Source organism: Harpia harpyja, chromosome 3 (assembly GCF_026419915.1).
Source record: "Harpia harpyja isolate bHarHar1 chromosome 3, bHarHar1 primary haplotype, whole genome shotgun sequence".
Lineage (NCBI taxonomy): Eukaryota > Metazoa > Chordata > Aves > Accipitriformes > Accipitridae > Harpia > Harpia harpyja.
Window position 1 is genome coordinate 78,634,734 of NC_068942.1, and position 72,089 is coordinate 78,706,822.

Consider the following 72,089-nt stretch of genomic DNA (forward strand, 5'->3'; position numbering starts at 1 on the left):
TAGCCAGCACCGCATCGCACGCAGCTTACGGCGCACAGCTTCTCCTACTGCAAATCACGCCGGCCTTGCAATTAAACAAAAATAAATTAAAAAAAAATTTAAAAAATCCATCACCAGCATCTGAACATCCCCGTTTGGGCTTTTTCCAAGAAAAGCATCTCTGTATCCATTAGCTATTGTCTCCCTCTAGCGCGGGCAGAGACCAACCTGCCTCCTGCCACGGCTCTCAGCCTGGCTGGAAACTGAGGGCTGAAACTCTGCAGAGAACCGGGGGCTCACAGAGGGCTGGGAAAACATGCCAAGTACCAGCTCTACCTTTGCATTGATGAATCAGCTTCCCACACACGCTTTTTTTGTGGTCTTTACATTTTACCTCAGCACATGTTCAGAGCTGGAGGGATTTCTTAGTGACCGATCAGCAAGGTAAAGCCTTCCAAATTCGAGAGACAACTGCCAGCAGCCACATTTTATCCAGGGCTGGAGAGGACGCCAAGATGAAAGAGCATCCATCCCCCTTCCCACTGCTCCTGGGGAACCATCCTAACCTCTCGTCACCCTTCAGAAAGGAGATTAGGGTTTGGTCAGCTGGGCTTTTCAGGGGATCTTTTTACAGCTGCCTTTAACACCTCCGGACATCTCCTAAAGCAAAATAAAAACCTGCACTTAAACTTCAAAACAAAAGGTCTCGCATCCTCTCCTGCGAGGATTTCTGCCAAGAGAGAAAGCGAATGATGCTGCAAATCTCTCCCCTCTTAAACTAAGCACTGCAGCAGCACCTTCACCCCCCTGCTCTGCAGCTTAACCTAACAGAAAATCAAGAGCCTGGAAACACAGCCAGGTTTCCATCTCTACCCTCACACTGCCTTTGCTCTTCCAAAGGCTGCATCCAGAGGCTCCCCAGGCATTGCTCTCCCTTCCAGGAGCGTTTCTTCCTTGAACAAGGCACCACCAGCATTTGCATAAACCACCTTTTGAGGGAAAAGGGACACGACTTCACCTGGAGACCCCAATTCTCGTTGGGACATTGCCTGTGCAAGCTCCAGCCCAGCTGTTGGAGAGGGAGGCAGGATGAACGCAGCAGCTCCTCAACCTTCTCTGCCTTCACAGCACCACACTGGGGATAGATAACGGGTGAATCAATCCCGCTCCACTTGGAACCTGTGAAACCTTTGTCTCTCTCACCACCAGCTTTCCCAGGGTCTCACCAAGAAACTGCCCCACCTGAACACAGGAAAGGAGGCTCATGGTGGAGGGAGTTCACTGGTGCCCACCTCTGCATGCTCTCCACCAGCAATGCACGTGGCAAGACACGCAGGAAGGCTCTGAGCACCCCTAGACTAGTTACTCACATATACTGGGAGAATTGTTACCCCGTGAGCCCAAGGAGGATGGGAAACAGCTCCTTGTGAAGATTCCCTGCTGTCCATTGCCCTTATCCATAAGGGGAAAGGAGAGGAGCAAAAAAACAAGCCCCAGATGCATGGAGGAGCCAAAGGAGAGTATCTGATCCAGGGGAAGGTTGAGCTTCCACCCAAGTGCACACTAATTAGAAAGCAGATACCGTAGCAGAAACTCAGGTCTGCTCTCCCACACAACCACCACAGCCAGCACCTGCCTCTGTAACCACGTATTTTACCAAGTGACAGAGCTTCAAAGACAAGGAGTTTCCCAGCTGGGGTGGCCATGTGGATTCTCCAGACAGGCAGGACTGCCATCAGAGCAACACCACAACACCCCCAAGCCCAAGCTACCAGCACTGAAGCTTGTGGGTTGTGTTCATAAGTGGTTTCAAAACAGTCAAACCTGCACAGATCCATTAAACTGCTACTTATCCCCCAAAATAGGTGTCTAGACATCTGCCAAAGGATCAGCCTCTGACCATAACCTGGGCAAGCGTGGAGACCCTCCAGGGTTCAGGTTTTCCTTAAATCTTGTTGCAGGGGGTGTCCCTGGCACTAAGAAATGCTTTCTATTTCAAGCCACCTGTAGAACAGTTAGACTTAATGGCATTTGGAGTTTTTACTCAATGAAATAACATCTCCAAGGAACATGACAGTTTAATGGCTACAGTTGAAACCCAAGGGTAGCTTTTGTGAAGAAACACGGGTTTTTGTTTTCTCTCCCTCTCCTGAGCTATTTCATAGCTCTCAACATGACTTGCATCATCCAGGAAACCACTGGGTCCATGTAAGGAAGAAACTTCTTCACCTCCTGTCTGGTAAAGGATGGGGTGGGTGACAAAGGACCAAAATATTAACAAAAAATCCCACAAAGCCGAGAGCGTGAAAAGCTCAGGGTGAGCAGTTTGAACCATTTTACCTCTACAATTAATTCACTTTGGCCCCTGTTTTGTTGCCTTCCCTCAGATAATCAAGTGTTACCAAGAACTAAGCAACAACATCTCACCTTGCTTATTGAAGAATCTCTGGCAGAACTGAAGGGTTCCTCTAAGACACACTTAAAAACCCAGAGCAGAGGAAGGCCACCTGATCTACCCACACCCACAGAAGAATTCCTGTCCCACTGAAGACCCTCCCCAGACTTGTTTCCAACAAAACACCCAGTAACAGAGCATCCAACCCCCCCAAAACTCTTTCTACCACAGACTCCCACCCAGGAGGCAGGTCTGGGGCAAACAGAGATACTCTGCACACCGCTGGCAGCCAGGCAGGCTTGGCCAACACTCCCACAAAAGCTGGCTTTGCCATACAATCCAATGTTTCTAACTCTTCCTCCCCCTTGTACTCCCTGATTTTTCCCAAAGACAACACATGACATGGAACCACAGTTCACATGATGGTTTGTTGGGGATTTCTTGTATTTTTTAAAACCTCAGTACCCTTTCTTTAAAAGGAAGACTTACTCCAAAGTTTGCAAGCACCCCAGTTTTCCTCTTCTCAAGCTTGTTCCTCCTCCTCTGCCCAAAACCAAGTACACTGAGTGCAGCCTGATGCTCGTTTCAGGGAGGGGAGAGGTGGAAATCTCACCTGAGTCATGCATGTTCAGTTGAAAGAAGCAAGCAGGAACACCTTGAATAATAGCATCCCTTTATTTGCTGACACCATTACAAAAACTGATTACATTAGCAACCAAAAAAAAAAAAAAAAAAAAGAGTGTTTACTTGAGGTTGAAGTCAGAGGCAGCTAATCCCAAAAATGTAATTAAGTAAAACAGTGTACAACATCAGTATTAAAATGTTATATCCCATTGGTGACTTTACCACATTGGAGTTTTCTGAACAAGTTTTATTGAGCAAAGTAAGATAAAAGATTATGTGTTTACTGTCTCTCCAGGAATGTAAAGGTCTAATTATCCAAACAGGTTTGTTTTTATTATAAAACTAAACTCTGGAGGTGTCTACAGAGTTGGGTTTTTTTCTTTAAATCAGTAGTCTAACAAGGATTAGAAAAGACAAAACTCTGTTCAGTGTTTCTGACAAAGTAGAAAGGGTGAAAACATAAATAAGGCTTTAATTTGGCAAAATATAATACAATGCCTTCTGCTATCCTCAAATTAACGATTCCCCCGTGACTTCATTCTGCAAGAAAAACACAAAACACCACGTCAGCTGAGCAGTTTCCAAAGGGCAGTGTTCAAGCAAATCTGCACCTCACCAGCACTTCAGCAGCTCACGCCAGCCGCTTCGTTAGCGTCGGCCTACAATGAAGCCCAGAGAAACAAGCCAGGGTGGTGGAGGCTGAGCAAGAGCAGCCTCCCAGAGCAGAGGCCAAGGTGCAGGTAGCACCTTCCTCCCACGTGCACCAAGCCTGTCCTACAGGACCAGGCTCACCCCACCGTGAACACCCTGTTACCAGCCCTTGAAGATCAGCTCTGCTGCCCATGCTGTGTTACAGAGGCAGGAGCAGAAAAAAAAATGCCTAAATTAGGAATGAACAAGCCCCCATCCTCAGTAGATGAGAGAGAGTTCTGACACGATGAGAGGGAGTTCTGACACTTCTTGTAGCAGCTTGTTCAGTGCCAAGGCTTTGCTGCCTCCCAAACTGAACAGTTCACAACCCGCCTTCAGCCCCAGCTCACAGCGCATCTAGCAGACACTCACAAGCTGCATCAGCTTCCTGAGAAAAAGTTTGGTGTCTCGAGTTTACCCGACCATTAGCTAACTTTGGGTCATTTAAGAAGTTTACCAGCATGATGCAGTCAACCACAAAGGCTCAGGTTTCCAAGTTGGCTGTATGTTAAAAAAAAAAAAAAAAAAAAAGCCTTGTTCGTGTGTCTATAATTGGAGAAAGAGTTCATGCCAGACTGATGCTTCAGATACTCATATCCCTGTGACCACAGCAAGCCATGGCTGCTAACTCAGTGAAAGCCCAGTGGGTTACTTTATATCCTCCATCCCAAAGCAATCAGAGCATGGAAGCATAGACACTTTGTTCGTGTAGCTGGGACAGAGGAAACAAGGCACAGGCACTGAGAAAACAAAATTTGGGGAAACCTGCTGCGTGAAGTAACAGGTAGTGGAAGGGAAGGATAAAGAGTTACGAGCCTAGAGGGACATGGGGATGCGAGATTAGTCCCAGCTAATTTTAGTATGGACCCAGAGAGGAACAAATCCAGTGGCTACTAGAAGCTTTTGATGATTTGCACATAGAAAGTCTCAGATTTTGACACTTGACTTGTTAAATCTGAACAAGGTCCCACCATCACAGAGCAGTATCCTTTCTGACAGCCACCCACCAGTTCAACTAGATGGCCACCAGCCACACCTACCTACTAGCTGGTAGTGTTCTCGTCCCTTTGACAGCATTTGGCTTACTGACACGAGCAGCTTCTTGAGATGACCTACATCCTGGTTAAGATTCACCGCCACATTTAGTCTTTTATCAGTCAATTCCTGGAAGAAGGAAAAAAAAAAATCATTAAAAACTCATTTACAATCTAATTACCAGGAAAGCCTAGAATTAGATCCTCTGTATAAAATTACAACTCCTTGCACAGATGGGAACAATTCTTATAAGTCAGAGGGTTATGGCCACATTTAAAGAAAACATGGTTCAAAGTCAAGAAGCTGTTTCCTGTTCCAGGGAATTACCTGCACACACTGAACACCAGTGAGAGCATCGCTGACCGCCAGCTCCCACCCTGCCGGCCCAGGACTCCACTTACTTGCTGCTTCCAGGAATTGTGCTTGTAACCACAGCTGATCCGCCCTCTGAAGTTATTACCCCCACATCCCCACAAGCCTGGCTGAAAATGCCATGCGGATGAGAGCACATGGTTTATAACGCAGGCTGCTAAGCACAGTGACAGTGTGCCCAGCGTGAGGCATGACTTCTGACCCCTGCAGCTGTAACAACAAGGCTGCTGGACCACCAAGGACTTGCTCTGTATGAGGATCTGTGGGATGGTGTCCTCAGCAGTATGTAATACCCAAGCACAAGGCAGCTCCAGCTGTGAAACCATTCGAAACAGCTGGCTGGAGATAGACACCTTTCCCCACCCACATCACAGCACCAGTGCTCCTGTTCAGGCTCAGGACATGGGCTGCTGCCCACCAGCTATCCCACAGGTTCACCCTCTGCTCTGAGCCCCTGGGAAATTCCTGCTTGCCAGTGACACTCCAACAAGCAGTCTTAAGCACCAGTCAACACAGAGAAAAGGAAAAAAGAAAGCTACCAAGAGCTAGAAAACTGGTTTCCTGCACCGAAATGAAAATGCTGAGCCTGCTTTTTTAAACAAAAGTGGTTTTGTTTGTTTTTTTTCCTTAAGGAGTTCAACAGTTTATTAATAGGGAAGTGTCACAACTCGAAATGGACTCTTCCCCTCTTGCCTGCCCTCCTCCCCCAAGTCAGTCTTGCTGAGCTATCGCTGATATAATCCCTGTTTTATTACCTTTATTGATTAGCTCCTCCAGAGACGTACAAAGAAATCCAAATGTAAAACACATTACTACTCCTTATTCAGCTTGTAATACAGATGTGCAGATAACCTGTAAAACAGCTTTCCCTTCCCATTTAACAGCTAAAAATAAGCAACTCTGCCTTGGTGTCGGTGATACAGAAGTACCCAATTCTCAACATGAGCACAGAGGTGTTTGCAAGTGCTCAGCATCGGCTAACCCCACTCCAAGTGAAAGCGGTTTTACTAACAGAATGAGACTGATGCATAATGCTGTTGCAAATCTCTCCCTAGAGTTTCAGGGAAATTAGAGCGAGTTCAGAGCGGGCCACTTTCCCAGCTCCCATTTGGCTGGAAATGCCGCTAGACTTGCTGTAACGCAGAGCCGGCAGTAAATCAAACTCAACCACCTGCACCATTACAGAAACTACTCTGGGCTCAGGCAAGAGAACAAAGCCATATATTGCAAAGCTCTTACTTGAGTGCAACTGGTAAACATTTTTCTACTGTAGAAAATCATTTGGAATCTGTACTAGGGTAGCCTTAACCTATTTTACCCTTATTAAAGTAGAAAATCTGGTCTGTCAAGACGGAGACTTCACTTAGCGATCTCATACAGATTAATCATAGAATGTTTTGTGTTGGAAGGGACCTTAAAGATCACCTAGTTCCAAGCCCTCTGCCATGGGCAGGGACACCTTCCACTAGACCAGAATGATGAAAGTGGAAAGGCAAATGCAATTAGCATCCCAGCAAATGAATGAATCACAGCACTGACCCACAGTGCTGGGTATGAAAGTGCATGTGCCTTTGCATAGAAACCATCATGAGAAGCAATGAAGGAAGGAGCCCTTCAGTTCACTCTCAGCCCTCATCTCCGGGAAAGCTCTTCTCTCCCTTATTTGCTTCCTCTCCCTTCTGTTTTGTGACTTCAATAATCTCAGGCAGTGTTTACTCATGAATTATAGACACATCCCCAGCCCTCCTGGGGCCAATCCTGACCAGGTCCCAATGGATTTGGGCTCAGCACAGTCATACTGCAGCTTCTGCTAACCCAGGAGTGCAAGACTGCCTTATGCAGTCGTTGCCGTGCCCCAGCCCCATGCACTCCATGGCTCAGGGGAAAGCATGTCTTTGGGATATGGGGATGAAGAGAGGAAGAGGATGGTAGTGGGGAACCCCCTGTAATCACAGACCCGGTAGCTAAGACAGGTGCTGAACTGACAGATTCCCCTCCACCGTGCTTTACATGTATGGCATTTCCAGTTCTCAATGACGGAGTGTTTTACACTGAGATTTGGGGGGGAAAAGCACATTAGATTTCATATAAGCCTCAAAAAAAGTTTGCTGCCTAAGCAAGCTGCTGAATATAAACTACTTCCTTAAAGCATACTAAAAGGCACCCTTTAGTCATCATCTAGTCCCATAGGTGACAAGGAAGCCAATTAGAAAAACCAAATGGTCTATTTTTAAATAGAAAGAAAAGAAGTCTAAAGAAAACACACAGAATGTGTTTGAGGGTTTACGCAAGCATCATTTCTCAATTTTGTGGGTTGGTTCCAGTACCCAGAAGGAACAAATATGCTCATTTTTAAGGATGTGTTTTCAGGTCCTTCTTAAAAAGAAAAAGAGACACTGTTGCTAGGTGGAAGTGGCTGGAAGACTTTCTTTTTTAATCTGAAAGCTATTTTAAGCTGAGTTTTTAGGCTTCTGGGGAGACAGCTTCTTTTTCTTTTTTTTCCCCTCAAAAAAAAAAAAAGCAGCAAAAAGGGCTTGGGGGAAAGAAAAGAAAATGTTCTAATTCTAGCCTCTGCCAATGGCTACCTGTCAAGAGCGCTGTTTAGACAATTAACGTATTTTTACTAATGAAGGCTTAATTACAGGTTTATTAGGACTGTTTTTCCACACTCCTCTTCAGAATAAAGCGATGGATATTCTGGAGGAAACCTAGTTACAGTTCCACGGCGTGCCCACGCAGCTACAGCAGAGCAATGCATGAGCCAGAGGGGTTACACAAGTTAAGGCTAAAGCAATTAAATGAAACTAGCATACTGAGGCCACCGCAGGGCACATCTAACAACACCCAGCTCAGGAGGGCTCACCAGTGTCACCAGCCACAAAATGCCACGGCTGATGGTATCGGTGTTCTGATATACCACTTAGATAAGCCCTAAATGCATAGCAGAGAGCAAGCAGTTTGGCATTGCTTTGAGGAAGGCTTTTCTTCTCCAGCCTGCTGCAGACAGGGGACACAGAGCATCCCATTGTCACCATCAGTGACTGGCCTCCGGCTGGCAATACAGGCGAGGGCTCGGCAGACCTACCATTCCTCCCAGGAAACCAGCTCACAGGGTTGGGACATCCATGGTCCCGCAGGCCCAGCAGCATCTCTGGCGCGGACATGGTTGAGCCCGCAGCGCAAGGGTCGATCAGTATCCACGACTGATCACCCTGGAAAAGCCATTTCATTTCTGATAACTACTAAAAAGGCAAAGGCTTTCCTACAGTACTCCTTAGAAGACTCCTAGCTTCCTCTTGCAGCTGATGAAGCTACTTATTTTCAGCAGCTAAAATGAGTCGATATATTATTTGTCCTATCGGCAAGTGCTCTTCTCCCCCTCAGACGACAGCATTTCCTTCTACTCTACCTATCATAAGAAAATGCGTAATGAGTTCCATTGACACCACTTAGCTGTGTAAAATGTGCTGGGAAGGCACCTGCACTTCGCCTTCCCAATTGCCTTCCAGAAAGCTGTTCTGAAGCTATTTTGAAGCTGGTGTGAAAGCTCTTGTTTCCAGAGATGGAGAAGCCCAGTTACTCAGCCACGACTCAACTACTCATACAAGTGGTGTCTTTTTAGGGCCAGGACTCAGACAGAGTACCACCTACACAAGCAGTTCAGCAATCATCTGCGCTAACAGTAACCCACAGGCTCAGGTGAGTTACCTGCAAGTGTGAAAACAGGCCACCCCAGAGTCCACCCAATTCCGGACCCTGTAACTGCAATGCTAGTACTGGAGGATATAAAAAACACCATCAGTCTGGAGAGTTGCCCACCAACAGCACAAGGCAGTGCTCGTATCTGTTGCTTACTGAAGCTCAGGCTAGCAAGATTTTGTGCTGAGCTTGATGTGGTCCAGCAGCAAATACCTAGGAGCCAGGACCAGCTGAAGTTGAATTCTGGCACCTACCAGTGGCTAAGGACAGGCTCTTGCCCACAGCTGCAAAGGACCAGAAGGGTCAGCATTCTGGCAAAAGACATTCTCTGCCTTCGTGTTACGGGGCATGCAAGACTGCCTTCTTTCTTTGGCCTTACAGATGTCAGCAAGCACCAACCCAACAGTTAGTATTTTAAGCTCATGTAGTTATCAGCAAATTTATTTTTAGCTTCCCTTCTTGAAGGGACAAGTCTGGGGAACTTCCCACTTTTGCCCAAACCAAACCAACCACCCACTGGAAGCCCAGATCTCATGTCCAGAATCTCTCCCTTTCCTCCTTGCATATTTGAGCCATGGGAAATAGGTCACAATCCAGATGACAGCAAAACTCCCAATGCATCCTTGGGGATACAGCTCCAGGACACCACCCTGACAAGTTGTAGGACAGGAATTTTCATCAAGCCTTAATTTACCATCAGCAGCACACATCCTGTTCCTTTGCTGGACTTCACTTCCCAAAGTTCATACTTTGCATGAGATTTGTGTTGCTCAAAAAGAAACACTCACCGACTCTGTGCAAACATCGCTGTTTTCAATAACATTGGCATCCCCAACAACTTTTCCAATTTCTCTCTCAAGAGATGCCAACGACTCCTGAGCCTGTAGGGAAGAGAAAGAAAGACAGAAAGAAAAAAAAAAAAAAAACCACACACACACACAAACAGAGGAGGCACAACAATTAGCAAAGGCTGAGAAGCAAACCCCCCATCTCTCCAAGAGCACAAGAGACACAGGAAATCACTGTTCAGGAGGAAATCTGTTTTATGCCAGATTTGCTCAGGGGACCAACACATTTGCCAAGATTGACATGTCTCCTTACAATCAGCGTGTTGCATGTCAGCCTGACTGCATTTGAGAGCAATTCTACAGGGAAGGTTTAATAGTCTCATGTCAAGTTGTTAGGCAAAAACTGTGCAGCAATTTTTTTTCTGCAAGTACAGGCAGGTCTCCAAAAGCCTAACCATAGATCTGTGTTTATATAGAATATACAATGAACATCAGCACAGCTCACTTCATATGTCAACATCCAACATAATTGTCCTGAGCAAAATGTTTTAAACACCTTATTACGGTAGGTCTCCTTTACCTTCTCACCTCCTGGCAGTGCTATTGTGATCATCTGTCCCTGGCCCAGGACAAGACTTGCCCCGCCAACAGCTCTCTCCACTCCAGTCCTGCTAGAACACAGCCCAATTTCCTTACTATGCATCTACCGCAGAAGGAACAAGGTGTTACACGGTCTTGAGCCGGAGCTCAGCCATTCTGCAGGCTATTCTTGGCTCCATTTATCAATTCTCCCCTGAGACGTTCATTTCTGGGGTGACAGGCAGCACTGAGACCTCTCATGCTTAAAGATTTCCCGCTCCAATCCATCTTGCAAGAGCAGCCATTGAGGAAGAGCAGAGGTAACCCACCTGCTTGTCTCATCAAGCTTGTGTAGAGCTAACTTTAAAGATTTGCAGTCTCCTGGGTTATAGCCGATTTGTAACCACATGCAAATGGGCAGATGGCTTCTAAACCACCTTGTAACCCACTGCCATTTGAGACCGGACTTAAAAGCTTCGGGCTGTGGTGTGGGTGTATGCCTGTGGGATAGGCTTTTTGTTAGGCTGGGTTTCTTTAAATAAAGAATTATTTGTCAGCCCCAAATAATCACTTGTTCCCATTGGCATAAAATTATCATGAACAAGAGACTCTTTCAAGAAGGGTAATTGAACAGAGTTGAAATGATAAAAATGCAACTAACAACAGACATGCAGGTATCCTGCATGAGCTCTTACACCCACAGTCCTAGTCACTTGGGGAACCAGCAAGTGGAGTAAGACACCCCACCAGGCAGGCAGTCTCCTCAAGCCACTCAAATCACCACATTTTCCAGCACTGCAAACTACAGATCTTGAGGGTTTTGATAACATTTAGATCTGCAGCTGTTAAGGGTCTCTACTTACCTTGGGCAAGTCACCAGCTACCTTCTGTCTCTCGTTTTGATCAACTTTGAGTTTTGATAGTGTTTCATTTAGCTGTGTTTTCAGCTGCAAAATAGTAACAAAGAAAATCAGTTTCCCTCACACACAGAGATTTCATCTGTCTGTCCCATGGATTAACCCAGTGCACACTGACTGCAATGGGAGTAAGATTACTAACAATTATCGCACATACTGGATTAGTCAACATGTATGATGAGGTTTACAAGGACAGTCAAAGAAGAGAGACTCCATCTGTAAAGATAAATGTAAAGAATGGAAACTACAGAAGACAAGACATGGTTGGCATCAGCTTCATTACAAGTGGCTTCAACTTTTAAATTATATTGCCAGTAGGAATATTAGCAATACTGACAGTACATAAGCCTCTCCAGCACTCTGATCACAAAAGTCAGCCCAGACTTCAACTTAATTCACAGCAAATACGCAAAAATGTAGATTGTCATCTTCCTAATTCAGGCTAAACAGTCACTTTACTGCTGAATAAACTAAAAAGCTCTACTTGTCATCTTAATAAAGTGCCACTTACTACAACTATGTTGACTTAACCAGTCTGTTAATGTCACATCAAGGCATGAATCACTGACAGGGGTATATTAAGTTGTCGATTGTGTTTAGATTCAATCCAAAAAAGTGAAACCATTTCAGTCAAGAGGGATGAATACTTTGTACTGGCTGCCCTTAAACTATAGCCTTCCAAAGGATATAAACATTTTTTTAAAGAATATTTCGATCGCTCTTCAACACAGCGTACAGAACCAGCCATAGCACTTAAGGCTTGAGCCTCAAGTAGGAGTGCTAACATGAAGCTCGAGTGCCAATTTTGTTGGATTTGTGCCTCTGAAGTGCACTGTGCTAATGTTCACTATTCCTGCTGTCAATCTTCTTGGGAGCCAGCAGGGGATTAAAGAAGTGAACAATAGGCTACTCAGAGCCCTGAATTCTCGCTGATTCCAAACCTACACCTTGTATTTGTCTCACCCTTGGAAGGTTTCACCCTTTGGAGCACCTGGACTGGCAGATGCTGGTTTTCTACATTTTGGGGAAGCACTGTTGAGCTCCTCTGCAGATTCAGCTTCTCTCCTTGCTCACCTTATAAATTAGCAGGAAATGCATTTTGAAATCCCATCATTTCTATTCCTCAGCCTCCTGCCTACTGCAAAAAAAACCTCTTATACACTGGACAGCATTCCTGAGCCATTTGCATGAAGGTAGTTCATGCTCCTACCAGCACAGCATCATCAGATTGCAGTCAAGCTGCCCTAGCATGGAGCTCAGCTTTTTGAGCTTTTGTTGCTACAGACATAAGAGATTGTTGCCTCTTATATTCAAGAGGTTGGCATTTACTGATTAACTCCAAGATATGCATTCAATTCCCATTTCCCTTGCTTTCAAAACAAGAGGCTTTGGTTGCCAAGGCAGGATGCTAAGCAATGCTGTACTAGACTTGCCAAGCATACTATTAACTTACGCAGATTGTTACTGTGGTGAGATTTTTTTAAATCAACTAGAGATCAGCAGCTCAGCCTGCAGTGACAGGTTGTCCCATCAACCACTCTAAAACTCAACAAAGATGTGGTGACAGAGACAACCTTCCCCAATTCTGGCTCAAAAGCAAGAAAGCGCTGTTCAAACACAAGCAGAGGAAGGATCTGACTGCTCCTGCAGCCTTAAAAAACATGTCACTGAAACAAGTGAGAAGTGGAAGGGCTCAAACTGCAAAACTATGCATCTTTGGGCATATAGGCCTGGCCTCGGTCAATCCAACTCCCTTCTTGAGAAAACCTGGTACAGGAGCATTACTGGCTGGAGAGCATTTCTAGCCAAACACACTGTAACACAGTGCATGCACCAAGCCAGCACAGCAGCTGTTCAGCCACATCAGGATGCCAGCTGCTGAATGGCTGGATACTCTGAATTAACCTAACATTGGTTTTGGCCAATTTCTCTACATACAGAGGAGGATGGAAAAGGCTCTGCACAGTCAGAGCACAGATACCACAGTTGCATCCTAGAAGCTTTGGAAAAAAAAACAACCAGAGAATAATCCTCAAGTTAAAACGACAAGAGCACAACTTTCGTTGCTCCAATGACATTATATTTGCTGTTGCGTGTATCTACACCATAAAACACTGATTCTCAAGAAGTTTCAGAAATGAAAGTCTTACAGACTTTGGAAAAAGTCTTAAGAACCAGACATGCTATTGTTAGGAGCAGAGAAAGAGACAAATTGTAAAAGTCAGACTACATAAATGATTGCAATGGACAAAAATATCAAGCTGAAGAGGTTAGCAGAACAGACAGGACTTGAAATAAGTCTCCGCTTCATAAGTATGCTGGGAGCCTACTTTGTGCCCAGCAGAGAACAAGCTTCTTACCAAATTTAACTCTTCATTCTGTCTTACTGCTTCAGAATATGAATCATCAAGTTTTTTCTGCAATTCAGTCAACAGATCTTTGAGCTGAAATGAAGTTTAGAGTTTTAGGATTTGTCTCCTTAGGATGCCCACTTTTCTTCTGCTCAGTTATTAGTGTGTCGCTCTACCCTAAGGTCACAAGCACATAAACTCCTCAGCCACGGGGGCTAAGCATTAGATTAGTTTGCCAGCCAACTAGTAACCAAAAGAAAAATACAGTTTGGTCAATTATGTTTACCTCTCTGACTTCTGAAACATAAGTAGATCGTTCTATTTCTGCCTTTTCTAGTTCACTTTCCAAATGTTCTCTCTCTTTTTTAAGCTAGAAACAGAAAAACAGAGTTAAAACAGATGTTTTCAATGCTTTTTTGCAGCATCATTTTCTTGATTTAGAACTAGCTATAAATTTCTATCAAATATTCCATGACATTTAGAGAGCATTCCAAATCCAGTGATTGCACAGCACAGATTTAAACTGTTACACTTCAAAAAGATAAAAGAATCAAGCCCAAGACCATGAACAAGCAGTAAACTGATCGGTCTCTCAAGGAAAAAGCCCCAGTGGGTGAGTACAGAAGTAAAAAACAAAAAAGCACAATTTCCAGTACCCAGCTTTCTACTTCTTAAAAACGCTGGCCAAAAGATTCAGTTTAAACTGGAGCACAGGCTGCACTCCTTGCAGGACAGAAGTCCTAGGAAGTTCAGACTTACAACATAAGCCTAAATCATGTTTAAGTAACAGAAAGCTTCAAAGACAAAAAAACACCTGCACGTACAGTTTCAACTTCTTTGATTTCTTCCTTTAACCTCTCTACCTCGTGCTCCAAAGAAATGACTGAAGAACGCATCTGCAGTTTTCAAGAAAGATAAATAGATCATTTAGTTGGGTTGGTCTATGACAAACTCTCCATATACACACAAGCTTGTTTCTATCATTTAAAAATATTAAGGATGAAATCACAGTGACTGAATAAAGATGCTCACTCAGTTCAATATACTGAGTCTCCTTTAGAACATGTTTTCTACTTCCTCCCAACATAAGAAGTTCTTTGACATATTTAGCGCCTAGATGCCTGAAGGATTTGGAATATAAGGACTAAGCCAGCTGTCCATTAGGCCATGGTAAGGGAAATATCTTTCCTAGATAGGGAAGACTGTCTCCATCCACATACTATACGTAGCCAAACACAGCATATTTAGCCTTATTAGAGGCTGCATAAGTGCAGCAGATGGTAGCACATCTATAGTTCAAGATCTGACAGCCTTTTATAAGCCCCTCAAACAAGATGTTTATAAATCATCTGTTTGCTCCAGACTCATACTCTGGCACTCAAATTTACTAAGCAGAAGTACTTTAGAAGTAATTTCTTTCGAAAAAGCAGTTTGACCTACTTTAATTCTAGATTAGGAAAGAAACATAAAAGGCTTTTTTCTTACCAATTTTGCTAGCAACAGAGCCTTCCTAAAAAGGAAAGCTTTGCAGGCAATTTCAAGTGTAATTAGTTGACCATAATGGATTAAGCAGTATTTTAACAGCTTCCAAAAAATTATTATGCTTATACGATACTTAAATTTTAGCACAAAGAGACTGTATCTGTTCACAAATGGACTTTGAAAAAAAAAAAACCAGGTGCTTAACAGAAATACAGTCTGAGTTGCCAGGATCAGAAAAATACATATTCCTGGGCACATTAATGGGACACATGTACTTTCCTGAATTTCTGGCTTCCTATCTCGTCAGCATTAATATTACTACGTGCTATTTGGCTGCCTCCTGCATCAACTGCAAAGGACTGTGACACAGACTTGTCATAATGGTCAAAGACTTCATACCTGTGCTGTTCATTTGTTTCTGCTTCTCTAAAAATGGCAACAGGAATATCCACACAAATCTAAAGACATCAACAATTCCTCCACTTTTTAGTTTTTTTAAAATGGAAATACGTTCCTCAAAAAAATAAAAATCACTTAGCATGAAACTAAGTATCAGAGCACCAAAAATACTACTGTTGTAAGGAGGGATCATTCCTGTTATACTAGTTGTAGATTTCACCTTTTTCATCCACTGGTTGCACGCACATCAAACCAGGCAGCCAGGGCTGTTCTATACCTGCCTTCACAGTGCTCAAACACCCTCTGTGACTTCAAGCAGAAACTGCCTGGCTGCCGCAAAAAACAGATCTTCAGAAATACCTGTTTAAGTTCCTTCTGTGATTCTTCAACTTTTATCTTCCATTTGCTTTCTTCCTCTTCCACACTCCTTTGTAGCCTTTGTAAAATCCCCTCCTAAAAAGAGAGTGGGGTTTGAAAGCTTACAGCAGAAGAAAGGCAGCTTGCAACATCACAAGGCACAGGCAACTGGGCATCCTGCTTACCGTCTCTGCTAGAACTGATTTGTATTTCTCACACTCCAGTTGCAGCAATATGTGCATTTCCTCAGCCTCCTTCAACTTCTGCTCCATAGCCTAGCAAAGGAGAAAAGGGACCAGAAGAGTCATGTCTCAGCTGATGGATTCGAGTTCTATTATTTATCTTATTTCAACAAGCAAGCTGGTATCATTCACATTGGCAGGCCTGTCTTTCCAACCCATGCGAAGACAACAGCAAGAGCAACGTTCACCTACAACTCTCAATACTCAATCACAAACTTTACATGAGTTACTGCAGTAATTCTGAATTGCCTGAAAAAAACCAATTACTTGAAAAAGGGAACAGGGATTTTTGAATTTCATGAATGTTTTCACAACTCCACAAGGTGCTTTTCAAAGATGCAAATACATTTTTGATTTACAAGATGCAAATATCCATAAAACAATTTTCTTGTCACCTGTTCTACCAATTTGAACTTCACAATCCAGAGCACAATTTGGAAGATTTATACTGGAAAATATCCTACACCACACACAAGGAAGCTGTCCACCATTCATGCCTACCTTGACGTCTTGGGATCCCGAAGCCTCTCTCAAGTATTCTTTAGCCATCTTTTCAAACCCACATATCCATTCGCTGTGGCTCTGTTGGGAAATACATTCGGTTAAAGCTGAGAATAACCTCAATAAATCTATCTTCAGGACATTTGCCTCCCAACTGCAGGCTTACAGAGCAGTGTTTCAGTCCCCTAATTCCCCAGAGCTAACACACAGCCTGACAGCAGTTGTTCAGCTAGTACCACACGCAGCCGAGCCGAGCTGACAGTTGACGGGCAGCAATCCAGGAGCACGAGGTTATGAGACACACAGAGTTCACAGGGGCTTGGAAGTGCTCAAATACAACTGGGTGACAGAGGTCTCCATGCAAGTGTCGGGGTTCTACAAGAACTACTTGAAGACTTAAGGGAATCTTTTCCAAAATCCCTGAGCAGTTAAAGCAGACACTTGCTATGTAATTCTAAGGACCTCACTAGGAAGACTACTTTATAACCTTACAGAATCAGTCTTTTTAAAGACTATTTCTAGTTCATCAGGAGACCAACTTTAGCACATTTGAGAATAATTTTAAACATGAATGTTCAAAACCTCTAGACATTACAAATGAAACACAGACCCCATTTTTCCAGCCTCACTTCACATCATTCACACTATCTAAACCATATGAACTCAGTGCACTTCCCTTGCAAACAACTGAAAGCCACCAAGAATATAAAATTGGAAATCAGTGGTTTTCAAAGGAACTTTCGGAACAAAACAAACCCTACTGAACCGTATTAACTGGCACTGAGGCAGCGCAGCCCCTCTGGAAAGGGAGGCCAGCTGTTATCTGCACAGCTGCTGGGGAAGATATGGATCCTCATTGTGCCAGACAGTGAGCAAACATGCAGCAGACCTTATCCGCCCCTGAAAATTTACTATCTCAGTTAGACACAAGATAACAGAGGCAGATGAATCAGATGTTGGGGCAGTAAAAAAAAAAAAACAAAAAAAACAAAAAAAACCCAAGATGATAACTTTTTTTTTGTTTTAACACTTTTCTTGAAGTAACTGCCTGTAGCTTTGTCTCTCTGCTGCTGGCAAGTACAGGTATTACCGGCAGAAGACACTCACATCCCGCTACAAAAACCTTGGGGCAGAGGGGACTGCAGGGAAGCGCTCTGGACTGCCCAGCACAGCAGGACCAGAGCTCCCTGGCCCCTAGCAATAGGGTAGGAAGAATCCCTTCTCTTACCACGTTAGAAGGAAGAGAGACTTTAGGGAAGAGCTTCTGCAGTAGTTCACGCGTCTCCACCTCGGCAGCTTCCAAATGCTGCTGCTTCTCCTAAACCAAGAGAAAGGCTCATGTGAAATTGGGCAACACACTCCACAGACCTGGCAATAGCCTCTTCTATGCCTAGAATAACTAACTGAACCCAGAAAGTCATTTTTTCAAGTGAGAAAGGCGCTATAGTTTCCAAAATTGCCACTAAATTGCTTCAAAAATTGACACTGAATTGCTTCAGAATTTGGCCTTCACATTTGTTCATGCTTAAGCTTTTATTTTAAGTTCTCCTCTAATCTAGCCTGTTTGTACAGAAATTACACCAACATTCGCTTGTTCACAACACAAACTACACTGTGCTGAGTAACTGCACCTACAGATCACACCAACCCTGCCGCTCAAGTTGAGCGATCTCAAAAACAAGAAGTTTGGTCAATCAACGGTATTTTACAAATCCATACTTATTTTAAACAATTTTAGGTGGTAAAAAAACATCACCATAAATTAACATCACCACATCAAAAACAGAGAATTAAAGTCAAAAGGAAACTTTGTGTTAATGCACATTTGAACCAGGCCAAGAAAGCAAGACCATATCTTCTAAATATTACTTTTAAGTACTCAAGAGGGAGACCCTCACATTCTCCTTCCCCAAGCCTGGATGCAATGGGAAATAATTATTAGAGCTGTGTGACAATCTCCAGGTTTTCTTTGTCATTGCTCTGCAAATATAAATATACAGAGCCAAGGGCACCACAGATCCATCGTTCCATTTATTTAACATTAAAAGCAGACTAGCCACAGGACATTTGCTTGCTGTGCTTGTGGCAGATTGGTTTAATTTAGCCATACGACACTCAGGCTCCCGCATAAGTTTAAACACAGAAAGCCTGAAACCCTGTGCAGAAGGCAGCTTTCAGCAAAAATCCTTCACTAATATTTGGGTTTGTTTTTTTTCTTTCACATCAGTGTTACTGCGCCTTGCTGCTCTGGGTTCCTCTGCTGCAAGAGATCGGTGGCATTATTAGGTTGAGATTCAGAGACAGAAAAGGACAGGAGACATTAGGTTGTGAAGTTGTGCTAAGAGTGTTAGTTTTCAGCAATTTAGAAACCACCGAAAAGTGGCAAATGGCTGTTTGATGAAGTCTTCTGACTGCAAGAGAAAGCAGGCAAGCATTAGCACACAGCAAAAGCAGGTACACAAGTTCTCTGAACACAGGGCCGAGCAAAGAGCAGAAACATCTCCAAAACACAGACGCACGATCCCAAACTGGAGGCTCCTCTGCTTCTAGCTACCCGACTCGTGTTTTTAAAGTTATTTTGATGCTTTTTTTGAAATCTGGATAGTGACAATTAAGAACAAATCAGGCTCATAGCAAATGCAAGCTCCTTTCAGAGCAATTCACGTCCCATATAATTTTGAACATTGGCTCTGATGGGACCTGTCAAGCTTCATATGCTTTCAAGGAAGAAATTCACAGCTGTGGTGACACTGTTTTCCTGGAAGTTCCCAGGTTTTTAAATAATAATCTACTTCTAGTTCTTCACAGGTCCAATAAATTTATTCAAGCACAGTGAAAGCCCAGTAGATGAAAGCAGGTTGCTCACCAGCACAGTTTTTGTTCTAGAGCTCCCCACAAAGAAAAAGTGATTCACAACAGCTCTAACAATTATGCAAACAGAAATCAAAAATCAGCATGCCCACAAAATAAGGATAAAAAAAAAAAATAAAAGAAACCTGAAGACAACAGGAAGAAGCAGAGGTGAGAGTATATGAATGATCACTCAGAACAGACTATATTTAAATTGCAGTAAAAGTTAAATGCCTCCATTTCATTTAAAAACCAGCTGCAGATCTGCTTCTAGCTTAACGCATCGTTTCTAGCAGTTAACATTACAACCTTGGCAGTCTTGTTCACTTTGTCCTGCAGCAATTTTTCAGTTGATGCCAATGCTTCCATTGCTTTCCAGTTTTTCTCCCGAAGGTCCTAATCATTTTTAGAAAGAATGATTTCAGTTCAGCCAATATTCAAACTGTTTCCGCTTTTACTTCAGAGATATATTTTGCATTACATTCCACCATTTGCATTTAAATGCTGGTTACTGCAAGATGATTTTGCCGGGTAAGATGACATACACTAGCAAAAACAAGTGTGATGTTCAAAGAGTTTGAATGAAAAGGGGAAAAAAGTGCCAATTTCTGCCCAACCTGCCCCCATGTCCAAAACTGATCCAAGTGTTACTGCAGAGCGTATCGCTACAGCGACCCCACACTTTGACTGCACTTGTAAGAAGAAAGAGGGAAGTTTTCAAAAGTAGTGAGGAACACAGACACCAAACCACAGATTACACAACAGAGTGTTAGGCATGTCGCATTGCAGAACCCAGCATGGACCCAAGTATACATGGAGGTGTACACATTTATGCCCCTGATCTTGCAACCAGATCTAGCTACGTAGATCCTTGGGCCTCAGCCCAAACCTACTATGCCAGGGCTGATTTTATAAACATAAAGCTCAGGGCCTCGGTTTGCAGCATTTACCCACGCAGCACTCTCCACTGTACCCAAAGAAAACTGGTTTGCTGCTCACCAGCCCTCCTGGGAGGTTTTGGGATTTCGCCAGTGGCGAGCACACCCCAGATCCGCGTGGAAACACCACCGTGCCGTGCTGCACTCCTGCATCTTTCTTGGCGAGGTCATCAAACGTGTACTCCACAAGACGTCAACATGCAAGCTCAGTTAGGAGGCTGAGAGCTCTTAAGAGCCTCGCAGCTCTTATCTAGGAAGGATGGCGGGCCTTGTGGGGAGGAGATTACAGTGCTTGGGATTTCGATTTTTTTTTTTTTTTTTTTTTTCCCCAACCCTCAGAGCAATCTGCTTTAGCAAAGGGTTATTTTTGAAAGGCTGTGGTTTTTTTAATTCACCACACAAAGTGGCATCCAAATCCTAGCGTCTACCTACACTAGTTTTACTTTACTACTTCTATTTGTCTGCTATCCTAAGGGCTGTTTCACAGGACATAAAAACAAGATTGGATAAAATTGCAATGCGGAAAGCTGGGACCTACAGCCGTGGTCTGCCTTTAGCAGTAGCCAGATTTCTGCCTGCACCACCAAGGGTACTTAGACCTTGCAATTCCCCAGGAAACAGGCATGCATATGTTCTACCTTTCCAGCTCATTTGTCTTCTGATACTACTCAGCCACTTTTCCCCTACTTTATTTCAGCTCTTAAGCAACACTACATGCTCAAAAGCTCACATTCCCACTATTTTCCTTGTGCACCTTCCTTATATTGTCCCACTTTTAAGCAACAAACCTTATTGCACGGTATTCATTGGACTTTATAGACTATCAAGGAGACAGGTGAACTAAAACCCCCGTATTTTAACAACTTTCTTCCATGTAACTTAAAAGATGCTGTTCTCTTGCCCTGCACAGGTAACGTATTACAAGGAGGTAACTTCACAGCTCTGTGATGGAAGATACAATCTTTACGTCCACCCACAACCAACCTGCACTGCACCATCAGTGGCTGCTCTAAAGGAAGGCTCACTGTCCTTCACCTCCTTCAGGAGATCAGGATTAGTCACTCTTAGGAATGGGAAGAGCCAGATCTGAGTGCCCTGAAGGTAATGCCTCCTCCCATGGCCACACACAAGGACCATAACTCTGTCAGAGCACAGCACCTTTCATCCTCCCACCCTCCCTCCCCAAACTCCCTCTTCTTCCCTTGGCAAAGGACGTGTTTCTGAACAGGACTAAGAAGGCTTGAATACAAGTCCAAGAACTTGCTGCGGGATGTGTCCCCCAGCAAGTCTACTCCCTCTCATCAAATCAGCAACTTGTCAGAGAGCTGACAAAACTCTGAGCAGTAAAGTAAGGTATGCTTAGTCACCTCCCAAGAAAAGAGGAGAGGAGCATCCAGGGGACACAATAGGACAGACAACTGTCAGAAACATGTTCTCAGCAGAATGCCTAGGCATCAAGGAGTGCTATGCACACAGGTTTGATTGTTCTTTGGGGTTTGGGGAGTGGGGAGAAGAATTTCCTTACGTTGTTCTTTTTCCTCTGCTGCTCAAAAGCATTTCTCTGAGAGGTGAGCTCATTTTGGAGACTGGCGATTTCCTTCTCTTTCCCTGCAACCCTGAATTAGCAAAAAGAACCATAAACAAGTCAGGAGACATTTAAGAAATTTCAAGTGAAGCGCTGACACCCTTTCACATACACTAGCTTGCCTTCCCTTCCAGCAACAGACTCTCTTTGAAAAGCTGCTCTCGCTGACTTGGCAGTACCGCTTGCCTCCTACTGCCCTGTGAACTGCGGACTGCCAGAGCAAAGCCCATTGTAAAGCTGTTGTTTGCCTACAACAGGTATCTGCACACATTTATCGAGGCCACGGAAAGGCAACACATTAGACAAGGATAGGTCACCCAGCCCACGCTAGTACAACGCCACAAAACAGGCACTGCCTGCTGGATAAGAACATTCTTTTTCAAGCACCTAGTCCACAATTTAAGTCATTTAACTTGAAAGAAAAATAATTCAGCCAAAGATACATGACAGTGGCAATTTGTGTAGCACAATATAAGCTGGTATGGCATTAGCTTCCACATAGTTCTTTAGTGCACTTCAGCTCTACGTTATAACACACTTTTACCCCTGAGATTTTCCCTGGGAAGAGATTTCCACCAGACAATTTTATAATATGAACAACACTCTACTAAGATGAAGTTCCAAGAAAAAAGCCTGTCACTTTTACTTGAAACACCAACATTTAACTCTTCAGACATACAGCTGAGCTGGCATGCATTTAAAATTAATTCAATCGTGGCTTGCTTACGTTGTGGGCACAACATATTGCAAGCACTGTCTGCAGAAGGTCGCAGCTGAGGATTATTAGCGTGAGCAGAATCTCTTATGTTAAAGTTTTATTAGATAGTAAAGATTTTTTTTTACTGGCCACTTCTTACACGCTGATATTGTACATCTGGCATTTATTTAATCTTTTAAATTTCCTGAGCAATAAGTGAAATGAAGCACTTATCTATTGCATTCAACTTCTGGCAGTACTCACACTTGCAGAAGCTCCTCACTTTGGACAGCCAGAGATGCCTACAAACAGATCAGAAACTCATTAGGAGGAGATCAGCAGCAAAGACTGGTGCAGGGAGCATGATCAGCCTTGTTAACCAGGTACTGCTGCAACACTAAGCAGCTGCACTCTTGGCCTTTGAGGGAGTCCCTTGCAGCCTCCTTTGGCCAGAAGAACCCTGGGCGTGACACAGCGTGTAAAGACAGGGGTGGAAAGCTAGACAAGAATACAGCAGGCGTAAGAGAGAGCACAAGGCTGCAAACTCACATGATCAAGGGAAGCAGGAACAGATAAGCAACAGCCAGAAAAGCTGGCTTAGTGCAATCCAACTCTGAAGCTGTCCCTGGATTTGCATGGTCAATGCAACTACTGGTTTTCCATGCCACCCATACAAGCTACCACCAACCCTTTGACTTCACTCAGTAACACTGTAAATTGGAAGTTGTACCTGTTTGCAATTCTCCTGCTTTAATTCCTGAATTTGAAGCTTAAAAGATTCGTTTTCCTTTTGCACATCCTGTTGAAAGAAAAGAGGCAATATATACACATGTATACGTATAGATATACACTCAATACATACACTCCTTACAACACAAGACACTTATATCAAAACTTTACCTGCAACTGTTTTACTTGGTTTGCAATTTCTCTCTCTTTTTCTTCCACTACAGCTTTTAACTTCTTCATTTGTTCTTCTTCCCCTTTCAACCTGCAGAGACGGTTCAGAAAGTAAGAAAAAAGGGTTAAAGTAAGAATTTATGCTAAAAAGGGACAGACACCCTAGCTGGAACACTTTTCAGCAGCAGAAGATAAATATATTTTGTATGCTATATGTAATAATCAGCCAAAAGGAGAGCACACACACACACAGAGAAGAAACCATTGCACTATGGCTCCAAACTGAGAAAGCTAACAAAACTACATGCCAGCTGCAACAACATGTATTACTAACACTTACCTGCTAAGAACTGGCCTGAAGCAAGCTAGTCATTTCGCACGTCAATCAGCAAATGCATTTAGTCATAGCTGATCTCAACAGCATTCAGAGATGAAGTGGGAGAGAAGCAACTCATCACCTGAGCAAAACCTGCAAGCCAGCTGGCTCTGAAGGTACCAGGGACAGTCTCCTAAAGGTGAGGCTGCTTTAGGTACCATGTACTGGCTATACAAGAGCTCTGCCGGGAGGGCAGCACATTACAAGAGCTGCATTGAAAACAGAGCCCTTCTTGGCACAGTCTCATACAACCTTCCTCTGGCTTAGAGCAGCCAGACAAAGCAGAGTCAAAACAGAGGAAAGTCTGGCAGCATTTCTCCATAAAACAGGAGCTGGAGAATTGGCTATTGCATCTCAGACTGAAAACGGTAAACTGTATCTGTTCATTGCTTTTATCAACTAAGCCACAGGCACTAAAATCCACACTCTTTTAAACATGCTAAACAGAAGGAGAAATTATCACTAGACACAAGACGTAGCAGCAATTTCACTAGTTAGTAGAGCCCTGGGCGATTATTCACTTTCACAAAGTGAATGAGCGCTACTACTTATGCACACCAGGCAGGGACGCCAGACACTTGCTATTATACACAGTAGCAGACGCGCTGGCTGGTGCACGTCCATCGGCACTAACAGCTTATTTTAGCAAAGCCCATAAAATTCTTGAAACCGATTCATACATTCCAATTTAAGATAAATGCCAGCACTGAATGTGTATTATCAGCAGGCACTTGAGAAACTGCTACAAAGCATACTCACAGGCTCTCCAGGTCCTGGACTTGGGATGCAGCAGGTACCTGAAAAAGTAATTCCCAACCTCATTTTGATGGCACAGTAAAGCTTTCAAATTAACAGCAACTCTTTGCATGAGCAGGAACACCACACAGCTTGCAAGATACTTGTCAAAGTAATACCAGGAATTTTGCATCAGACGTTACTCCAAGAATATCTAAACGCATAACGGATTTCAGAAGCACAGCTTACTGCAAGCATCTCAAACCTCACACCACCCAATTTCTCTCCATTCCACTTTTCCCCTGGGATAAATGCCTGTCTAGACAGCCACCCAAAATAAGAGTGCAACTCAGCTTCTCCCCTTTATCACTGACAAAAATCCAAACTGAGCTAGAATACCACCTTATTGGAAAAATTCTTCCATTAAGTAACACTTGGCTTCCAGGATGTCCCATTGCCTGTTCTCAAGTCCAGTGCAGGAAATCAAAAGCCAAAATATTCCAGCCAGTTGCAACTTCTGCAACAGGTAAAGGCAGGAAGGAATCGTAGCAAAGCCTGACCGCTTCAAGAGGAGCTACTATGTTCAGTTACACCAAGAGTTTTCCATGACCATAGCCCTACAGCAATGCTACTTCAGTCTGGCAAGAAGGTACCTACAACACAGCTATGATTCTGTTTATGAGCTTCAAAGTTTTCAGACCACCAAAGCTACTCATTATGCATAGTATCACCCAGGTTAAAGAAAAGCTCTCAGAACTTGTTATCCATGTAAAACCTGTTTTGGATGAACACGGTTGAACTAGTGGGCTTTCTGCACTGTAGACTACCAGTTTAGTCAAGTAGGATTTAAAATAGCTCTGTAGGTTGAAGCCAATGCAAACCCTTTGTGAGAGGTAAAGAACAAAAACATCATCTCCCAGTCCAACTGAGCAGCACTCCCAAACCACATCCACTCTGCACGCCATACCTGTTGGAGTTGTTGCAGGTTCTGTTGTTCTAACTCTTGAACTTTAGTGGTTAATTGTGCAATTGTATCCTTCTGACCCTTTGGACAAAAAAGGCAAGTTTAGAAGTGTAAACATAACTTATAAACAGCCAGAAATACTGCAGAATAACTTATTTCCCTTTAGAATACCAAGGAAGCTTACCTGCAGCCATTCTCCTTTCTTAACAATCTCTTTCTCCTTCTCTTCCAATAAGGCCTCCATGGTTTTCACCTGCTTTTCCTTCCCCTTCAACCTATACCATTAAACACATATAGACACACAGTATAAACCCTTGCTCTTTTATCCACCTGAAAAAAAAGACATCCTATGCTTTGCAGCACATAACAAAAGCAGCATATGTGATCAAAGGCACAAACACAATTCACCCGCTAAAAATCAATGTGTGAACACTTCCACTTCAGTCTGGCTTAGCAAGAGATGCCCTTGATCAATGGTACTGCTCATTAAGTGAAAGCAGACAAGTTCTGCACCAACATATATTGCAGAGATTTCACACATGTGCTCTCCTCATCTAAGAATACTTCCTTCCCCCTCACCAGCTGGGGACGTGAGGGACTGACAACCATGGTGGCTCAGTTCTCACTTGTCCACCCAGTTACAGCACAGGTACTACCAAAGTAAGTTTGCTGTAGTGCCTTGCCTACATCCTTCCATCCTGACTTGAATTTAATCCTTTGTAGTTTAATTGGGGCTCATGAAGCCATGCAGCACTTCACCTTGTTTGCTGTCTCAGACAGGACCAGGTATTTCTAATAAGGACACAGGTCTACTAAGACCAGTGTTAACAACCTGGATCACTTCAAGCAAAGCGCAGACACCAGGCAAGAACATTTTAACTTAAAACAGACTGGAGCACTGAAGTGAGGGGTGCACGGGGCACATCAGACATGTTAACAACTGTACTTACAGAGTCTGAAGTTCTTTGACTTGTGATGTAATCGCCACCTAAAGAAAATAAACAGTACTTCAGTTCGATGCACATGGAAAAGACACATAAATGCTATAAACTGCTCTAGGGAGAAACAGGGGAAAAAGCCATTAGACATTATTAAAACAGGTGCTATTTGTGACAGTTATGTAAGCATAAACATGCATTATTTTTCTCCTGGGAAAATAAATTATGAGAAGCCAAATGTCTCCACTATTTACTTTCTCCACATTTAAAATGTGACTTCCAGAGCAGAAAAGAAAACAGTGCAAATGGGAACACAAGCAGGCCCACTGAAGCACCCTTCCACCACAAGAGACAAAGGAACAAGCAGACACTGATGATGACAACCATCTCACTAGCAACTGCAGCTCAAATCAGAGATATCATCCCTGGTCATTTAGACCTTTGCACAAGCAAGCACTTTTTCAATGCTCTCAACAATGCCAGCACTCCCTTAAATTCCCATTCTAAGGCTGAACACGGATTGAAGAAACAAGAGTTAGTGGGAGTATTTCCTTCGAATTTTGTATAAATGCCTGACAGCACCTATCTGTGTAGATACTGGCTGTCCAAACAGGTAGCTTAGTTTAGTCCTCTACTACAACATGGCAGGAGTTTCAGACATTCCCAAAACCTCTATTCTGCTTGCAGGAGACCAAAAGGTGCATAATACACCACCTTTGGAGCAAGCATCCCTCATATGTAGTTTTCCAGAGATGGCAACTCTAAACTGCATTTTGTTCTGGGCCCTGTGTCAGTTCCAGGGAAGGAAACACATACAAATAATTCTGTCAGTTCCTGGGAATTTGCTTTGGAGGAAAAGCCCAAAGACAGAAACACATTCTATGAAGCTTTGCCTAAAAAGGACAAAATTTTAACACTAAGGAATAAAGAAAAGGCGGTGACATGTTGGAATGTAGCTAGAAAGACTGAAAAAAGTGCAGACCAAAACAAAAAAAACCCCACACACAACAAACCACCCCCACACGAACAAGCAAGCAAACTTCCTGACAGCACAATGGATTGATTAAGCTGCCTGCAGAATAGACTCCCTAAGGTAACATGGGTTCCCGTTGTTTTGGATGCTAGACAGCAAGCATGCCAAAAAAAGCCAATACTCCTCCATTTCTGCATTCCTGATAGCTAGAGTAAAACTTACTCTGCCAAGATAGGCTTTCTTTGGACACTGGAAAGAAAACAGCCTTAGGTTTACCTGGAAACCAGCTACTATTTGGGCCCATAGTATTATTCTAGCAACACAGAAAGGCCAACAAAAGGAGAAGCACCTTCAGCACTCAAAATTTCCAAGTTGCCAGCCTCAAAGGATGTCCCAGGGTTTCATGTTTACTACAGGGACAGCCCAGCCAGAGCTAATGCTACAATGCTTTAAGTTATAGCAATTCTTGCCAAATTTCATACCAGAAGTCCAAAAAGCTCGGGCATCCAGAAGAATGTGGTTTCTGAAGAACAGCAGTAGCTATACTACATATTTACAGCTTTATATCCAAGAGTAGCGTAGCTCTACCATTAAAAAGTTCCCTTACCCAATGACATTCACCAGTGAAAGAAAACACACTACAACAGAAATGAGTGAGCAGCGCATCCAAGGCAAGGCTGTTTCACACTTCTGGCACTAAGGTATTTTACCTGTTTTTCCATCTCAAGCTGGGAATTTCCTATTTCTTCTTTCAGAGCCTCTATTTCCTGTGTCAAAGCCTTTTCAATGACAAAACAGACAGGATTGGACAATGGAAACACAAAAACGCCACAAAAATGGATGCTACAAATTCATCACTATAGAATGCCATGCAGTAACAAATAAATGGTAGTCAGTGGCATAAACACAGAAAGGAAGGTAGGTATTGCAGAGATAAGATACCTGAACAGTCTTCTCCTTGCTTGCTACTTTAAGGATTTCAGCTTGTAGGAGTTCTTCCACTGATTTTATTTTTCCGTCCTTCTCATGGATCCTTAAAAAGAGTAGAGGAACAACATTAGCTGGATGAACAAATGCGCTACTTGAGCAAACACACAAGCTTTGGTTCTGCTATCACATCACATCGCCAGCCTCTGGGATCCACAGTGGGACCAAGAAGGAAAAACAAATAGGAGGAATAAGACTGGGAATAGTGCAAAACAAGCTGGCTTTACGTAACCAGTAGTTCACATACTAAATAGATACTATTACTGTCTAAAAATACAAATTAAGGTATCAATAGTCCCTGGAATGACACACACTTAACTTCAGCCTTCATTGGACATTCCAGCAAGAAATATTTATCAACTTCAAATAGATACACAGAGTGAACAAGCTCACTCCTTTCAGAGTGCTAGTGAAGAGAAACAATTATCTGACAATTCAGTGCAATTCCTCATCTAGTCAAAGTTAGGCTTATGAAGTTAACTGCTTAACAGAGAAGCGACTGGATTTGCAAAAGGTATTGATCTAACATGATGTGTTTCCAAAGTGATAATGCTTCCTGCCACACACACACTTCACCCAGTTAAAAGCATATCATTTCAGGGAAGCAAAACACCTGTAGTCATGGAATAAAGACAGACAGAAGTAACAATCAGAAATGAAATCTATGCAGTAACTTACACTTTCTGGAGTTCTTCCACCAGTGACTGGAAGGAAACCTGTTCAAAACAGAGCTTCAATTTAGAAAAACAGAAGAGAGCAAAACAATCTGCAAGTGTTGAGGGGTAAGGAGTAGAGAGCTTGAGCACTCTGGCACTGGGTGAACTACGTAGCAGCCTAACAATTTTATCTATCTGGCTGCTCCAGAGAAAATGAGCTGTTGGTCTCCAGTTCCTGGCAAACCAATAATAGCAAGTCTGCTGCAAGTTCCCAGAAAACAAAAGCAAACCCACACCATCTTTACCAGGAGAGGTTGAGGTTCAGGACCAGCATTTGATCAGCTAACCTTTTCATACCAGCACTAACGTACACCTCTCCATAGTTACTGTGCTTCTCCCCTCCCATAAATGGTTTTCTAGAAACTAAGTGGCCTCCTGAGCTATGCAAGCAGAGCTGGATGTCAAGGAAAGGCACTTCCCGATTGGCACCAAGTGTACATCAAAAACGATAATACTGTGACAGTGTCACTGGACAGAGACATAAACAGAAGGGGGCTAAGTCACACCTGCACAAGGGTGGATTAACATTAGAAAGCTCAAATATGCATAATGAAGCTGATGCAGTACGAGCTGCCTACAAGCCGTGCTTGCTGCACTAGGCTTCTGGAAAAAAAGCAACTCACAGCCATTTCAGTGTGTGGCAAACTCAAACCAACCCAGAAAAGCCACTGAATTTGAACCTTTATATCTGCCACGTTTCTGACACTTATGCAAAGGAAGCATTTAACAGAAGTATCAGCTTCCAGACCAATGCTGGAAGAAAACAGGATGCTTTGCCAACAGGCTTCAAAGACATCTTCCCCTTTTTCCCTTGACTTCTGCAACCACGGCAAGATTCTTTTAGATTTAGTTTAGGTGTAATAAAAGTTTTAGATGAAAAGTACTACCTGCTCTGATTGCTGAATTTGCAGACTTTGAAGTTCTTTTCTCAAGGATGAATTTTCCGTTCGCAGTGCCTTTGAAAGCAGACACACAGATAATGAAAGACTCATTTGTTGGGGAAAAAGCGTTAAGCTTGATGGAAAAGTAATTTCTTTTAGAACAAGCGACTTTGAAAGTCTGAAAGAGACCCCCTCTGCAGCAGTTGGAGCCAAAGTATTCAATGGACTAATTACTTATTACAGACAACTCAGAGTAGACTTCAATCTATAGGAAGCTAGAGTCCAGGGAAACATCAAGGTTATGTGCTCACATCTTTGGCTGTTTAGTAACCTGACTGTTTGCTAGTGTGCAACTCCTCCCCAGTAGAGGGGTGTCAGCAATGCACCTGGAATTTATGGACATTAAGTAAGCAAGCATTGTCTTGGCTATGTCCAGGTAGACAGGACACAGCTTTCCAGCAAAACCCAGCTGAAAACACACAGGGATTTTTGTACTGGCTTTCCAGACTTCTCATCACTAGCTTCTTTATAAACAGAACAGGAAGGAAATACCTTTAGCATCATCCCAGAAGTATTTAGTTTATCCCAGTAGTTTATAATCCATTTAACCCTTCAGATTACCAACTAAGCAAAAGGATGCAAGAGTCCCATACTGCCAAGCTATTACAAAACACCCTTTCCTAAGGACAGATTTGTTGCAGATTAGGCCAAACATACAGCTCTGGAGTTACACTGGAAATATATTCACTCTATTCCAAAAGACGCCACGTATACATCCTAGCAAAACCTGCTCTAGACTAAGCAGAGAGAAGCATTTACTGTACGCCATCAATGCTCATGCTTAGTCTATCTTACCAAAAAGGCTTTAACCTTGTCTCCATGAGATGCTTTTCCTATTCAAAGGGAATGATCTCAGACTGCACTATGAGCACTCATACACTTTGCACAAGAGCACTTAATGTCTACTTCCCCATAAAAAGATAATGAGAGATTTTACCTTCAGCTCCTCCTCTTTATTAGCCACCTGTATGAGTCCTGCTTCAAGCAGCTCTTCAACTGTCTTGATTTTATCATCCCTCTCTCTCATGCTGAGGAGTCAAAAGTGAGTATTAGGAAAAAGAGTTAACCTTTGAAGGCAGTTTAGCTATCAACGGTAACCTTGCTGCCAACAAAACTGGATCTGTATTTTAGCCTCCAATTCAAAAGAGAAAAGTTTCTTACCTTCTTTCCATCTGCTCTAACAAGTCTTTGTTTGCCTATAAAAAAAACACAATAGGGTGATCATTAATTGGATCAATAATGGTTTGGGATTTTAAAAACAGAAATAACTGGAGAGCATCATCTTAACCAAAAGCTTAGTTACCACACTAATCCAGAAGGGGAAATAAAGTAGGGGGAGAATGTCCTCATGGCATATATGTCTAATATTGATGCTGGAAAGATGTCAGTCTTTCAGGGGAGGTACAGATCCAGCCCAAAATGCCTTGATGATTTTACACTGATGGACTACAGGAATTCTGGCAACAAGATACTGTGGGACACAGGATCCCAGTGGTTCTAGGGAGTTTCAAGCATGCCAAGCACTGTGCGGCATCTAATACAGAGCAGCCAGCTCAGCACCTGAAAAATCTGCCTCTCTTGAGCATTTATCAAAACCACAAGCTCCACCTGAAGCTCACTCAGCAGAACATTTATGGTTTCTCAACAACACCACATTGTGAGAGACCACATGAGAAACATAAGCCAGCTACCAAGAAAAATCAGCCCCACTATTCCAGACAGGACACCAAATCAGCCAGACCCAGGGGAATAAGGCTGCAAATCTGTTTCTCTGCCAGAAGAAAGGGAGCTGCTCGCTAACAGACACCAGTGCAGAAAAGGAAGCAAGTTTCCTGTCCTGCAAGTCTTTTTCCAGTGTCTCAGGAAGTTCTCTCATGCCACAACGGTACAAAGTCGGGGGTGTTCACAAGAGCTCTCCCAGGCAACGCTCGCAAAGGAGATGGGGCTGAGCAACACAACAGCTTTGAACCTGCAGCATCCTGTGTGAGTACCAGTCAGACTGGCTGCAGCAGGTGTGCCATGGGCCGGAATATAGAAGATGAGGGACAAAAGACATCACAATATAAACAGTTTTCCCATTCCATTCTTTGGTTACTACTGGTTTGAGAATTCATTCCAGGATGGAAGAAAACAAGTAGGGTAAAGATCTTACTCTGGTCTCTCCACAGCCCAGTAAGAGCCCTCTCCCCTGGAAGGGCTAGTTGTGCATGGGATTTTTTTGTTCCAGAAAATTGCCAATAAAACTGGGAGAGGTTGCAGAAATAAGTTCTTGCTTGTGTTAAGCTAGCATTCTTCAGGGGAGAAAAAAATTCACATTTTGTTTGGACACTCTTGACTAGGTCTAGAAGACATTCACAACTGCCTTACTTGAACCCTCCATGGAAGAGCAAATACCTAAAAAGCAATAGACTTTGACACCAACCAGCTCAGCCTAGGTCCAGCTTAAGAAAAAAAGTACTTAAGAAGTTAAAAAGAACAGAAGACATTCGATACAACCTCAGCAAACACTGGCTATACCTGCTCGGACAGGAGAGTCTGCAGCTTCTGAACTTCAGCTTGCAGAGTTGCGTTTTGATCCTTGAGAACCTGGAAGGAAATTTAAACATTATATCAGTTCAGAACTGCAAACCCTAACTACAGCATTTTCATAATGGCAATAAGGTAATGAAAAAGCACAGAAGTCGTTAAAGTGAGTTCTTTGGAAGCTGCAAGACTACAAACAGTCCTTTCCCTTTCTTGCTTGCTTTGTATTAATACTTTTGTCCTTATGTTCCCAAGAGAAATTCAGCCGTTATCATCTTTATTCCCTGGCAGAAACACAGTACCAAGTGTGAGAGTCAAGAGAAACTGCATTTTCCTCCTAATGCAGTATCAGCATCATGTCAAGATTTGATAGCTGCCTCTTACAAAACATTCATCTGGCGAAGTAAATGGTCTAGGATCACCTCTCTAGTTCTCTTCAGCTGCCTTATCACTGAGGATGCATGGCAAGGAACTGGCAGTCCAGCAGCAGAGAGGTTTGCGCAGCTCCCACACTTTGGTCTAACTACAGGCTGGAAAGAGGTGTATCGGGAAGACAAACAGCCATACCACAGACCTTGCCCCCCCCTCCAGCATTCCTGCTCCATACAACAGACACAGCAGCCCTCAGCAGACAGGCTGCCTGTCTGGATTCCTCAGATGTATTTTAAAATCCTCCTCTTTTATTGCTTTTTGCTTTACAAAGTCTTTAAAAAAAAAAAAAAAAGACTTGCTTGATGCTTTACAACAGTAAAAAGCAGGACACATGATCTGTGCTTCAGACCCAAAGCCTTACAGGGACAACACAAGCAGGAAGGGACAGCAGTGGCAAGGATTAAAAGAATTGCTCTGTTTTGAACCTGGCTTTTCCCTCTTTCATGTGCATGGGAAAGAAGCAGCGCTTCCTCAGGTGGAAGCATTTAGTACAGAGCTGGTCTGGCTTACATTTGGGATCAAAGACAGGAGGAAAAAGAGACTAGAAGGGCACGTAATATTCATGCTGAGAGCACGCTATGGATTTCCACAGTTTCACAATGATGACGATCTGCGTTCAGTTCTCTATTCACTTCCTAAGAACTGCTAGAATTGCCTCCAGATTATTTTTGCCACCACATAGCACTGAGTTGATTTCAGCACATAACCATCCACAACACCTCTACAGCCTTTTTCCTGGGTAACAGTTACTACAGAAACCATCACACTAAAGGAAGTTCAGATTATTCCTCCTCATATTCATTTTCACAACTTCACCTGCCATTTTAAAATGTTCCACCATGCTGAAAGCCCTGAGAGTGTCACTAATTTGAGACTTGCCGACTTACTCAAGCCTGCCACCTCTTCCCACTCCCCTTTCCAGACCATTTATGCGCCCATTACCCAGCACACACTTCACTGAAGATTCAGTCAACAGCTTTATTACAAAAATCAACTGAAGTTCTACTTTGTTTCCTATTCCATTAACTGAGCAAACTTCTTCCCCCTTATTCTCTGACAGCTTAGAGAAACTACAGAGCCTTGCAAGGGAGTCTCATCAAAACCTCTTTGAAAGTGCCACTTCAATACATGAATCAAGTTTACTACTTGCTTGCTGACACCTTCAAAGAGCTCCAGGAGACACATGAGATGTGGCTTCCTCTACAAAAGCACGCTGCCTCTGCCACTACACACCCACTCTGTTCCTCACTAGTAAACCTACCAACTTGACCTTATGAGATTCAGAATGAGGGACTTTTCACCAGAAACATCAGAAGAGCAGCAGTACCCATCACGGGGTTTAAAGGAATTAGAAAGATGGAGTCAAAAGATGGAGTCATCGCCTTTCTTGGGAAGCGGGTCTATTTCTATCACCTAAAGTTCAGAAGAAAAAGTCTAAGGTGGCAGAGGGCAAGGAGGAGTTAAGTTGCTCTCTGCACACAGCATCTAGAAACAATTATCAGCTTTGCTGTGCAGACCCCAGACGTCAGAACCAAAAGCTTCGGCAATTTAGCTGCAGCCTCATGAGAAACAATTTGGAAGATGACAGGAGAAAAATAAGCATTTTTACACCATGATAATCCAAGCAACAAAGGCTCACACCAAGGCCTTGAAAGTCATATTAGAAGGTGGAACACAGGAAAACCATAATAGCTTTTACTGAGCAATCTCCTCTTCCAGATTTCAAAAGACCTCACTCTTCACAACTGCAGACACTGCACTTAACTTGCATTACCCCATCTCTTACTCTGCTGCACAGTTTGTTGCTACTACTGCGACATCCCACATTGCTATTGCCTTGCAAACAGAATTACTGTAGTTTACCTTAACACCCGAAAGTCAGTTCTATTTTACAAATCAACATGCAATTGTATGAACTGCTCTGCAACCTCTGAAGTCTGGAAAACTTACTGTAAATAAGCACAAGAATAGCTATTCTGTAACTTACCTTAAATTCTTCTTTTGTGTTTGAAATCTGAGCAAGTTCTTCTCGAAGCTGATCTTCAAGAGTTCTTATTTTGTCGTCTTTGATGTGAATGCTGAGACATAGCAGAACAGTTAAATACGTTTCCTCATCCAAGTCTTACAAAAAGCATTGATTCAGAAGAATATAAAAGACTGACAAACATTGTTTATCAAATCCCAGAGCTATTTACCTTTTCTGCATCCTTTCCAGCTCATGTGCAGCAGCAGCCTAGATATAAAGAGGATTAACAAAGACTTAGGATACATCACATGATTCAATCAACCTTTCATTCCACAATATTAAAAAGCTAGAACAAGTCATTTGGCCTCTCAGCACATGACTCACCAGCAAGAGTGAAAGCGGTAAGCTTGTCTTCACACACTTTTAAAACACCAATATATACCAGGCAAGCATGCAATTACGCAAAGGGAAGATGATCTGAAGGAGATTCATTTGACAACCAGGATTATCTCCAATTAAACACTTCATTTCCACCTCTGTAACTAACAGGCCACATAGCACTAACAGAGGGTCAGCATTTTGTTTGGTTCTAAAAAGACATCTATGGCGAGGCGGGGGGATGTGCTCTTGGGGTTTTTTAGAGGGATGCTTATGACCCTTGTATGCAAACGCCAGGACTGCATATTCAAGCACAGTTGTGTTCACTCCTGTAAAGTGTCCTGCACTCTGCATGCCTGCAAATCTAAACCGACCGAGCAAATCACTTCAGTAACGTGGATATCCAAGAAAGAAAGATTTTGCTGATGAAGGAAGGGTAAGAAGTAGGCCTCCCACCAGCTATAAGAACTCCAGGGCATCAGGTATTAACCTGATTCAGTAGCCTCATACTTTTAATGTGCTTAAGCACAGCTCACTTAAAGCCAACAGATCTGCATTTGCATTTATGACAGAATAGGTATTGGGAAGAGAGTAAAATTAAATATTTAATGTAACAATTATTTTACCTGTTCATTTGTCAGAGCCTGTAACTTCTGTACTTCTGATTTCAGGGATAGGTTCATATTCTGTAAAACCTGAAGGAAGGAGAAAAAGAAGTGTATTTGCACTTTGCACACAGAAAATATTTCAGGCAAGTTAACTCATCAGCACAAAGTATTTCAAGTTACTTTTTGAAGGACTCTAGAGGTAATAGCAAGGAAAAACCTCAAGCTTTCTTATCAACAGCTTCCCAGCATCAGGCATTGGCCTTGTCTAGAAGAGCAAAATCAGCAGACTTGTAGCTGAAAGAGCTGGTTTTAGACCCAAAGGCAGCAGCCTTGTGGGCTTCATTTTTTTGTACACACAGCCAACGAGCCTCTCCCTGTATCAGCTGGCATTTACACATGATTTTATTATACCTTGAGCTCTTCCTCTTTGCTGGTTAAGTTGGCATGTTCATTGCCTAACGAGTCCTCCATCTGCTTTATCTGTTTGTCCTTTTCCGCAATCCTGCACAAATGAGAAATGATGACCTATCAGTACTAAAAGGTCTTGGATGGAAATGGTACATGAAGCATCAGGCTAAACACAAAATACATGCTGGCCCTTAAGTCCAGCTCCTACTCTAAATCCTGCTGACAGTACACTTTGGGTCCAAAAGCTTTTCCATCCGTTTTAAGTGCTGTTTGCTTGCCAAAAATTTATGAGACATTCTCTAGCTCTGAAACACAACAACTACCCCATCTCCCAAAGGGAGAAATCTCCTGGCACAGCCATATAGCCCAAATATTAACAATTCTCATGGTCATGCACATTCCTGCACGCTGTACTGATCCCTGCACATAGGCAGTGGTAAACAACAGAGGAGACATCGCTTTCTGTGTTAGCACATAGAGCCATGTACAACAGACTCCAAACCTGAGGGCAGACACGGAAGGGAAATCCGCAGGAAGCAGTTTCCCAGCTCCCAAGTCAATCTCATGTTAAGAAGTTAAAAGCACAGACAGCAACGTTTCCTTCACCAGTCCTTCCCATATGCACTGCATGTGCGTGGAAGAAAGGTGGCATTCATTAAAAGCTAGTAACACCTCCCAAATACCAGAGGAAATGAACACTCACACTTTGTGTAGTTCTTCTGCCAGGACTGAAGCTGAGGTCTGCAGAAGGAAAAAAAAAAAAAAAAAAATATAGCTGAAAGTAAAGCAAGTCAAAGAATCATCATCTATAGTGAGCCAGGAATAGCATTTATAAGATTTGTCTAGTTATTTTAAACTGGCACAGGACACTTCCAACTATTTCCTGGCTAAGGAACATTGAAGGAATACCAGCACATACTAATGTCCCTTCCCCTTTGGCCTAAGGCAACATGAAGGGGAAAAATGAACCATCTTATTTGCCCTTTATCAGATTCAAACAAGCCACATGGATCATCAGCACTTGTCTCCAAAGGATTAAGTGCTTTACAGGACATTCTGCTGACAACTCAAACTTAAAAAAAGAAAACCCTGCACAGTACATCAGGACTTGTGTTAAGAACAGAAACAGCAACATAAAAATCAGCAAGTGGCATTTTTACCCCCTGGAAAAAGCTTATTCCCATGTGGTCACCCACAATGGGGAAGGGGAGACCCATCACTCTTTGTTATCAAGGCATCGAGGGACCTCTGCATACTGTTTCACATCCAGTTTGGTGGCAGCTGTGGCAGAACTTCCACGTTCTTTTGTGCTTCACATACATGGTTCTCCTTATCCAGCCTTACCCTCCCCCAAAATCCTGGATCTTGCAGAGCTTGTGCCCATGGGACCCTGTAGCAATTCCTATACTGCCTTATCCAGATCATACCATAAAGAACAGCATCAGATGGAGAGGAAAAAAAGAAAAAGAAAAAAATATTAAAAAATCAAAGGGAACAAATAGTTCCAGTCCCAGAGCACCTCCTTAATGACCAAAAGTTTCATCAACCCTCATGTCCAGAGCAGTCTCCAGTCCAACCTCACTTCCCCAAAGTGCTATTTTCATACCCACTGTCCACGGTGGAAAAATGGCCCTGCATTTTCATGGCCAGTGAGGCTACATGAGGAAAGCACACACCTCCTTCCAACAGCCACCTTGGTAACCCAGAGCTAAAAAGTAAAATTTCCCTAGGGATTTATTTTCAAAGCCCTTTTAAAGGGCTGGGATGAGAGGAGTAGGTCATGAAGATGCCATCAATTCAGAGTGCCTCTTCCTTCACTATTCTCCCCACCTAATGGGTTAAAGCACTTCAAGCAAAGCCAGATGATACATTTTCAGTCTGATGTAGAATTTAACCAAACTACATCAAGCACGTCCATGATTAAAAGAACGCAGTACCCAACTGCACAGGAACAGTCTCCACTTGTGCCCACAGAAGTTACAGCCTTTCTGAGATTATTTCTATGACGTACCTCTACATGGAAGCAACTTCAGTGACTCTGAGGTTTTACGTAGTGTTTACAACAGAAATCATTTCTCAGAGAAACTAGTCAAACTAAAGTTTTGGTGATTAAAAGAATTGAGAAAGGCATTGTGCAAGTTTGGTGGGGTTTGGGGTTTTTTTGTTTGTTTTGGGGGGGCGGGTTTCTTCTGCAAAGAAATCGCCACTGGAATGAACAAACAGCTTTATATGGGAGCTACCATATACTCTGACACTTTCTCAACCTGATGCACAAGGAAAAGCATGATCAGGTGGTTCACAGAAGGACTGCAAAAAGACTAAAGAACCACAAGACAGAATTGTACACATGCAAAGCTACAGAAAACAAACATTCAGAAAGGTATTCTACCCTTTGGTTATAAATGAAAGCCACTACAGGAGGAAATAAGTGGATTTTTCCCCCAAAAGGGCAGCAGAAGCTTAAGTTTTAAACCAGTTTGAGAAACATTAGAAAAGAAGATGCTAACAAGTCTTTGCTTTCACCATTACATATCTCATACCCAGCTACCAAAAAAAAAAAAAAAATCTGACTTTTAATGAAAGTTCACAATTCATGACTACAAAAGAAAGTCTGAGAACATGCTGTACCTGGGCTGCCATTTGTGAATGAAACTTCTGAAGCTGAGCATTCAAAGCATCATTCTGCTCTATCAGCTCCTTGTAAGAAAGCACAGAAAGAAAAGCAGGCTGAGATCTGCAGCTAGTCAACTTTTGCTAGGATTAGCTCTTAGCCATGATTATGTTAGTAAGAACAGTTTAGCATTTACATGTCAGACACTTTTCAAAGACACTATTTTTCTCCCCACTAAGATCAACCAGTTTGAGTGGAAGCATAAGAACCTGTTCTGTATCAAGAGGAAAATATTCCCTGCCCCACCGTACACCATTTGGTTTCCTTGAAGCCCTCAAAAGATATGTCCACACTGCCTCTCACCACTTGATGCCAAAAGAGAGATCACTCCAGAAGAGCTCACACAAACAAAGGTACATCGCTGCTCTTCCAGGGTGTTCCCCAGACCATAGCATCATTTCACAGCTTGGAAAATTGCCTGGGTCAGCACATTTCCCTGACTTGCCCAGAGTGCTTCTCAGGTCTGAGATGGCCCCAGACCTCCTCACAGCACCATACACAAGGTCTCACTTCATAAGTTGCCAGGTGATAGACTGGCACACAGTTTTCTCATTCTTTACTCAGTGGGAAAGCTTTACTAAAGCAGCATTTCAAGGATATTACTGTGTTTCCATAGGTACAATGTGGGAGGAAAAAACCAAACCCTTAAGATACTTGAGCAATACTACCTGCACCTGCATTTGCATGGAGTCCTCCGCAGTAGCTCTCTTTTGCTCAGCCTCCATTAACTGCAACATCCTCTGCTCCAGCTGCTGTTTTGACACCATTGTATCAGTAAGTTTACTGTGCAAGCTCTGGATTTCATTGTCTTTGGCCACAAGCTTATTCTGCACATCTGTAGCAGAAATGTCAGGATTTCAATTCAGAAGTAAATATTTAACTTTTGGGGGAAATAATTTTCACTGTAAACAGGTAGGCTGATTAGAAGCCTCATCCCAGCAAGCCAAGGTTCAGCTCTCTCATCAGCATTCAAATTAACTGGTATCACAACATACTATTTCCCCAGGGTGCTGAAGCAGTACTGACTTCACCTGAACTTTATTTAAGCCATTTACTCAATAATGCCCTTTTTTACAAATGGCAACAGCCAAATCACTGCAGTAAGCATTATTGGGGAATTTTGTGATACATGCCTTGTTGTGCTGCTTCGTGTTCTGCTGTTCTTTTCCTGAGATAAGCCTGGATTTCTTCCCATCTTCTCTCTGCTTCCTGCTGCTGGACCTTCACATTAAAGAGAGAGTTGATGAAAAGAAGTCTAACCTTTAATTTATTTTTGAAACATTCAGACTGCATCTCTTCAGTGCTATTCCCAAAACATATGGCAATGAAGTAAAATTGTTTCTTGTTTCCATTAGGGCACATCAGAGAGACAGAATGCCCTATAATCCTCCTCCTACAGCAGTTTAGCCTATTAATTTGAAAGGCAAATTGTGAACAGGATTCCATTACAGGCTCTTAACAGGATGGTTTCTGTAATATGAAAGTGTAGCATCTTTGCCCTGCAAGTTCAGAATTAACACTAGAAGCCAGACTACCATGCATCACATAAATCTGCATCTAGTAGTTAAAACATGTCTCAACCTAAATGCCAACTCTCCACCTGGAAGGTCTAGAAGGCAGGGAGAACTTAATTGCAAATATGAAAAAAGTAATGAGCTCTGTATTGGCATTCTCACCCAAAACCACTAGGTTTCTCTTCTGAAAAAAAAAAAAAAAATTTAATACGAAAGACCTTTTCTTCCAAAGAAAAGGAAAGAGATGCATCCAGAAACCAGTCCCATTTACATTTTGACTCTTAAAAAAAGTATATTTATTTAAAAATTTAAACATACATTTAAGCAAAAGCATGCAGTTTCAAATAAAAAAAAAAAAAAAAATCACACAAGGACCATGCCATCTGGATGAACAACTTCAAAATATCAACTCTTGCTGGAATTGTACACTCATAGAAAGCAAAGTCCAACATCATCAGTTAAGTTTTTTAAAGATACTTACCTGGAAGGGTAAGTTTCACTTCATAGGGAGGTTTGTAATCACTCAAAACCCAGAGTACTGAATAAAAAAATTAAACCCATAGGCTGGCTCAGCCTAACTGAAAATAGACACTTGCACATCTGAAGAAGACAGAGACATTTAGTGGCCAGGGCAACAGCTGTAGCTATTCTCACACACCTCACATCCCACCTGATTCAGAAGTTGGCTCAGATAAATAAAGCCTTGAGTGCGACTCGACAGGCAGGGAAAAACCAAGTCACCTTTAGCTGAGCAACCGCCTGCTCTGCATTCTTCTTCTGGAGCTCCTCTTGCTGCAGCTTACTGCTCTTTTCTCCCAGCTCATTCACCAGCCTAGCATAATCCTGGCGCAGTTTGTTCAGTTCGGCCGACTGCCTAAAAATAAACATTTTCACAGTTTTTTTTTTTTGTTTTTTTTTTGTTTTTTTTTTTTACAAGAAGCACAGGCCATAACAACAGCTACTCAAATATCAACACCAAGTCCTATATTTGCAGCCAGAGGACTGTACTGGGTGGGGGTTTTGTTTGGGTTTTTTTTTCCCCACACTGCTTCATCCTAGGAAAGGGATAAGGGTCAGGTACTCTTGGCCATCAGCACAGCACAGCAGCTACAACCCACTGAGTCAGAAACAAAAGGTCAGCAATAAGCCACAAGCATCAGTTCCTTTAAAATGTTTGCAAGATGATGGGCACAATTTGGACAGGCTTATATAAACTAAAGAGGCTTAGCATAAGGAAAGGTCTCACATGGAAATTCACATTCCTTTCCTCTTCCCATAAAGGATTATTGATCTCAAACTTATTCAAGACTATTCCTCCTAGACTACTAACTGCATGCATCTCTACAGACTATACATTGCCTCCTGGCCTTGACTTACCTTCATAAGTTAACAGATATCTGATGCACTCTCTCACTTAGGGAGAGAAGATGCATTTGTACAGCCCAAGGGAAGAATTTTAAAAGGCTCCCCTTTGTGTATAAGCAAATAAAAGCATGTTATTTTTATCTTAAGTTTGCCCGAATTAAGGATTTTGAGATAACTGTCAAAGAGATGCTTCATTTCTACAGACAGGACACCTAAAATCAGGGTACCAGTACCCTTCTCCACGCGCTCATTATATCAACCTGCCCCAGAAGAACACATGCAGGGAACAGAACACACCTCTGCTGAGCTGTACTCAGCAGCACAGAAGCAATTAACAGAAAGGTCCATATAGAAGCAGCATCTCTGCCAGAAAAGGAAGATACGGAGCCCTTTCCAAGTCCTGACAGTGGCTTAGACATTGTAGTCTCCAACAGTAACAAATCAAATATCCAAGAGCATAATAAAGTGCCGGTTTTGCTTTCTATAGGCAGAAGCCCACTGGCAGCAATTCACCCAACTGACTATACACCTTACCAGGGTGCTCAGCTTTTACAACAGTACGTACAATCCTCTCTGCCAACTCAGGGGCAGCCTAAGTCATAACTCACAAAAGACAAAATCTTGAGATGCTTTTTTGTTTCTGCACACATTTGCAACACCAGCAAATAAATCCAAGTGCCAGCCCAGCGGTATCATTAACTGCAGGGCACTGATACTTTTTTCTTATTGCAAGACTGATTTATAAGTTGAGAGTGCTGTTCTCCCAGGAAGCCAGCATCAGCACCTCTCCTAAAATCCCTGAGGAAAGGATACATATCCTGCCAAAAACACCAACTGTGGCTGAGCACTTCTGCACTTCTTTCTGTTAAAGCCTCAGCACCCACTCTCTAAAAGCTCAGGCTTCAAATTGATAAAAGTTTTGAAAGCAAATACAAACAGCTACCTCCCCAGCCCAAAATATCTGTGTTCCTAGTTTAACCACAAATTCACAGACAGCCAAGGAGATAGAAACAAAAGGAGCAGAAGCCAGAACAACCCTTCAGGGAAGGCTTAAAAACACACAGAGCTCTGAGTAGCTGCTAACATACTTGCTCTCCATTTGATTGGTAGAAGTACTGACAGCATCTCTCAGGATACCGTTTTCCTGCTTCAGGTGGCTTATTTCTGCCTCCATCTGCTCACGGAGCTGCTGGAACTGATGGGGAAAGAAAGATCAATTCCAAAAAAGATTAAACTAAGGAGCAATAAAAAACCCAAGCACTTGTAACAGTAGATAAGATATCACAATAGTTTAAGTAAATAAAACTAAGCAGATTTTTTGGGAGAAGGGCAGCTTTACATCCTTCCTCTCACACCCACTCTTAAATTAAACTGTGCAACTCAGAACCTTTTGCTCAAATAAAAGCACCGGTTTCCTTTTACACCAGTGTATCAACCTAGTTATCAAGGCAACCTTTTTTGTTTGTTTAAAAGACTACACAAGTGTTACTTAGGATACTAATTGCTCAGCTGTATAACTTTAGATACCTGTCAATAATTGGATATCAATATATTCCTTTTCCAAAGGGAAATAAAATAAATGTACTGTGAATTAACATTAGAAGTTTACAGAGCCTTTAAACAAAGCAGAAAAAGTATAAAATAACTAACAATACACAGATTATAGCATGTAAACTACAAAAGGCTAGTCCTCTTATAATATCCTGAAGTCAAGATTATGAAATTGTTCCTTTATTTAGGCGTAATATGCTTTGATTGCATTTTCAACATGGTTAAAAACTGAGGCAGAAAGAAGCCCTGATAAGCCAAGGCTACTTCAGAATAGTGCAAACAAAATCAAAAGACAGGATCCAAGGGGAAAAAACGGACTCTGCATATGTAGACAACAGCATAGCTGGTCTTACAGCCCAACAGTCTGCTTTGAAAATCCTCGAGCACATACAGCTCTAATACTTTCTTCCTCTACCAGTGCCAGTTTGGAGATATGGCTGACACCATTTCCAAGACCCAGTTTCATCAAATGGCTGACTCACCAATGAGGATTTTGTGTACAAAAAAAATCCAAACAAATGTTTGTGTAACAACCACAGCAGGAGATAGCAATCCCTTGTAGGGCAGCCACCTCCAGTTCAGCACCACCACATGTAACAAGCTGGTCCTTGGACGTTTGTTGGGGTTGGGTCCCCCCGCCTTTTTTTTTTTTTTTTAATGCCAACAGATATACAAGATTCCAACAGAATCAGGGGCACAAACCCCGTATAACTGAAAGCTTTGACAACTGTTTCAGCTTCTCTGCAATGCTAGAGCATATCAGCAGGGGGAGCAGAACCAGAGCACTGGTTCCTCTGCACATCCTTTCTCCAGCTTTACCTGAGACAGCAGCGTTTGCAAAAGCCACTCAGTCGTGCCCAGATCTGCTTCACCCTCCCCAGCCAGCAGTAAGACCCTCTCATTATGCAGTTATCTATATAGGTTCAAAGGATATTATCCTTTGAAGTCCTGCTCCAAAACTGCAAAGACACTACTCTCCAAAGTGCCAAGACAGAAGATACAGTATTAAAGCTGGAAAGCTCACATGCTGGGCTTGCTGCTGAGACATTCATACAGGAAAAAAATACTAGAATGTGAAACCTAAGCACCAGTCAAGTTGGTATAAGAGGGGCCATTTTTCTTAGAAAACTTAAACTTTCTAATCTGATGAAACAAACTCTTCTGAGGTCACTCCATTATAATAAAACTTCAGGAGAGAGTAACAAGGGTCTTAAAAAAAAAAAAAAAATGCAAGTGTCAGCCCTTCAAATATTTTCAGCAAAGCACTCTACCAGGCAATGATATTTCTTGTATATTATGCTATGTTGTCACTCTGTACTACAATTTAAAAAACGAGATTTATCAACTGGTAAATGATCATCAGCTTTAGTGGCTCTCAAGTTGAGTATTCCAATTAGATTTTGCACTTTGAGTAACATTTCAGCAGAACACCACAAAGGAAAAGTAACTAGATGAGATACAGGCTGTCTAGCTAGCAGTGGTCTTTCACAGACTACAAAAGTCACCTATGAGAATACCTTGTCCTTCTTTCAAGTCAGGAAACTGTCACAAAGTTTCCCATCCTTATGCAGATGTGTTACACCACCAGCTACCAGCACACTGCATTCAAGGCTCAGGGTAACTAGTGAAGCCAATTTCTGTGTGAGCAAACAAATGCTGCACCCTGGCTAAAGATACTATTTCTCAGTACTGGTCTGCTTGTGCATGAACATCAACTCAAACTGTTTTGGTAAAGCATTTACCTTTATCTTCATCTGCTGAGATTCTTGGTAGCTAACATGTATTTTACTCTGAAAAGTGCCGTGCTCCTTTTCTAGCGTGTTGATGCGCTCTCGCATTTTCGCTGTAAGCAAGCCATTTCTCTCCTTTTCTGCAACCAGCTCCTTGGGCAGGAGTGAAAGGAAAAAAGGGAAAGAAGTCACCTACTGCTCATTTCTAGAATCAGTGTTTTAAGATAACTAAAAATATAGCAAGTGTGCATCAAATCAAAGTCAGCATCAAACTTTGCTCAGAGAGACTACAACATTAGACCTGACCAAACTTCCAGCACCTTTATGAGGATTTAGGATCAGCATAATTTCACATTTATTAAAAAGAGGTTTGCTAGTTTAAACACTGATCTTCTGTTGTCTCAGAAGAGCTGGAGCCTTATTTCTATCGAGTTTGGCCAAATTACAGAGTCCTAACAATTAAAACCATGGATATCACACAGGGCAGAGCTTAGATTTTCATCCCAAGTTAGCAAAACGGAAGAACGCAGGTAAAGAACTGTGGTGAAACAACAGAGCATTTTAGAGCAAATAATTGCTTTGTAGCAGGTTGCAAAGCCAACCTTTTTGCCAGAGAAGATGGACTATTAGTACCCAGCAACAGCCAGAGAAGCTCTGAATCCCACCACCATAATGCCATATTAAAGCTTTCAAATGAAAATACGCATTGCTATTTAGATTAATCATTTATTAGCCCATAATTCAACCTAGACACCTGAGAAATCCATAGAGCTGCTCCTCTGCAATATAAATGTACTTGCTTTAGTAAGCAAAACCATTAAAGTGCAGCTTTCAGCAAGCTCCCATTGCAGAATGAGGTATTTGTACCATCTAAGCTTCAGGTGTCTCCAGCTACACAGCACAGCACGCAGTTCCTTAGAGTGCCAGGAAGCCTTGACACATAATTGAAGTGCTCTAAATTATTAGCCTGAATACCCTCCATCTCTTCAGGGTAATTACAGCTTTTTTCCACATTTTAATTTAAATAAAAGCTATTCTCTCTTTTAGATCCAACTTACTAGCTTCAGGAGGCTGCTCCCCCTGAACGAAGTAAGTGACACGAGCTCCCAAGCCTATGTTCACAGAGGCATTTAGGAACTTGAGTCACACCAAAAGTTTGAAGTCACTTCTGCAAATACAGTGTAAACAGCTTGACACAAAAGCCTTCTCCATGTTATATTTGCATCTGCTAAGACGTAACAAAAAGAAGGGCACCAGGACATACTGCAGCTTCCTTCTACCCCTCCACCAATTCCACCATCCATCAGCAGTCCTCACTAACCCAGCTACCCTGTCAAGGCAGTGCCAGAGATCCTGGGAAGATTAACTTTCACCTAGCTTGTGTTTTGCCAAATACCTCTGAGGTCAGGCACCTCTTGCTCTCATTTATCCTCTCCAGTTATCACCTTTATCAACACCCCTGCGGGAACATCTCTGCACCTTAAAGTCCCTCTGTAGCTTTTGGCAGCGTTTTCAGAGAAACACGTTAATTAGAAGATAAGAGCTTTTTGTCAGTCAAGCTGAGCTTTCTCCCTTTTTTATCCTGATACTTTAGCACTGCAGCAATGTTAGTTTTACCCATTTTCTCCCAGCTTTCAGAAATGCCCATTTATTTCTCCTTCTCCCTTCCCTCCCCCAATCCAGATAGCAAAAACCCCCGATGACCCCTACTTCTCCGCAGCTCCTGCCTTGCCTTCGCAAGCACCACTTTGCAGATGTTTTTTCCCCAAACACATTAGCTTCCCCCACACCCAGGCTCCTTCATACATTCCCTCTGCTTCTTCAGCAGCAGATACCTCCCTGCTTTCATTCTGCAGTCCTGAGCCAGAGTTTGTTTTCCCGTTCCAAACACGAGTCCTTTCTCCCTACCATTACATACTGACTATCCCAAACCTCTCAGTCCCACCCGCAAATTTACACCTACCTGTGCCCTGCCAGGAGCTCACACAATACCCACTCCCTTCTTCCCTTCTCATCTGCCAAGGCTCCCAACTCCCGTGTCCTCTGGCCACTCTGCTCCCATCTTCAGCCACCCAGCTTTCTGTGCCCAACTCTCGTCCCACAACACGACCTTCCTGAGCCTGATGCCCATGTGCTTCCAAAATAGCCAAAACATAAGAATCCTCCCCCCAGGAGTCTCCAATTCACTCCGTATCTGCCTAATCACTTGTTCTACCGTAACTACTTTCCTCTGAAATCTTCGTAAAAAAGTTTCATAATCTAGTCTTGACAGTGCTGCGTGAGCAACCCTGTAAGTCTAAAGCAATACGAGCTGCAACTAGGGGCTAAGCAGGCAGTCTACACTTTCTGTAGCTTCCTTCTTGACAAAAACTGATGACTGTTGTGCCTAGAAGCACACAAGCATGTGAATGCTAGAATATGTACCAAATTAAAGCTGCAATGCAGAAAAGGTGTTTAATATTTACATCCACAAAACCATATTATACTCATGAAGGAAGTGTTCTTGTATGTAACCTTTTGAAAAGAAAAATAGTCTCTGCTTAAAAGTCTCAGTAAATGAACTCTAGAAAAATCACTGGAAAATAACTCTGCATAAATACATTAATAGCATCATAAAACCAAACACAGTGTCTTGGTAAGCTTTCCCAATATAAAAAATTCCACCTTTCAATTTATACTAAGCTCAGTAAACCAGCATTTGCTGGCTGCTAGTCCTACAAGCCCCTGCTCCTCCCCCACAGCACTCTCTATGTCTGAACCTCTTTATATTTACCTGGGTTAGCTGCTTGCACTGCTCCTTTGCAACAGCTGCCTCCTCCTTCATCGCAGCGAGCATTTTTTCTTTGTCTTGTAGCTGATGTACAGCTGCAGCCGACTCAGCCTTGCTGGCCTGCAGCAAAAGTACATAAAAATGATCATACATGCCAAAAGTACTTGCACAGCCCACTAGCAGGCAACAGAGCAAACTTGAGAGGAAGAAACACCCCCTCCTGCCCCCAAATTGTCGGTCTGCATGGTGTACATGGCACCACCAGTACCCAGTTCTACTGTTAATGGATCCTGCAGTGCCGATTTCATTAGACAAGGAAATGCATTTTCAATCACACTGAAACCAATTAAGAGAATAAATGGGCTCTTAAGGTGCTTTGGCATTGGAAGAAAGACACTCTGGTGGCACTGGGGAAAACAAAGAACAGCCATTAAGAGAAATAAAGGAAAAAGATGCAGAGATGCTGAATCATTCAATAATTGAGGTTGGAAGGGACTTCCAAGATCACCTGGTCCAACCCACACTCGAAGCGGTTATAATCCAACGAACTTAATCTCTTGAAGTATCTCGCTACAAAGGGAAAAAAGGAACGCTAATCTGGTCTCTCCTTCACTTCACAAGAGAGTCTCCAGTTGACATAATTATGTTTCTGCTGGCACACTGACACACAAAGTTTCAGAGATACTACAGTGAACGGAACTAGAGGAACGATCCCCATGGTCCTGCCACTTGTATACTAGTCCTAAAAATGAACTAATCGCAGTAAGGGGCAAAATTTCTAGACATCTTTGCTCAGACTTCACTCAATGAATTCTGATAACTGAAGAAGCAAAGAAGTGCCAGTCCCATAAATGCACTCTGAATTTGTTTGGAAGTTCTCCTTTGGCGGTATTGTGTACATATGCAGTACAAAACACACTGTCAATGTCTTGCTTGAGCTACAGATAGGAAAATATTCACATTTCCATCTACAGAAACCTACATTTTTTGGTTGTATACAAACCCAGGAACCCACTTTGATCCTACAGGTTTAGCTCTAACACCAAACCTTCCTTTAAAAGCAAAAATACAGTAAGCTGGCTACTGTACCAAATAAAACAGGCAATACCATTGCAAGTATTACCAGTATTGGGTTTTCAGTCAAGCACTAAAATAAGGGCCCAGAAAGAATGTGAAGTCTCTGTCCTCGGAGGTTTTTCAAGACCTACCTGGACAAATCCCTAAGCAACTTGGTCCAAATTCAATGTTGAACCTGTTTTGAGCAGGCGGTCGGACTGCACAACCTCCTGAAGCCCCTTCCAACACAAATTGTAGGATATGCTACTATATTGCATTAACTGAGTTGACACATACCCAGTTCTGCATTTCTGTTCTGGTACCACATCTGCAGAAGAATACAGAATTGCAAGACTTCAAGTGTGACAAACAGGATGTTACAAGCACCGAGTGACAATCATAATGAGTCATGGGAGGGAGGAGTAGATATTTGTAAGATATCGGTGGTCACCATTCTCTTCTCTCTTAACACAAAAATTGGAAAAGAACTGCCAAGCACTGGCACAGGTTGCCCAGAGGGGTGGTTTAGTCTCAGTCCTTGAAGGTTTCAAGCCAGACTGGAGGAAGCCCTGAGCAGCCTGGGCTGACCTGAGAGCTGGCCCTCCTTTTTGTAGGAGGTTGGATTACAAACCCCCTGAGGTCCCTTCCAAATCTCAATTGCCCTACAATCCTATGAAAAATATCCAAAGAAGTCAGCAGACTAGAATGTATAGACTTAAGATGGAGAGGCTTGCAAAACACAGGATTAGCTGATCAAGTGCACAGCCACTGCAGCTTTTTCTTAATTTCTACTATAGTTTATCCTATTTACCCATTTGTGAAAGGTCACTCCTGAAAGTCACCAGATAGCATTCCCCCATGCCAATACACGCACGTCAGCTGCAGCAGCAGTCCTATATTATGTACCTTATTCTGCATGGTTACGTCTGCTCTTTATGAGCGGTCAAAAGCCATCAGCCTGTCTAGCCAGCCCATGGGATGGCAGATGGCAGCACACAAGACATCTGACAACTGTTTTCTGCATGCAAAGCAAGCACAGACCAGCTGGAAAAAGTCTTCCAAAGACAGAATGCAGAAATCACAACAGAACATTGATATAGCTAATTTGACAGCATCTCTTCCAATTTCTGCTTATTTAATAGTCTTCTCTCCCTGCCCCCCCCCAGTCATTCACCTTTTGCAAGACATCATGAATTGCACTGGATTTTTCCTTTAACACCTCCACTATGCAACGGGCCTCATCTTCAGTGAAGATCATATTCTTCATGGCCATTACAAAGTCTTTAAATTTCACTTCAGCATTCTCTGCAACACAGAAGGGAAGATACATTTACTTTGGACTCCATACAGAATTATTTATTTTGCCTCGAAACAGCATGTGATGGGGGTATCATTATGCATTATATTTAATTTCAGTCTGAAATGCCAAGAAGCAAGGGGTCATGAACATTCAGCAAAAACAACATCTCTCCAATTTAAATCCGATAACAATCTGCCAGCTGATAGTTTTGGGAAAAAAATCCCACCGCTTTGTTTGTACAGTTGGTAACATTTATAGTGTTGCTAGCAAGAAGACAAAGCATAACACAGATTTTGGAGGAAAATATAGCATAAATGTGAAAACTTGAAGAGTCCTTCCTAGTGTATTATGACAGTAATTCAAACTGAGCTATCAATTTAAAGGACAGCCTGGCTCCACAAGCAATATGCAACTGACAAGGTAATGAATTTAAAAACTGGCACATTTCTGATTACAATATATAGAAACCAGAAAAATATTCCCTCAGTCCAAGTTTGGAAACGATCTGCTGCAGAAGGAGTTCAGCAGTAGAAAGATAAATCGGTAAGATCCCTCTTAATGGCTGACTGAGTGTTTAAAGAGACATAAACAAAGAAACACAATTCGACTGAACTATGCTCTAACAGGGACAAAAAACATTGTTCATATGAAAACCAGGCTGCACACACACGTAGGTCATTAGGTGGCCCCCTAACTTAAGTAAATGGAAGCACAAGGCTAAGGCATCCACTATCTCTGTCCAATATTCACCAGTGCACAACAGTATGTGAAGGGACTGGAGGGAAAAAAGGGAAAAGCTTAAAAGTGATGCTTGGTCCAGAAAGTGTCCCAAAGCTTAAGGAGAAGGGTCCAGGTCTCTCACCACAGGTGCTAAAGATGCCATTGAAAGCAAGCCAACACATCAAACCCAAACCTCTCCAGAGTCTGAAAAACAAATGAAGAACAAGAAAGTGGTAGTGATGCTAAGCCCCTAAGAGGAATTATCAAGCATAAAAATAAACCACTGAATAACAGAGTGCAGGGAGGTGGGAGGGGAAGCGCTGACAAATTCTAGCACACTCTCTCCTAGTCCTAAATCCAACTTCGCCTTGGCCACAGACTTCAGATCACATCATTGCTGCACTGACATCAGCAATGATGCTGTTACCAGGAATATGCCAAAATCCTGAGACCACATTCCAGTTAGCCGGGAGTCTATAGCAGCTTGGCCTGGACCAGCCTGAGTCCTACGCTCCCTGAAGACAGGAATACCTTGCCCTTGCATCCAAGAAGCTTACAATTAGAATAGGGGAAGATTTCTATATTGGGAGGGCAAATCCCAGCTGACACAGGAGAATTAGGAGCTCATATACAAGGTTACAGCTTGCAAAGGAAATGAGAGGGGACGGGTGCACATGAGAGGCTTTGATGCTGCAGGGCATTAATATACAGCTATTGAGCTAGAAGCACCAGAGGAGCCTCAAGCAAGTGGGAATCCAATCCAGATACCACAAAGAATTGCCAGGAAGCTTTCAACTGAGCATTCTAGAAGAGAAGTCTAAGAAGAGAAGTTCCAAAGAGTGCAGTGAGTGACCAGGCAGACAGTGTCGGAGAGCCAGCCTTCTGCACAAACCTGAGCAGGGAACCACTGCTCAGTCACTTGGCTTCTCCTCTCTGGCTGCCCGCAAATTTGAGGGTCTCACCTCATAGCTCAGTAACTTTGGCATGCTTTGAGCAGGTCAGTGGCCTGTTTAAAGTTTCAGGGTGGGACACAATGCTCACGAATCGCTCCAGGCCTCGACGAGAGAGTATGAAAGAAGCTCCCCTGTCCCAACCAGTTCCAACTGCATTGAAAGGAAAATTCAAAGTCTTCCTGGAAACTGCCGGACTACCTCCACTGGCAATTTGCTTCAGGTACCTCTGTGTGGCAGAGATACGCTGGCTGGTCAGCCCCAGCTAGCTCCATGAACAGCCCTAGAGCATACAAGCTGCACTCCCAGTGTCAAGCAGACTGCAACAGCCCCTGCTGAAAGCTCCAGAGTCCATCACTGTTAGCGATGCATGAACTATCTAGCTCACGTGCATCTGTGTGGTCTGCAATCACCCATTTGCTCACTGTGAGGACACAAAAGCCTACAGTCAGCGTTAAAAGGATTCAGATGGCACAAAGCCCTTTCAACAGTGCCAAAGAGAGGAGGAACAAGCACAGACAAGAACAGTGTCCTGCAGCCACAAATGTTTTCCTCAAATCACTTCTTCCTAGCAAATAAGAGAGGATCCCCCTCCCTACAGACACAGCATGTTTTCCCCGTCCAGGTTTGCAAGCAGGCTATGCCAGACAAACTGCATTATCGGTTTCTCACCTTTATCCGTTTCATTCTTCAGTTTCTTGCCACTGCTCTTCTGGATCCCCTCATTCACGTTTTGTTTTGCTACTTCAACCGCTTCTCGCTTTTCCAAAGTGCCAGCATCAGAATTATCCATCAAAGGAATATAAGTGGTTGCTTGAATAAGAGGTTCATCCACCAAAACTGTAATCAAAAGTCCACAGGATTGGTTAAAGCTTTGTAATAATTAACATCAACATTTTTAGAAAAGGTGCACAACATATTAGAGAGTTGGATTAAAGCATCTCTAGCCTCAATAGTTATTTATACTCTCTATTATCCTTCACAGCTTAACTTATTAAAGCTCTTCAGGTAAGTTCATTAAATAAAGGTCTCTAATGCATAGTAATTTAATAGCTTCAATTAAATTTCTATTTCTAAAGCTGCCTTTTAGCATTTTAAAAAGTAGCAGAGAAGAACCTTTACATTTGACTTTCATTTCACTTTAATGAGAAAGTTGCACATAGCATCAATGAGACTGCTTTAGTTGTGGCTGCATATGAAATCTTTCAGCATCCCTTAAATGTGAGTATAATAAAGTCTTTTGTCCTTATTCTGTTAAAAGCTGGCACCTTACTGCCAGCATTTTCACCCAGATTACATCACCTGTGAACAAAACCATTTAGACAGAATGTGCAGTAGGGACAGCAATCAAGCTTATTTCACATGCAGACTCAACTGCACTTAACGAAGATAGCTCATGTGTCAGCACAGGCTTTAGGCATCATTAATACTCAGAGAGGTACCCAGAGGTACTGACCAACCTCGGGTCTCCATTCACACAGCACTGTATAAACGTGGTGAGAATCAGCCTCTGTCCAAAGAACTTTTCAGCCTGCGCTGCCGAGACAAAAGCAGGGGAGGGGAGCGGAAGAGCGACAGACCAGGGACAACAGATACGGCCAGCAGAGCTGGATTTGCTGTTTGCCCAGCTTCTGAGCTGCTGGTCTGCACTGCCTGAAGTATGCAAGATGTTGTGCACGGAGCCATGCCACAGCAGGAAAGCGCACTGACCCAGCCAGCCCAGGCTGAAGGGCTGACGGACAACAGATGCCACGCAGCAGACCAGAGAGAGGAGGAATTGGGTGGGATGCAAGGTTTCAGACAGCAGTGCAAGACAAACAAGCATTCCTGGCTGCCAGAGAGCCAGTTATAAAACACTTTTGAATTCTGGCTGCTGTTAATGATCAGAATAGGCCAGATGGACCTTTTATGTCACCTGCTAGAGTCTTTCCACTTAAGCAGTCAGCAAACACCTGCAGGTACACTGCAAGCTCAGAAGTGAGGAGAGCTCTGCTCTAGCAGAAATATCCACCACCTAATCCAGTTACCACCCTCACCTTTTCCCTTCCTCTCCTTATTAACTTCCCCTCCTCATTTTATTCCCCTCCTTTCAAAATCTATTTAATATCACTGAGACATTTTGCAGCATCAGTAACATCTGAAATCCCCATAGTACTGTCTTGGTTAATCTGGATGCCCACTGCAGCTAATTTTTGCTCTGTCATTTTGGAGACGTGGCTTTAAAAGACAACAGCTTGCATTCAAATAATGGATGAGCTATTCCCATGTAGCACTGACAGCTTCGCTTTAGTGCTGCCTGAGCTGGTACTAACACTTATTTGCCACAGACAGACAAGTTTGTGGTCCATAAAGTGACCCCTCAAAAAAGGGCAATGGATGCATCAGGAAAAGCACAAGAACGTCCATAAAAGACAATCACATCCTAGGTTCCCCACCAGCAGGTTTCTTCTTTCTTCTTCTATTCTTCAGCAGGAATAACTTGAAACAACTTTCAGTTGTTACAACATGTAGGAACCCTACACTGCTTGGAACCCCACCCTGGTCTGACCAGGGCCCATGACTGATCTGGACCCTGGTGACCTGACCAAAGAAGAAAGGAAACAGTGACCAACACTGTCTACTCCAGGAGTGTCCACCAGCCGCCAACTTCTTCATAGCTGTCCCAGTAAAGAAGAGTTTTGAGAAGCTAACAAGGTGGCCTCACAGAACTTCATGATCACGGTCTTCCTAAAAGCCACAGGCACAACAGCACTCATTGTAAAAAAACAAACACAGAGGCAGACTGAGCCAAGAGGAGACAAGAAACAGCATCTTGGCAGAGAATGAGGGATGACGAACAGTAAAGGCCTTGACAGCAAAGATGAACAGTTTATGTTGGAGCAACAACTAGCTAACAAAAGGACAATAAGGGAGGAACGTGGTCAAAGCAACTAGCTAAAAAAACTGCAGTCTTGTTTGGGGCAGATGACTGCAGCAGTTCCAGACATGCCTTGCTCAGAGCAACTTAGAGCCTGCTCACCTTATCATCTAAGTCAACACATTACTCCTCAATTCAAGCGTGGATGTTTGGATCCAAAAGATCTCAGAAAGGTTCACAGCATCATCCTATGTTCAGTGGTACCAGATGTTCATAAAATAAAAACAGTATCTCAGTCTGAACAATCTTTCCTACCTGGAATTCCTGCTTTTTCAAATTAAAAGTTATTCTTCTGTGAGTTTCTTTTCCAAAGAAAGAGAAACTAAAGTGTAGATGGCAAAAAGGTCTAATAGTCAAGTTTATCTGAACTAAGTCACAGTCTGTGTTCTCACCATTATCAACTTTCTGCTTCTTTGCAGAGACTTTCTTCTTTCCCGATACATTTTCTTGCTTTATCTCCTGGTGGAGCAGCACTGGGTCTGGCTTTTTGGCAGGAGATACAACAGAATCAGTCTTACTGTCTTGATCATCTGTAACAGACAATTAAGACAATATGCTCTTCTGTATATTCTCATGATCACTTTTAAATCAGTAAATCTATAATAATCAAAGTCCACTCCCAGAAAAGAGAAACCCATGTATTTTAAATCATAACACAAAGTTATCCATACATACGTACACACATGCTTTCACAAACACATACACTTCCCATATCACATGAGACCCCAAAGCAATAGGAAGGTTTAGCAGAATCAAGAGCCACAGCACACAGTGTTTTAACAGACAGGAATCTTATCTGCAAGCAGAACATACGGCAATGCAAGTAACAGTTTAACAAATCCAATCCAGGTTTTACTGCAACAGAGCAGACAGCACGTTACCCGTATTAGTTTCTTATTTGCAGGAAGTATTTTATTCCCCCCCAATGAACCCACTTAGGCACTTTAAATACACACCCCCAATAGCTACTGGGACTGTGAGAAGCAGAAAATAAGTGTTTCACATTAGGGAACAGTTCTTTTTAAAATTTGTTTCTAGTGAGAAATTTTTTATCTTTTTGAACAGCCTGTGCTATATAATATTCTTGTCAGAGCTGACACACACAATACAGGGTTATGGTGTTAGCTCCTGTAATCAAGGATAAGAGTTAGTTGTGGCTGCCCTCAGAACAGTGCTTGCAGACCACATTTTAACCATGCCACAGAGATTTTTGGAGAACACCCACAAACAAGATTTGATACTTTTTTGTTGGTAGTGGGTGGGTCTTTTTTCTCCCTTTTTTTTGGAAAAAGAAAAAAATCCACCACATCAAGCAGCAATGTCCTTCTTTTTCCTAACTCCCTGTAGCAAACCTGTTACACCTGCATCTCAAAAGGGTGATCTGCAAATACCTCCATTTTCACTTATTTCTGACACTGGGTATTTTCATTTTTTTAACTTCTATCCATAGTCAGACAACCACACTGAGACATATCAACTTCTGCTGAGGATATGGTCAAGACAGTCACAGGTGATTCTGACTACAGTTTTCAGTCTGTTCTAGGTTGGATGTTTCAGTTACAACAGCTGGACCAGTTTTCTTTTAGCATCAGTTCCATTCAATTATAGAGGTGTAGCAGGTGGGATGCAGCTGTAAGTTCTTCTTTCCATGAATCAGCCACCAAACACCTCTTTGTACATTAAGCCTGCACTTAAACAGTGATTTATTTTGCACACTATGCTGTGAGGTTTCTCTAGATGCCCCTCCTTATCAGAGCAACCGCTCTTAGGACTCAACTTTTTCATAGCTTGGCATCAGAACACACACAGCAAACATCTAATGACTTCTTTCAGGTAATCAAAATTTTGACAGCTTGAGAGAAAAGTAGCCAAACCATAGAGCAAAGCAGAGATATGAGCTACTCTTTCACTCAACAATCTTTAATAGAAGAAAGCAAGGAGGGGGAGGAGGAAAACCAGAGCATTGCTGCCAGATGAAAAACAGGGGGAAAAAAAGCAATAGCTCATAAAAAGGAAAAGGTTAGAAGTGAGCTTTGCCCCATAGAGATCAGGCAGAACAGTTGTAAGAGACACTCTGTGGCCTTGCAAAAAGCAGAACACAGTTTTGGCGTTCTGTGCAAGAAGCATATGCAACATCAGATACCCATTCCATTTTTCTGCTTCTTCTGCCCAGACTTCTTCTTAGATGCTGCTGATTCAGATGGTGGAGTGGGCTGTTTTGTAACAGGGACTGGATCTACTTTCTTGCCTGAAGACTTGGATCCTTCCGACTCCTTAGTTACATGATCATCTTGAACAGCCTTATGCTTCTTCTCCTTCTTCTTCCGTTCTCTAACGCCAGTAGATGCTTCAGTCACACTCAAGGGAACAGGAGGGACGTGCTCTTCATCTGTACTCAGGGCATCAGAGAGCTTAAAGTCCCGAGGTGTACTTTCAGAGTCAGACTCTTGGATGTTCCCGTTCTGGGCTTCTTTCTTCTTGTTCTTCTTCTTCTCAGTTTTCTTTTTATCAGTCTTGGTAGGTGGAAACTTTAGGTCCCTTTTCTGTTTTGCAAGGACTTCATCATATAAAGTTTCTTTCATGAAAAGCCAGAAGAAGAGGAAGATGACTGTAATAACCACAGAAGGAATGAGGATGATAAAGTAGGTGGACTCGTAGAACTCCATTGTGCTTTTTCTTAGCTATACTTAAAAAAAAAACCTATAGAGGAAAAAGAAAAAAAAAATTAGGTTTTGAACACATTTTCCCTTATATTATTTCTCCCACCAATTATAAAAGAAGCTTTGTCATTGTTTTAGAGAAGCCTTAAAATAGCTTTTAATAAAATTGCCAAACTATATCAATCATGGAACAACTTCTGGAATCATTTACCATTTGCTTTAAAGTTGTTAGCCTGGATAGGAAGGAACTGCAGTTTGCAAGACTGCTGATCTTGGAAGAGAGCAGTTCTCCTTTTTCCTTACTTTTCTTCATCTTCGTCATTCTCCCTTCCCAAGTGAATTTCATAAAGTTAAAGCTTTTGATTTCAGAAATACATGACAGCACTTTCAGAAGCTGTGAATTAAGGGCCAGTACATGCAGAGCAACACTTTTTTTTTTTGCTGTAAATCAAACATAACGAATTAAGATTTTTATCTTGGCAAGTGGGAGTTAAATTTCAACTTCCTTTTGTTCCCAGATTTATGACAGCTTCAGAAGTGGAATGAGGGGAAGAAGGGAGAGAGCCCTAAATTTTAGTCACCCATAAAGAATCAGGTATTTTCAAAACTGCCTTTTGAAGTCTAAAACCCAGCTTTAAACTCATGAAAATTCCACGCATTTATAGGAAAACAGGAAGATCTGTTACTCATTTTGGGCATGTAACAGTGTACAACTTCCAGGGCACTAACAGACCAGATGACTCCAGGATAATTTGCTGAAAACACTATTTATGCTCAGAGCATTACTTTTTTTTTTTTTTAAAGCAGGAACCACAGAGTTAAAAAAAAAAAAAGTTGGGATCAAGCTAAAAACCTAATTTTGAGGCCAAGACAAGACCAATTTTCCCATTTCACAACTGATCACTAGGAAAAGACCTGGATTTTTTTGCAGGAAGAATTCAAATCTTCTCTAGACTGTTTGGTCCACGGGGGTGAAAAAAAAGAAGCACCAACCACTGAAAAACACAACAAACCTAATCAAGCAAGTGCAATTCCTGATTCACCAACTCAGTTTAAAAACCACAATGGAAAGCACATGCTTCAACTACATTTTCCTCTACACAAGAAAAGACAAATATTCAACTCAGCTGTCCCTTGGGAGACCCATCCTCTTGGGAATGAAAAGCAAGAGATCTAACCCAGATTGTGTCTCTGTACTGGTTTTGGCTGGGATAGAGTTAATTTTCCTCATAGTAGCTAGCAGGGGGCTATGTTTTGGATTTGTGCTGGGAACAGTGTTGATAACACAGGGATGTTTTTGTTACTGCTGAGCAGTGCTTAAGGAGTCAAGGCCTTTTCTGCTTCTCTCACCACCCCACCAGCGAGTAGGCTGGGGGGGCACAAGAAGTCAGGAGGGGACACAGCTGGGACAGCTGACCCCAACTGACCAAGGGGATATTCCAGACCATACGACATCATGCTCAGTATATAAAGCTGGGGGAAGAAGGGAGGGAGGGTTGTTTGGAGTTACGGCATTTGCCTTCCCAAGTCACCGTTAGGTGTGATGGAGCCCTGCTTTCCTGGAGATGGCTGAACACCTGCCTGCCCATGGAAAGTGGTAAACAAATTCTTTGTTTTGCTTTGCTTGGGCACTCAGCTTTTGCTTTACCTAGTAAACTGTATTTAACCCAAGCCATGACTTTCCTCACTTTTACTCTTCTGATTCTCCCCCCCATCCTGATGCAGTGGGAGTGAGCGAGCAGCTGCGTGGGGCTTAGTTGCCAGCTGGGGTTAGATCACAACAGTCTCTCTCATAATCTTTGTCACCTTCTCTGCAACCACTGCCCAGCTGCAGCATCCCCCAACACAGCCAACACATGCAAAGGTCCCCAACAGCACTTGGGGAAGCTTGTACTGTTAGTGACTCTGGGCACAGTCATACATCAGTCTGCCTTCTGCTTCTCCTCAACCAACTTGAGGATAAGGGCTTCACACAGGCTTAGACATAAGTGAGATGACCCCCAAAACTGTAGAGAGAACTGCCCCACACCTTAAAGTAATATTGCTTGGAGTATTTCCACTGCTACTTCGAAAAAGAAAATCAAAGTGCCTACTGAGGGCACAGGGAATAAAGTCCATGTAGAAGTTGCATGGTACAGGGAGAAGACAGGCTCTCGTTGCTTCTGGGCAGAAAGAGGATTACTCCTTAAATACCTGATAGTATTACATTTAAGGTTGTTTTACCTCAATTCCTGGCTGTTCTGAAAGCTGCTATCGTAAACTGGCTTGCCATCCTGTCACATTGGAAAGAGCTTGGTTTGGAGCCTGGCTCTAGCTCAAAAGGGAAGAGTTGTTCTATGTAATAGTTTCTGGACAGAGAGGAGTTACTGTGATAATATATTTGTACAGTGCATTGAGCGGCACAGAAAGCAAGGAACGGGAACTCTAATTGGCTATTAAGTTATCCAAATAAAAGACTAACATTTCAATACACTAATTATTCATTAGTTGTCTTAATGTTAAGTCTCCTCCCAGTTTGTATTCATCTTCCACATTCGCAGAGCTCACCAAAAAGGCTCGGGTCTAGAATTATATCCAACACAAAGTTTCAGAAGGGCTGAGAGGGATGGGAGGAAAAGCTTGTCTTTTGAGGAGAAAAAGCACAGATGCTCAAAACTAAGCTAGAGCTTTCAAAATGATTAGCTACAGCTACTTGATAAAACCAGCTTCCTGCACTAAGTGATCTAATATTAGTCATCTCTTGAAGGAAGCAGATCTTGAAAATCTATCTCAGCCAAAGTCAATATTGAATGCTTACGGGACAAGCTAATCCCCAAAGTAAATATGTAATTAAGCAGATTTTTCACAAGTGTAATTAAGTTGATCATTACAATACATTACTGCAAGAATTACAATACCTAACCACAAAGAGCCCAGAACAGCCCACCTCTGCCTTGCTGATACACAAGCACGCAGCTGGCTGTAAATTCATCTGATAGCTTCAGCCAAGGCAGGATGATCACACCCTGCAGCCGTCCCTACACATTTCCCAGCACCCAACACCAGATGCTCGGGTCAAATCACGCTCAGCAAAACACACATCGTAAAGCCTCGAGACATCAAGTGTCAGAAGGCGCGATGGTCATCAAGGCAGGGCCAAGTATGAGCAGAAAATGATCGTTGCTTTGAGACCAGAGAGGCTAGACATATTTAAAAGCTTTAGCTACTTCCAAGAGGAGCCATAAATACATAATTATAACAGCTAGTCCGAGTAAGGAATATGTACTCGACTAGATGAGGTCTGATCTCAGAGCTGGCCAAGCAATGCAAGCCCTGCCAAGCCTCCGTCCACCACGCTGCTCTCCTCTCCCTGCACTTCCCTCCACTTGTGCAATGGGTTCATTTGCACCCTGTGCCAGATCCAGAGCACAGCATTGCAATGATGAGTTTCAGAGCCTCAACAGACCCAATTACTGCTCCTGTCCTCCCCTCGCCCATCAGGGCGAAGCAGAGCATGAGCCAAATGAGCACTTCCACCCCAAACACTGATCAGAGGCACACAGATTTGATCTCCAAAGTCCAGCAGGGAATTTCACATACACAAATGCAGCATGGAAGCAGGGTTCAAAAAAAAAAAAAAACCACACACACAAACACCACAAACAACACCACCACACAAATAAAAGCCTCAGGATGTAACTAGAATTGATTAAGCACACCCAGGAAGAGCAAACAAGAGCTCTGCTCTGATGGTAATATACTAACTTCCCATCTCAGCCCAGCATGTGCAAGGGCATTTAAAAATCACTTCTAGAACGATACCATTGCTGCTAGCTTCTATGCAGAATGACAAGATGACATTCTTTACCATGCGTCCCTTGTGAAGGTGTCTTTATAAAGTGGCATCCTTGGCATGGGGTAAAAAGGCAGTGTTTGGGCTCACACATAGTTTCCAGTTGTCCTCCAACAATCTACAATCACTAAAAAAGTTTCTCTACTCCCATTTACTTCCATATTACATTGACAAGCCATCTAGGAAAAAACAGAAGCAATCTGGAGGGAAAAAAATCCTATGCCATACAAAAAGAAACAGGACAAAGAAGCTCCATCTATTAAACCAGAAAAAAGCAAACGCTACATTAACTTTAAAACACCTTTACATACCAGCTTAACTGCTCCCCAGGATTTAGTTTTACCATCCCTCCCATTCCTGTTAGCTATGGAAACACGAGACACCCTCCCAAAGATATTACTTCTCCCCTCCAGAAGTGCTGGCAAGAAGACTTATCACTCGCAGCCCTCCCTCGGACAACTTCCTAGGGCGGCTGCATCAGCTCTCTACCCACTCAAAACTACAATCCCCAGGCAAGGCACACCCAGCAGAAATCACACATATACATCTCCTCACTACTGCCAACAAGAGGCACAGCAACTTCAGTTACATTTAAATTTCCAGGTATTTGGTTAAATACTCACCTTTTATCCATTTTATATTTAACCTGATATTTATCAGGCACGTTCCTTAGAGCCCGGCTGCCCAGCACCCGTGCCAGGCTCCCCACTTACAGACACGCTCCCGTCTTGTTCGTAAATTCAAGAACTCACAACATCCCTTTAGTCATTCTGAAAAAGGGGAACAAACCACATCTGTCCCAGCCTGCACACAGACTCTGTTACTGTTCCCATCCTGCGTTTAACAAAAGAATTGCACTTTTGTTCCCCTAAACAGAGCCCGTGCCCCAGAAAACAACTATTTCTGAACTCCAGTGCAGTATTATTGCTTGCACCTGACTTCCTCTGCTAGTTAACACTGCCCTGGATTTTCTAAGACACCCTTCGCTTTTTGCATTTAAATCTCAAGTTTCACCCTGAACAGATACCACATTTCACAGGTTATTCATTCAGTTTAGGTCCAGGGGATTAGCTTACTTGAGAAGACAGAAATAAATTATAGCTCCATCTGGCTAATGAGTCACTCATAGCTTAGCCCCAGCACATTGGAAGCGTGGCTTCCATAAATGCTTGGGTCCCAAGATGCACATAATCTCCAGGGATTTGTGCCTCCTTGAAAAACCAACATTAAAAGGGGGAAAAAATATAGGTACAAAGGTAATTTTTTTTTTTTTTTTTTTTAATACTAAGCCGTTTAAGAGATACCACATACGATTTAGCTAAGGCAACAGCTTCTTTAATTGGGGTATTTTCCCTGGGATTTTCTCAAGCTGGCAAGCAGACTAAAAGAAAACCATCACACTCAACAGTCACTAGGAACATGGCAAGAAGACTTGGAGGATTATCTGTATTCAATAAATTCCTCAAATAGATAACTATTTTTTCCTTGATCTGCACACATGGAGCATGTTGCTAACTAGCAGCCAGCTGCAAAGAGGATCCTCTTGAAAACAGCTTCACTCCCAAGCTCATCTTCCCCCAGAGCTCTTTGGGAGAGGATACCCAGCAACTTGGGCTAGACAAGGCAACTAAACCCAGATCTGCCACAGATAAAATACAATACTAAACAAGATGTTTACCCACTCCATGACTATTCCTCATCCATACAGCAGAAGCAACCAGCTCTCTGTGACTTTGTTCTTGAGCATTAACTAAAGCACTGCAGGGCTCAAGCTCTAGCAAGGAGGGCTGCCACAAAAACCTAAAGGCAGTTCATTTACTATGAGCATTGCTACAGTATAAGAAAAAACTGCAGAGTTAGAACTTAGGTTGGCTTGGTTTAGGTTTTTTAAGTAGCCCTATATGTCACTGAAAAAACAAGATGCGTTCTTCACGCTCCAAGACGAGAGATGACAGACAGCAGAGCTTCTGTGATGTGACACTAAGAGGCAGAGAGTGAAAGCCGAGCTGTCAGAGCAGGCAGGGATTTCAGTCCATCAAACTTGCTCCAAGTTTGTTAACACCTGGCTAACTTCAGCAGGTGAGCAGCACTGGGAACAAAGGGAGCCCATGCAATAACTCTGGGTCCTCCTCAGCTTTCCCATTCAAGGGTTACCCATTCCCAAAACACACACTGCCTGGAGAACAGCAGCAAGGAGCCGACTACACCTGAACACTGTTTTTGAGACAGGAAAATAAGATATTACATATAAATCTCACCTGCCACCTATGTAAGGAAAAAAGCACAGGTCCCAGTAAGATCACACACAATCTTCTCACAGGTCACTTTTAAAATTGTACAACTTGGAGGCACGCACAAAGCATCCACCATCTAGAAAAGCTGAAGGTCTAAACGGCCCTGCCAGTTTTGACCCGGATGGCAAAATTTAACCTACTTTTCGTATTCTTTTTAAACTCTACTTGTATAGCTGTATTTCCATGCTCTGTTCACAGAAGTCCTCTCAAAACTAAGACTGGGGGGAAAGCATAATGAACAGCAGTTCAAGCTCCAAGTTTCTTTCGTTGAAATACTTGCCCTGACAGTAGGATTTGTGCAACAGAAGAAAGCTGTAGACACTCGAAATCACAGACCAAGCCATTCACATATTAAAGTTACTCTTCTCTGGGAAAGAGACCTGTTCAAGTGAAGTTCAACAGTGCTTGACACCCCCTACAAACTGCTAGCTGCAAGAGGAGAATGAGAATTGTCAATAAATCTTGTTCTTCTTCACTTGATTACACTGATACAATTAAGCCATTTGCAGAGCACAATCTCAGTGCTTCAAATACCCTCTAGGTAAATATTTTCCATTCCAAACATGCCGCTGTTTGTACCATCTGTTGGGCTCTGTCTGCTCTCAGTTGCTTGATGTTAGTTAACACAGACACTCTATTTATTAAATTCCAGAAAAGAGTAGCTTTGCTTCAACAAAAGCCTTTACTTTCAGAGTTTTTTTAATACAACTTTAGAGCCAACACCTGACAAAACGCAGCAGCAGTGCCAAGAGCAAGCCAGAAGCACAATACGGCTACACGATGTTGCCACCACTACCTGGCAGATGACCTTGCTCTTGTCCAAGCGCCTGCAAGGGTTCACCAGGAGCGTGCAGGTTGCCACCGCAGCCTGGCTGTCCAGGCAAGTTCATACAAGATAAGGCAAGGCAGGGATTCACCATGCAGCAGCTGACACCCTGAAACCACCTGAGCTGCAGGATAAAGCCCAGAGTTGGAATTAGCATCGGTGAAAGTGGAATGAGCAACCTCGCATTTATCCAGGGATAAAAGCATGTACACCCATTGTTGGCACAGAGCGAGGAACTGGCTGGAAAACCATGCTCTGCCCTCCTGCCCAGCACCTTACCCAAATACCCCGAAACTGCAGAGACCCTGTCACACCAGCAGCCCATGGGGTTCACGAAAGCATGAGCATGAAGACACTGATATCAGAAATCGTGTGGCCAGCAGAAACAGGGAGGTGGTTGTTCCCCTGTACTCGGCACTGGTGAGGCCGCACCTCGAATCCTGTGTTCAGTTTTGGGCCCCTCACTACCAGAAAGACATTGAGGTGCTGGAGTGTGTCCAGAGAAGAGCAACAAAGCTGGTGAAGGGTCTAGAGAACAAGTCTTATGAGGAGCGGCTGAGGGAGCTGGGGTTGTTTAGCTTGGAGAAAAGGAGGCTGAGGAGAGGAGACCTTATCGCTCTCAACAACTACCTGAAAGGAGGCTGTAGTGAGGTGGGTGCTGGTCTCTTCTATCAAGTAACTAGGGATAGCACGAGAGGAAATGGCCTCAAGTTGTGCCAGGGGAGGTTTAGATTGGATATTAGAAAAAATTTCCTTACTGAAAGGATTGTCAGGCATTGGAACAGGCTGCCCAGGGAAGTGGTTGAGGCACGCTGCCTGCAGGTATTTAAAAGCTACGTAGACGTGGTGCTTAGGGACATGGTTTAGTGGTGGACTTGGCAGTGCTAGGTTTACAGTCAGACTTGATGATCTTAAGGGTCTTTTCCAATCTAAATGATTCTATGATTCTATATTGTTCAGGACTGAAAAGTCTTAGGAAACCAAAACATTTCTTACAGTATTTGTGAGGGGATGTTATTTGGGATAAAAGCTGGCACCCAATCAGGGCCAGAGGAAAGTGTCCTTGGCCCCACCAGACTCAGAAACTGCAAGTTTTCCCTTAAAATCACTAACTTCTCACACACACACACACACACATCTATTATCTCCAAAGTCAGAAGATAACAAATTATCTCTACATTACCTTCTTCCAAAATGCCTGTAAAGGATCAAAGGTTTCCTTCTTCCAGGAAGAGAGGGCTGGGGGAGGACTGCACCCCGACAGGGCTCTCGGCATTACTCAGCAAGTCTGCGTCTGCCCATCGCTATTTCCAGGGAGTCCCTGAGGCTTCCCCAGCTCCTTCCTTCGCACACTCGTGTACAGACGTGCTCTGCCCATACCACCGTGAACTATTCAAGAGGCATTTGAACACCTGAGCAGCAAGCTTGCAGTCTTTGGGGTAAGCGTTTCCCGTTTCCCTGCTCTCTTTGCAAGCAGAGACCAGATCCGACATTTGCTCTTCAATCACCACTCACTTCTGTGCACGGGGAACTGGGAAATGATACTTCTCAAAATATGAAGGGAAAAAAACACTTACTGTGTTTTCTCACACAGGACCAAAGAGCAGCAAAATCTAAACTAAAGGTTGAACACAGACACTGATTTTCTCAGCTTGCTGTTTTGCTTGCATCCCAAGCAGGCAGCGATAGCAGCCAAGGTCAGTCACTCACACAGCAGCTCCGAACAGCCAGGAGATCCCCCATTACATCTGTTGCTTTGCATCGCATGGGTTACATCAGAAGGCATAGTTCAACAGCAAAAAAGGCTGCACAAGTAGCCATACCAATGCACCAGCATGAAGAATTCTGCTGGTGTTAAGGCAGGGAAAGATATCAGTACAGCTGCTCAGAGAGGCACTGCCTCTACAAGCTGGGCAGCAGTCAAGTCTCACTTCTCCAAAGCTGCCAGATAGAGCCAACAAACCCAGCCAGCAAGGCAGCTGTATCTTTTAGCCATGTTTCAGAAAAGAATTAAGTTTACATCTCTAAGTCTCAACACACCAACTTGATTAGAAACAACCTTCACTGTTCTCACCACAGCATTGCCCAGCTGCATTGCAATGCATGGCTTTCACAGGTTTGCTCAAGGTATAACAATGCATTGTAATAAACCCAATGTTGATTAACTTGTTAGTTCTGGCTTTGCAGGCAATGCTAGAACTTGGGGTTGTGCCAAGGCCATATTAATGCAGGATTACATACTAAAAATAAGAGACAAAGGTAGTAGATTAATGGCCAAAGCTGAGTTTAGATTACCAGTTTGAGCAGCAGTTCTGCACGTCATGTAGTTTTCGAGCATCAAGGGGTCTCCTGCAACGCAAACCCATGCAGCAGCAGGAGCCCGGTTCAGATTTAAGCCTTTTGGCTTAATTGTTGGTGCCCAGCACCTGGATGGGAAGGAGGAATCAGGCCATGCCTGTTTTGTTATTCTGATTAGCTGTCTGGAAAGCTAACAGAGGTTTGTACAAGCCAAGTTGATGTGACAGTCCATAGGAGCTTGGGTTTACTGCACACAAAAGCCATTTACACAAGTTTAAAGCCACTATGCACCTCAACAAAGGCCTTTTGACATCCGTTGTGGTCTATTGTATAAATATATATTCACAGTATAATCTTCACCTCGCATCCATAGAAAGCCTCAGAGCACAGCTACGATCCCCTGAAGCCGGGGGCAGATATGATACGATAGCTCCAATGCAGAGCGCTGCACAGCCCGGCTGGGTTTGCTCGGGGTTTTGCCATGGCTCTTTCAGCTAGCACGGCACCCTTTCCTAGGACACAGGGGTTTTGCATTACCAGCACAACTGTTTGCACGTCCTTCGGCTGGGGTCACAAAGCTGCCCATCACCCATCTTATCCCCTGCTCCATCTGCTGACATAACCACATGCAGCGTCATTCCCAAAGTTGGCTCTGCCAAAACAAGGCCAGGTGAGGGTATCAGGCTATCTTACTCCAACACGGCTTAATCTTTTTCTGACAGAGGAATAAGTTGCACTAGAATAAATATATTTATTCTGAGACTTCTGCACCTACCCTTGCCATGCTCTATTACTTTAACTTGATTAAAACAAGCTCTATGGCACCCACAGCAATTACACAGTTGACTCCCCTCTGGTCACAAACGAGGCAGAGCCTCAAATTCCAAGTAAAAAAAATTTCAAGATCATCACTTGAGAAATTTGGGGCTCCTACAGCCCTTTCATCTCTTTACATCCAATTCGGTCTCTGCAAGCATGGAAGGATAGAGGAAAGCAGGTATGAGCAGTAGCTTCTCAGGACTCAAATTCCTCTCATACTTTCACAGCAATCTGCAAAGAAAAAACAGCTGGAATGAAACCTTTTCCCTTTCTCAGTGTATAGGGTAAGTATAACTATCTAAATAAACATTCCTGTATTATGTATTCTTGTTTATATTTTAGAAAATAAATGTAAAATAAGAGGAGACAGAAACAAAAGAAGAAAAAGCCTTGAGTCCAGCTTTTTTTTTTTTGCCTTAGCAGATTGCTGTGAAAGTATGAATGGCATCCAAGTACTGGGAAGCTAATGCTCATTAAAAAAAAAAAAAAAGAACCACCCAGGTTTTTATATACAAGAGCTGCAAATAGTCAAGGAAAAGACCCAAGTGTATTACCTGCCTATGCATCCCAGAAGAGGTAATTACCTCCCTGGGAGCCTCACACAGCCCCACCAACGCCATTTATTCTCAGGCTGCCTGGCAGGAGCACCACCACTGCCCATGCCTCACCTCCCCAGGCAGGCACAAGCTGTCCTCCACTTTGAATCCAGGGCAAAGCAGATGTCCCCAGTGCCAGAATGAAGGGAAAACCACGACAGATTGCTAACAAGGATGGCAATTTGTTTAGGGGACATATTTCTGAAGTTTGCACATACCTACAAAGAGGTCTGTCTTTACTGCTCAATTCTCCGAATTTCTACTCAACTATACCCTTAACCATATTGGTCAGCTGACATTTTAGCCTACTCGAATTTCTGCAGACACACAAGAAGGTTTTAAACCTACCACTTGTTCTGCGGGTCTCCACGCTGCCTGGTGCTAAAGCTCTTCTCCAAATTTCTCAAAGCAGCAATGGAGAAGCAAAAAATATTCAGCCTTGAAGGGTCAGCAAGTCACTCAGTGCAATGTTTAAGCAGGTCCATATAACTGAATTTATTAACCTTTGTACCTCCACACCCCAATGGTGCGGAGACTGCCATAACTATCCTACAACTGAGCTATGTACAACCTAGCAGTGTCATGCTGGTGCTTTCACCAAGTTTCCACCCACATTGAACGAGGTCTCACAGGAACTCAGGGAGGGGAGAAGAATGTGTGCACGAAGGTGATAGCACAAGAGGAAGACAAGAAGCCTCGAAATAAATGAGAGAACTTGGAAATTTTCCTATAGCAATGTATCACCAAAGTTTTCCTGCAAGAATATATTAAATTCACAGTAGGACTATTAACCTTGTTCCTATTAGAATTTCTTTCCCCTACGAAAATAATTCAGCCAGCAAAGATATTCTTAGTATGAACAGCATAAAAGTGACTTTATCCAGACTTATTTTTAAATGTGTATTTAACGCATAAGAACAGAAGTCTTCTGCCAACAAAGACAGGTATTAACCCAGGAGAATCTATTTCGTTTCAGACTTAACCACACAAGATTTTACTGAAGTATGCGCCCGCAGTCCTTTACCCTGTTGCAAAAGGCACAAAGGAAGAGGAAATGACTAATCAAAGCAGCAGCACATTAATATATTTTGGTATGTGGAAAAGGAAAATTGTAGCAGGTATTTTTAACATTCCCAACAGGAGAAGGCACTGCCATACGTATGCCAGCTGCCACAGAGGCTCAGCAGCTCCTGGAGGGGAATTGAAGTTGTGTCCCAAAGAGGAGTTCTGTATTTTCCATTTCCCAGCATGAGCTCTGCTGGAAGCTTAGCACACCACGGTTCAAGTGCGGTTTGCGAGTCGGCTGACGATGTTGTCGCCTGATGATACACCTGGAAAGGAGGCATGGCTGGGGCAAACAGCAATGCCTCAGTGATAATGGGTGCACTTTGACTTGAACTGTAGGAGAAACCCAGCCGGGAGAGGTGCTTCGGAGGCAAAAGGTGAGAGTTTCTTGCAGCACTGCCACCGGCAGACACTTCTGCAAGTCCCATCACCACCCAGCTCTGCTGAGCAAGGGATGCCCTCACCTACAGGCTGATAAGAGATAGGGGAAGAGAAATCTCTCCCTTCCCCCGCGTGGCATCCAGCAAGTCACAGCTCACCCACATGCCACAAAGCACAACCCCATCCTGCACCTTCCCAAGCTTAATTTCCCCAAAATCCTCAAAGCTGTCCATCGCCTGCACATGCAAAGAGGCCAGGCTGCCAGCAAAACAGTGCACCTTCAAGCGTTTCCTCACAATTACTTTGCCACTGCACCTACGTAAGCCAAGCCACTGATGTCCCAGTACAACTGGATTTAATAGCTGGTTTTTAATCCCGCACTCCCCCTGCCAGCTGCCTCCATGGGAAGCTCTTTGGGGCAGCCACAGTAACAGATTTGCTCAGAGCAACAGGGCAGGAGCCTGAAGGACTAGTGTGATAAACCCAAAATTAGAGCTTTCAAACCCCTTCCTAAAAGGGATCAAAACCAATCAATCTAGCAACAGCCCGCTACAGTCATTTGTGCAGTGGGATGGCACAGCACAAAAGCATTGCTCACTCAGTAAGAGAGGAGCTGGACCGCTGCCTGTCTGCAATTGTTCCCACACTTCATAATTAAGGGCTACAATTCACCCTTTTTCTAATGCCAAACCCCAAAAGACTCGTAAACAAAACTATTTTAAATACTAAATGGGAAGCTACTGCTGAACCAACTGTAATCGTTCAGATACCCCTAGCTCCAACACTGCTGAATGCAAAAGACACAGAGAAACTAATATTTAATGTTCTTGCAGAGGGATTTGTATCAGCCACCCTGTACACAGCTAGAAGCCTGAAGCTTAAGCAGGTCTTTACCCTGGTATTGCAAAATGACAACCCCGGTCATTCAACCAACAAGATTTTCCCATTATTTCTGTTCAGTGTGCTGTTCGACAGAACTATACAAAGAGATTGGACCACTGACAAAACAAAACAAAACCAAAAAAAAAAAAAAAGTGCTTCGTTAACCTCTCAGTGACTCAACAATCCTATTGTTAAACAGCAATGGACAAAAGGAGAAGCCGAGAGCAGACGGATGCTCTCCTCTATTTGAATTCCTAGAGGAAAATGAGATTGACCTGCGTTGGCAACAGGCTGCAAGTTAAAAGAGAGTTGTTAAGTCACAGAGGGAAATAAAAACTCTTAAGTGATTGTGAATCATATCAGATCTAGATGCTTTTATGTGGTTTCTTCTACCTACCTGAAGTTTTAAGATATTATTTACTGCACACTTTATGTCTAAGAAGTTGAGTGATTTCAGTTTTTTCTGAAGGCAAAGAAAGCGTGATTGCTGCATCAAAATTACTGTAAATGTGGCACAGACCTAGTTAAGTGAGACCATCAGAAAGCAGCATTTGAAACAAGATTGCTGTACCCCATTATCAGGCTAAGTCTTGATATTTTTTCAGCTGGAAAGGGATATGAAATGAACAGGCAAGATTCTTCTCTCTTCTCACCACATACAGTATAGTGAAAAAAGCTGGATAAAAGTATCCATCAGTTAAACAATCAAAGTTCACAGAGTGGTAAGAAATTTTCAAGTATGACAAGAGTTTAAAACTCAGGTATGCAGTTAGTTCTCAACCCCAAGATTTTAAAAGGGCAACTTCAGCTTAGGCTAAACAATAGGAGGAATGCAGACTCAACATATAGAAGTCAAAGTTCCTGTAAGTTGACAGAGGCATCATAGAGTTATCATCAACAGTACACAGCACAACTACCAAACTAGGACTTAAGAAGTACAAGCACTACAAGCCTCCCCAGGCTGAAATTGCCTCCTCTTCACCCTACATAGCTGGCTAAGCACTGCATCAGCATGCCTATATCTGCTTTTAATACTGTATACCACAGTCATGGTTCAGAAAGACCCAAAAACACCAGAAAATCCAAACAGCCAGGCTTGAGCAGGCATTACTTGCTACCCTTGCTTCCCCCTGTGCACGTACAGCTACTCTGCTCTGAACTACACCCAAGCAAACAGGGGCCATACCCAACAGATTGGCTTCCTCCAGCTCATACCTTGCAGGGTGGAGTTCAAGCCAGAGGACAATGCTGGCGTAGGAACAAATGGGTAGTAACAGGCCATGAATGCATTTTGACTGCAAGTCGGAAAAACGCTCTCAATCATCAATCCAATGAGATGCTCGATGCTGCAATGGTGAATCTGCAGCCTCCGTATAGAGCATGGGTGCTGTACCTTATTTCACCTGGCCATACAGCAGCAGCGGACTTCTACTCACCACTCCTGCCACTTAGCTACAGAGGTGAACCAGAGCCCTAGGACTGCAGGGAACATGTTTTAACTGATAACGAGAAGCATCTACCACTCTTTTGCTAGTAGCAATCAATGAGTTTTAATCCAGTCACATTA

At 43.0% G+C, this 72,089-nt stretch overlaps 1 protein-coding gene across 11 annotated transcripts; it reads right to left on the minus strand.

Moving 5' to 3' along the window:
• Window positions 1-3,027: 3,027 nt before the first annotated feature.
• Window positions 3,028-57,569, minus strand: KTN1 (kinectin 1). 11 transcript variants are annotated; one of them, XM_052783553.1, is made up of 43 exons: window positions 57,118-57,569; window positions 55,262-55,399; window positions 52,625-52,792; window positions 50,157-50,287; window positions 47,930-48,046; window positions 45,169-45,309; window positions 42,964-43,070; window positions 41,252-41,384; window positions 40,130-40,217; window positions 39,665-39,831; window positions 38,954-39,022; window positions 37,029-37,066; window positions 36,329-36,419; window positions 35,936-36,004; window positions 35,161-35,198; window positions 34,953-35,043; window positions 32,528-32,596; window positions 31,172-31,206; window positions 30,948-31,038; window positions 29,957-30,025; window positions 29,032-29,069; window positions 28,309-28,399; window positions 28,077-28,145; window positions 26,406-26,443; window positions 25,640-25,730; window positions 25,459-25,536; window positions 24,516-24,553; window positions 23,381-23,471; window positions 23,211-23,279; window positions 22,745-22,782; window positions 21,724-21,814; window positions 19,570-19,656; window positions 17,639-17,728; window positions 16,411-16,491; window positions 15,853-15,942; window positions 15,671-15,763; window positions 14,254-14,325; window positions 13,716-13,799; window positions 13,439-13,522; window positions 11,025-11,108; window positions 9,583-9,675; window positions 4,729-4,852; window positions 3,028-3,538 (listed from the first exon to the last, which is right to left on the minus strand). In XM_052783553.1, the coding sequence occupies exons 1-43, from the start codon at window positions 57,533-57,535 to the stop codon at window positions 3,534-3,536; spliced, it is 3,987 nt and encodes a 1,328-aa protein (XP_052639513.1). In that variant the 5' UTR covers window positions 57,536-57,569; the 3' UTR covers window positions 3,028-3,533. The 11 variants fall into 11 exon arrangements, with proteins under 11 accessions (XP_052639513.1, XP_052639508.1, XP_052639510.1 ...); XM_052783548.1 differs by having other exon boundaries at window positions 57,013-57,569; XM_052783550.1 differs by lacking the exon at window positions 38,954-39,022 and having other exon boundaries at window positions 57,013-57,569.
• Window positions 57,570-72,089: the final 14,520 nt, after the last annotated feature.

What these genes read in the sequence shown, in the direction of transcription:
- KTN1 (XM_052783548.1), bottom strand. Translation starts at nt 57,535, where the DNA reads ATGGAGTTCTACGAGTCCACCTACTTTATCATCCTCATTCCTTCTGTG. An exon ending in CTCAGCAGATGAAGATAAAG is followed by an intron (nt 43,071 to 45,168) that starts GTAAATGCTTTA and finishes TTTCCCCATCAG; the next exon opens with TTCCAGCAGCTCCGTGAGCA. An exon ending in AGTGAGGAGCTTCTGCAAGT is followed by an intron (nt 21,815 to 22,744) that starts GTGAGTACTGCC and finishes TTGCTAATTCAG; the next exon opens with GGTTGCAGGGAAAGAGAAGG.